The sequence below is a fragment of the Sus scrofa genome, chromosome 15 (assembly GCF_000003025.6).
Source record: "Sus scrofa isolate TJ Tabasco breed Duroc chromosome 15, Sscrofa11.1, whole genome shotgun sequence".
Classification (NCBI taxonomy): domain Eukaryota; kingdom Metazoa; phylum Chordata; class Mammalia; order Artiodactyla; family Suidae; genus Sus; species Sus scrofa.
Window position 1 is genome coordinate 13,722,369 of NC_010457.5, and position 72,089 is coordinate 13,794,457.

Genomic DNA, 72,089 nt, shown 5'->3' on the forward strand with positions numbered 1-72,089 from the left:
AGGCTAGAAAGACCTAGATATTAAGCATTTCCCTGAAATTAAAAAGCAGACATATTCCTTCTGCTGAATTTTAGTCACTGCCCCCATCTCTAAGCAATTGGTACATTCTGGCTATGATTCCGATTTGTCATTAGAAGCTGGGCAAGCAGAAATTAGTCTACCATACTGCAAGGTAATAGTCATTTCTGAACTGGGAATCTATTATTCTCTGCTTATTATGACTTATCCCAGAAAAGGGCATAGCATTGGGGGAGAGGGTAAGAGAGAAGCCTCTGAAGAGAAATGAAAAAAAAAAAAAAAAAAGGAAATTTTCAAAATCTTGCTTAAAATGTCCTGTCCATGAAATCTGTTTCTTTAACCCTCTAGTAAGAGTTAATTGTGTTACATTCCCCCCCAAGTAGTTTCTCCAGCTCAGTTTTGCATTTCTGTCTCACTCTATTTTGTATTATATTTTTATTAACTCGTCAGTTCCCCTTAGTAGTCAGTAACTGCTGTCAGAACCAGGCTGAGTCTTCTCCTTCCCTGTCACTTTCCCATCCCACATTGCATCCGGTCTTGTGTCCAAGTGTCCAAAGTCAGAACTCCCTCTCTGCAGAACCCCAAGACTTGAGTTTCTTGGTCACTCTGATCTCAGCCGTGGAAATGCATGCTCTTAATCTGGGAATTTAGGAGATTTTTCAGGTAACTGTAATTATCCAAACCCCATGTTTTAAAGTAAGAAAAGTAAGAGCTTGTGGAATCAGTTGCCCTTTAATACAAAAGCCCTTTCTGGTCCCACTGCCTTCCAGCTCCTTGGCTGAAAAATATCACAGTCTGGTAAATCTTGCCTCCAAGCCAAAGGCACATCTATTTACACAGTTGGGGCTGTTTCTATTTCAATATTACATTTGCTTCTCCCATGCTCCTCTTCCTTCTCAGTAATGTTTTCTTACTGCTCCATGTAAATTCCTCTATTTTCAAATTATGATCTGAAGAGGGTAGGAGCGGAAGGCTCTGGCATGGAAGGAAAAAATAATCACTTGGCATATGTCATTATCTTGAATGTCCAACATTTGAATTTAGTTGTTACCCTCCTAAAAATTAAACAATGTCTTTTTAAGGCACAAAATTGAGACTGTTATAAACTCTGATTTTAAATAGTCTTAGGTATCTGGGCCAGAGGTAAGCATATCTTTTGTGGTGGGAAATGATTATGTCTTACAGATCCCTTCAATACTCTTGTGCATAAGCCAGCAGACTTCTGTTCTTTTTGATTGGAAAATGTAAATCATACTCAAGAATTGTTCCAAAAAGAGTCCTGAGCTGAGTCCTTGGACACAAAGTTGTAGCTCACTGCAGATTCTGATAGTTGAGTTACAACTCACTGAAAATCAGGGTTTTAAAATGGAAGCACTGACAAACCTTCAAGCCAGGGCAGCACAAATGGTGCCTTGATAATTTATAATCTACAGGCAGCTCTTGGGTTTATTATCACAATGACAAATGCACTGTCATTGTTAATAGGATATTTCCCAGCAAGGACTTTTTGTTATGCAAGCCAGGTTCGGTATGTCATGCAGCACGATAGCAATAAAGTCTACAAGAATTTGTAATGAACTTCAATTACTAATAGATTATGGTTAATGGGAAATATGTGCAGTAAAGATATGGGTTTTTATATGCGCCTTCTGGTATTCTACAAGGCAATGATTTATACAACAATTTATGTTAACATTTTCTCCTATGAAAAGGCCCAATTTGGTAGAATGCCACTTCATCCATAACAAATATTTAAGATAATTTTGCACATAATGTAAATGAAGGTAAAAATTAGATATTAATCTATTTAATTTTAGCATTTTTATTTTTACTGAAAATGGAGACTTTTTTTCTCTCTGACTCGTACTGTTGGTTAAAAATTCTTGCTATAAAACAAAGGCATGAGCTATATTGATGTCTTTGAGTTAAATGTAACATTTTATATGTTAATTTCTTTGTTAAACTTCCTGCTGTAATTAAAGACCCACTTAAGATTTGATATATTCTGGTGTCTTGCTTATGTAAGTATTATTTTAAATTAAAAAAACCCACAAGTATACATGTTTAAATTAATATGAATTTATAATCCACATTATGACTCCTCTTATTACAGGGATTGATAGCTATAATATATATAAGTGATTTATGTTTGTGTGTATGTGGGGGTGGAGGGGGCATACACACAGAGAGACACACATCATATATGGTTTATATACATAAAAACACTTTAACTAAAAACTTACAAATTTGAAAAATGCAAACCACAGCTTAGCCATGTACAGATAAAAAAAAGCAATACAATTAAATTACAAAAAATGAAACCATTCACTAAGAAATTCTGAACTAAATGATAGTGAATTTAAAATTATGAAAATACAGCAGGCACAATCTTGGGAACTCACTGAAAGCATTTTTGTATATATCACATATGTGTGTGATTGTGTTCATAGCTAAGATGGTTTGTCAAATGCTTAGTCTTTAAACATAGAAAACGTGGTTTCAATGCTCTTTCTTTTGTTGTAATTCTGGATTCGTTTTTCTTCTAAGTCCTATATAATATCCTATAAATGGAAGGCATGGACATGCTGGATACCTGTGTGCTCACTGCTGTCCTTACTTGAAGAAACTTTGAGGCATGTTTTTTCTTTTGGATGACGACAGTGCTAAGGGTGAGGAGTGGCCTTAGCATCTCAGTTATGCTCTTGGATTTGGGAGAAGAGACTCAGCTCTGCCATGTCTTAGCTAAATCATGTGCAAGTCCATCCAAACTTATCAAACCTCATTTTCCTCATCTGTAAAATAAGAAGAATTATTAAAAAAAAAGTCTTTTTATTTTGAAAATTAAATGAAATATGTCAAAAAATTTATGTAGTCACTGACACATAATTAATGTTCACTTCATTTTAGATATTACTATTTCAGTGTTGAGAGGAATACTGATCTATATAAGTCAGTGAATTATGTAACATTTCTATAGTTATTATATTATTATTACTAATATTCCATACATGTTTCCAATGTCTTGTGGGTTTGGAGGCTCTGGTGAGACAGAGAATCACTTGATTGATTCATAAAAAGACAAATTCCTGGGTCTTACACAAGGCTCAGATCTGGGATGGAACCAAGACATTTGCATGTCCAATAAAGGCTCCCAGTTGATTCTCCTGCGCAGTGAAATTTTATAAGTAGTGAGTATGATTTACAGAATTTGTTGATGTTTGTGTCTCTGTAACTTGTTGAAACCGAGCTAAACACCATGATGGATAACTAAGTCATCTGCTAGGTGAGTGAGTGACGTCATGCAGATTAAACATCCAGAATTCACATAATTGATAAAATAGGTTCACTTGATATTTTGGCTCTATGTAGGAAGGAAGAAAAGTTTTCTTCTCAAAAATAGTTACCTACCCTTCTAGACTAATATAATCTGTGTTGTATTTATTTATTTATTTATTTTTAATTTTTTGTCTTTTTGCTGTTTCTTGGGCTGCTCCCCCAGCATATGGAGTTCCCAGGCTAGGGGTTGAATCGGAGCTGTAGCTGCCGGCCTATGCCAGAGCCACAGCAACGCGGGATCCGAGCCGTGTCTGCAACCCACACCACAGCTCATGGCAACGCTGGATCGTTAACCCACTGAGCAAGGGCAGGGTTCGAACCCGCAACCTCATGGTTCCTTGTCGGATTTGTTAACCACTGCATCACAACGGGAACTCCCTGTGTTGTATTTTTCAAAATTTTCTCTTATTTTTTCAATGTTCCTTTTGGCCTGCTCTGTAGATTAGGAAAAAATATTCTGAAAAAGATGGGAAAGACTTGGTTAAGATAAACTTACTCCTGGTAGGAAGGGTATGAATTCAGCCACTGTTACTTCATATAAGTTAACATTGTATATGGAGGGGAGAAAGTTATTCCTCTCTTGTAGCAGCCTGAGGGTAAGCCATCCAACCCTGATGTGGCTGATCTGTTCCATCAAGTCCAGGGACCCAGCTCCTATTGCTCTTCTTTCCTAGGGCATTGTCACTCTTCTCTGCATGATGTGACATAGCTCACTCTCATACCCACATTTCAGTCATCCAGAAGGAAGAAAAGCAGAGAACATACCTCTTCCTTTGGGGACATATCCCACAAACTTACTTGTCACATCCCTTGGCTAGAACTTGGTTACACGAATATATCTGGCTCAAAGGAAATATGGGAAATGTAGTTTTCATCTGGGCAGTGTACATAATTAAAAGTTAGATATTATGTTATCGTAGAAGAAGGGGAGAATTGCTATTAGGAAACAATCTTTGCCACATCACCTTCAACTCCCTAACCAGCTGGAGCTACACTGGCCTTATGATTTGCCATTTCAAAGTCTCTTGTGTCATGGATACTCAGTAAGTAAAAATATGTGTACACAAGGTTCGAATAATTAATCAGTTCACTGGGACTGTCCTTCTCTGCCCGGGCCACAGTCATACAGGAGCTGCCTTTTGAAGTATTGTTGGATCCAATTTGATTAAATCAAAAGGGCGCCACAGTCACCAGGTGAGATCAGTCCTTAGGAAATAGAGCGAAAACTCAAAGCTAGGGGATAGTTCCTATACTGAAGCTTGGAGAGTTAAGAGAGAAAGGAACAGAATCAACAAGGATCAACTTTAGAGGCAGCCAAGATGTGATGGTGAAGAAAATGCTCTCTGGGGTACAGCAGTATAGGATGAAATTCTGGTTCCACCAACTGTAAGAAAGTGGAGCGGGAAAGTTATACAAGCAACTTAAACCTCAGTTTACTTCTTCATGAAATTGGGATTAAAAAGAGTAACTAACCCCTGATCTTGTTATGAGGATTAGATTAAATCATGTAACAGTGCTTAACACATCATAAACCCTCGAAAATTAGCTGTTATTAATGTGGAGTCTTTAAAATTCTTTAGGATCCATTTTTTCATAAAGAATCTTTCTCCATGATCAACTGTTTTTCAAGCTGGAAATCTGTAAATTTCACACCAAAGAAAATACAGGGAATCAGTTAAGCCTGGGAGCCAGTGTTTACTCCACGGGTCCTAGGACACACAGATGGGAAACCCATGGGTTGCCAACTTTGCCCAAACAGATCTGTCCCGTGAGGTGTCTTCTGAAGCAGTAAGCCCTAGCTAATTTCCTTGTCCCATTTTCTAGATAGCTTTTATAAAACAGGAAAGAAGTTCAAACTCTTCTCCCAATCAGACCTGGAATACAAAAATCCTAATAAAAATAACAAGAAACAAACCACAAAGACTGTTATGCTTCTTCCATTAAAAGCTGCTCTGGGTAGATTAAGCCTCTTTGAAAATGTGCAGAACGGTAGCAGTATCTTGATAAATAAGCCAAGGTTGCAATGTGCTTGTGCTGATAATAAGTAGCATGGAACAACTGCCTCTTCTACAAAACCCTGGGATTTATGTCCAGTCCGCCTGCCTCAGAAACTAGAGAATTAACTCATGAAACCCATCCATCAACATGTAGAAAAAGGAATCACAGTATAGAAATGAAATTAGCATAAAATTAGTTAGCTGTAGGACATAAATAAAGGTACTGACATTTTCCTGCATCTTCTATATCAAATGTCTTTGGAGAACTCGCCAAGCTTGGACTCTAGTTGATAGCTCCTGTGATTTATTTCAACATTTCCTACCATAGGCAGGTTGTTTGCAAAGTCCTTCAAGTATCATTAAGACAAATCAGGAAACACAGATAATTCTTCAGGAGAAGAATATGTTCATAGGAAGACACTGCTTGTAGAGAATATCCACAGTGTTCATTGCAGCCTCCGGAACAGCACATCACTGTATTTATTAAACCATCGGTACAGAGATTACGGCAATCTGACATGGAGCCCTAATGAATTTTTGGCACGTTTGGAAATTGTGACTGTCGTTGCCCAGGGAGCCTCTTAAATCAACCCCCTTTTTACTGCAGTTGCCTTTCCATGGTGTATATCATGTTGAGAAATGGATTACACGATCTGCAGCTTTAACTACTCCGCATTAGTTGATCGCATACTATGAATGCATATTGCACAATGTATGAATCATAGGGGAGCCAGGATACAGGTGACAGATAATTTAAACATGAAATTGGTGATGCCAGGAAACTGGTAGGAATAGAGTTAGAGAAATAAAGGCAAAAGTCAAGGTAAATGGGTGGGAGAACCCAAGTATTTGGGAATAGATTAAAACTAACATATTAGTGAAGCAAAATATTTAGAAAGAATGCTGTTTCACCATTTAGGGAGGTGGTTTTTTTTTTTTTATATTACCCTTTGATCATCTTACTGCTTTTTCTTCTCTTCTGCAATCAGATACCCTCCAATTTGTAGACAGACGTTTGGGAGAAAAGGCAATTTAGTTTGATGAAGACTTACTCTTTAAGATAATCTGCATTTATGATGAAAGATGATCATAAACTTAATTTTCCCAATGTATAGATGCACAGTGTGATGTCAGAAGGTATAGGGGCCAGCTTACCTTCTTTTACAAACTTACTTCAAGATCTGTACAAGTCATTTTACTTAGTATCTCAGCTTTCTTACCTCCAAAATGGGACCATAATAATCCATCTTTCAAACTATTGAATAAGAATCAAGTAAGATCTTAGAGGCTATTCTAACTAGGACCTTGGGGAAACAAGAGGCAGACACCTACAAGGACACCTCAGGGAAAGGGTACTTGTTCTCAGGCCAGAGGTAGACAGAAATTGGAAATGCCAAGGAACATTATTTGAGACAGCCAAAGCATGTCTCCTGTTCAAAGGTCGTGTGGTCTCATTCTTTTCTGCAGGTCTGCCCTGTTCCTGCCTTTCTAACTGTGGCATGCTAGTGAGGTCCTCCTAGCTATGGCCCTCAGGGGCTACTCTGGACTTGAACTGATCTTCTGACTTCTTAGCCCACCTAATCTAGAAAGCCACCAAGCCTCCTGACTGCTCTTCAGATGTGTCAAGCTCATTCCCACATCAGGGACTTTGTGTATTTACTTCTTCCTGAAATGCTCTTCTCCCAGCTCTTTGCATGGTTGCTCTTTCGCTTCATTTAAATCTCTGTTCAAATCTCAAAAAGCCTTCCTTGACCTCTCCACCTAATATTATACCTTCCTGACCTCTTCTCTCATCTACTTTTGTTTTATTAAATAGTGTCTATCATTATCCAACAAACATTTATTTCTTGGTCCACCTTTCCACTAGAAATCAGGTCACTGACATTGGGAACTTTGTTTTCTTTATCACATTATCACTTTTGCTTAAAACAATGCCTCACACAGTCATTATTGGTGGAGTATATATTTCACAAATGTGTTGTTAAAGAACAAATGCCTAATTTCCCAAGGTTTGTAATTGTAAATTTCTAAGACAGTGAAAAGGATCCAGTTTATACTGTCAGAGAAACCACTGCTATCAATTTCTGGCCAGCCTATGAGTTACCATCCTTGGGTCAGCTGCCCACCCTTTGGTCTACTTAAACAGCGTTGAGATGGGGCCACTTTTCATAGTACAGAGTGCAGGTACTTACAGCATCAAGCATCCAGGTGCCCTAAGGTGGGGCTCAAGTGGTTCAACCATGGTGGCACTTGGGCTTCATGAGGCAGACACAGAGGGTCCCCCTCCCTTTGGCTAGAAATGTCAAGGTCAGGAAGTAGGTGAATTCCTCCAGGTACTAGCTCCCTGGCCTCAGTGATACTTTTCCTTAATTTTTTAAAATGTGCTCTTTATATATATATATATTTGTCTTTTTAGGGCCACATCCACGGAATATGGAAGTTCCTAGGCTAGGGGTCAAATCAGAGCTGTAGTAGCTGGCCTACCCCACAGCCACAGCAACCCAGGACCCAAGTTGCATCTGTGACCTACACCACGGCTCATGGCAATGCAGGATCCTTAACCCACTGAATGAGGCCAGGAATTGAACTTGTATCCTCATGGATTCTAGTTGGGTTCGTTACCTGCTGCACTATCAAGGGAACTCCCTTATATTAGATTTTTATTAGCAGTTAATAATAATTCATAGTTCATATTTTTGAAACTCCCTATGAGCCTGCCACTTTATGAGCATACTTAGGTACCTTAACTCCTGGACTCCTCATGACCATCCTCTGAGGTGGGTACTTAGTGTGATTATGATCTTCATGTTGAAGATGAAGAAATGTGAGGAGAGAGAGAAAATGAGTTGCCTGAGATCTCTCAGTGAGTATTTCACAGAACTAGAATTTAAACTCAGGAAATCTGGTTCTACCTCTTCATCTCACAAGATTATTTTATACATTCATTCCCTTGGGAGGCTTAGCAAGAAGTCCTTATTTTTTTGGAAACAAATTTCTGATGGGGTCAATACATGTAGATATGCTTTTAAAATGACAGAATATTCTGTGTAAGCTATTTTTATTAAACAAACATTATAAATATATTAAATATACCTCTGGGTCTGTGCAGTTTCACAAACTTAAGGTCTAGTATTCTCTATGATCTTTGCATCTGTTTTTGTGGATTTAGCCCAGAAATTTACAATTTTTTCTTTTGCCCAGATTGGTGGTTTTCAATTTTAAAAGTTGCCTTTTTTTAAAATAATAAGCAAACATCAAGCAAATTCTTTGCTTCACTTAATACTTTCTCTTTGGATTTTGGTAGTACTTCCTAAGCAAAAGCAGAAAAGTGTCAGAATCACTTTAAATAAGGTTTCAACTAAGACTAAGGGTAACAAACAATTTTGTTGGCTTTCTTGAACTGAGGTTATAATAAGAATATAAATACATAGGTATAAGATAGATGCTTGAGAAAGAGAGAATTAACTGAACACCAATTACTTAGCATCTTCCGTACACACGGCCCCATGTTAAACACTGGGTGATGTACAATGATGTAATAAAACAACATTCCAAATTCATGTTTCAGACTTTTTTCAGAACCACAAGAACACACTTGAAAAGTCAATATGTGACAGCCAGCCCTGGGTTCCTTTGTAATATATGCAGTACAGGCAGAAGCCAGTAGTTTCATCCCTTGCACCTGTTTTACCCTTACATCTTTTCACCACTGATTGGTAAATAATTCATGAGGATTTCTCCTCTCTCTCTCTCTCTCTCTTTTTTTTTTTTTTTGGTCTTCTTAGGGCCACACCCATGGCATATGGAGGTTCCCAGGCTAGGGGTCCAATCGGAGCTGTAGCCACCGGCCTACACCTGAGCCACAGCAACTCGGGATCTGAGCCACGTCTGCGACCTACACCACAGCTCACAGCAACACTGGATCCTTAACCCAATGAGTGAGGCCAGGGATTGAACCTGAATCCTCATGGATGCTAGTAGGGTTCTCTAATCACTGAGCCACGATGGGAACTCCAGATTTTCTCTTTAATTTTATTTTTTTGTCTGTTGTCTTTCTAGAGCCGAATCCATGGCATATGGAGGTTCCTAGGCTAGAGGGCACTACACCACAGCCACAGCAACACCAGATCCTTAACCTACTGAGCAGGGCTCAAGATCGAACCTGCATCTTCATGGATACTAGTTGGGTTCATTAACCACTGAGCCACGACAGGAATTCTGGGATTTTTCTCTTTAAAAAGGCTTGAATGTTCCCATTACATTAATTGAAGCAGGTAAGAACTTATCATTGTATTTTATAATAAGGGCTATAGGAGAAAAGGGCCATATTTACAAATACCCATCTATTGACTGCTTGTTTAAGTAGCAGGTTAGTTCTATTCTTATTTTGTTTTACATGTGTGCTTTTTAGAAAAGGCCATAATTTTCTCTGTGGTCTTGATTGCTATCTTCTTGGTGAAGTCGTTCAAGGTCGTCATGGTCCATACCCATCAATGGTGCCTGCCTCACGGATTTCCTATGTCAGTAGTACGTATCAGTATGATTAATGGTTCAGGATTTATAGTCAAGAATCTGATTAGATAACTGTCATTTCATTTGTTGGAATTTATAATTCAAAAAACATTGATAAAATTGTCCAAGAAGAGGAATGCAAGTCAATTTTACTTATTATAAACAATAAAGCTTGGTAATTTGGTGGCATAAATAGCCTCTGTATTCCAGTGTAGTCCGTGGGCCTCAGGGAGGGGCATTAACTCTTTTCAGTGACTATTCTGCAGCATTAAGTGGTATCTCTGTGATGTGAAAGAGTGTATATATATCATGCTATTTTGAAAGCTTCATCACTGGGAGAATCAGAGTCCATGAGCTCTTCAGTAAAACCTTACTTTTGTCCTATTTCTAACAAGAAGTAGTGATTATTTACTTAGTTTATATATATATATACACACACACACACACATACACACACATATTTATTAATTATAAATTTACTTAATTACTTAGAGATGTTCTGTTCTGTAAGAATGATAGATGTTTATTATTTTTTTCTTTTATGGCTGCACCTGTGCCATATGGAAGTTCCCAGGCTAGGGGTTGAAAGGGGGCTGCAGCTGTTAGCTTCGGCATAGCCATAGCAACATCACATCTGAGCCACATCTGCAACCTATCCTGCACCTTGTGGCAATGCTGGATCCTTAACCCACTGAGTGAGGCCAGGGATCGAACCCACATCCTCAGGGATACTAGTTGGGTTCTCAACCCATTGAATCACAATGGGAACTCCAGATACGTATTGTTAAAGATAAAGATTATCAAGAAGTTTTCAAAAATCCCCTGAAATCCTACTGTTAAAGATAATTCTCGACCTTAGAGGAAATCTTAGAAGGATAAAAGGGTCTAGAGAATTTTGAAATAGACTCAAGTGTTTTCTAGAAATTTAGTAAAGATAAAAGATGTATTTTAAGTCAGTGGAGTTTTTTTGGCAATTGTGTTGATATAGATGGTTATCTTTTTGATAAAAATCAGCTTGTTCTCAACTCTTTATACTTATGTAAATATCAAACATATCAAAGATTTTTTATGGTGGAACTATAATGTTATTATATCTTGATATTTTAAAATCTTGGTTTTAGAAGACCATTTAAAATGTGTCAGAAACTCAGAAATTAAAAAAAGAAAAAACTAAATTTGAATAAAATAGAAGAACTTTAGTATATCAAAAAAGTAGAATACTACAAAATCAAACACAAAATGAAAGGAGAAAACAAAATGGGAGGAAATAACAACACATGACAAAGAGTTAATTTTGTAACATTCTAAGTGCTTACTTTTAGCAATCAATAAAAATATGACAGAAACCACAGTAAAATAATGTACATTGACAAATACTTCTTTCTCAAGAGGGGAAAATCAATCAATAAATTTTTATTAATACCCTAGATATCAATAAGTAAATACTTTACTAGTATTTTTAAAATCCATAGCATATATTCTAGTAGTATACTAGGAAATTCCATTACAATCAACAAATGGAAAGGATTTTATTGTCAATAAGCTCATGAAAGTTAATTGCCTCATTTTCCAGATTATGTTGTATGTAGTCTATTTACCTGGAAAAGGGATGGGATAAGACCAATAATGTAACAGATGATTCTACATGAAAGTCCAAGAATGTCTTGGAATTTTCTAGATTTTACATATAAGATAAAATGCTCTGTTTATATTATGAGATTTATTTATAATTTTAATACACAAATAAGTGAATGATCAACGCTGCTCAAAATACAATTTTTGAATACATTCTCATGATGGATATTTATCCCCAAACTACTATGAAACTCAGACTATTATTAAAAAGAACCTTTCCCCCTTTCTTTACACTGAATTCAGGTTCCTGCAGATCCTTCATAATTTCTTCTTTGAGATCAGGTGGTGCTGTTGCATTAAAGTGGCAGGTTTCTGTCAAAAAATCCCAGAGCAGGTCTCCATTTTCATTGCCATCAATAAAACAGTCAGATATGTCCATGGTGGATAGAAGGTCATAACACTCATACTTAATCCCCAACTTGTCCAGCATCTGAGTGAGGTCAGACGATGTGACATACTGGCAGAGGTCATCCCGGGGTAAGCGAGATCCATACTTTTTCCATAGCTTGTCCCAGCCACTGGCTCCTGTGTAGCAGAACAAAGTTCATGCTTTCAATTATTCTCCCCCGCCCCCAACATACCTACTCTGTTAAGCAGGACACTAGATACTTGGAATACAGCAGTGAATTAAAAAAAAAAAGATTCTTGCCTTTTGTAGCTCAGTTCAAGGAGTGTAGGGGGTCGGGAAGAGGAAGTTAAATAAGCAAATAAATCAGATGCTACCAAGTGTTAATGAAAAACAGATCAGAGCAAAGAGTGAGGAGGAATGAGACATTGGATGAGTGGCTGCTCTATTTTGAGCGATCACCAACCATCTTTCTAATAATGTCACACTTGAGCAGAGAAATGCCAGCCTGCCATGTAGACGTTAGAGGGAGGATTATTCCAGGTGGAAAGAAGAGCAAATGCAAGGGACCTGAAGCAAGAACATGCCAGCAAACCAATGAGATTGGATTGAGTGAATTAAGAAGAAAATGGAAAGAAATGAGGTTAGATGGGTGGTGGAGGGGGTAGATTGTATGCTCAATCATATGGGCAAGATGGGAAGCCACTGTAGTGCTATCTAATAGCACTCCTGGCCATGGAGCATGTGAACTGTGGCTAGCATGACTAAGGAAAGGAATTTCAAGTATAGTTTAATTTTAATTCACTTTCTTTCTTTTTTTCCTTCTTCCTTTTTTTTTTCTTTTTTCTTTTTAGGGCCGCACCTGAGGCATATGGAGGTTCCCAGGCTAGGGGTACACTCGGAACTGCAGTTGCTCGCCTATGCCACAGCCATAGCAACTCTGGATCTGAACTGTGTCTACGCATTCTAAATGTAATAGTTTGTGTCCACTAACCCCAAACTCCCCATCCATCCCACTCCCTCCCCCTTCCCCCTTGGCAACCACAAGTCTGTTCTCCATGTTTGTGAGTCTGTTTCTGTTTTGCAGATAGGTTCCTTTGTGCCATATTTTAGGTTCCACAGATAAGTGGTATCACATGGTATTTGACTTTCTATTTCTAACTTACTTAGTATGAAAATCTCTAATTGTATAGTTGAAAGTTCACAGAACACTGTAAACCAGCTATAATGAAAAAAATAAAAAACATTATAAAAAAGGGCTAATGACACTGTAAATTAATAAAACCACTCTGAAGAATGAAAAAAAAAAAAACTCTAATTGCATCCAGGAGGCATATTTTTAAATGTATCATCAGGCATCTGGTTTTGGAAATAGTAAATTGTGATACCTGTTGGACATTCAGGCAGTGATAGAAGGAAAATAGTTGTTTGTGTTAGCCTGGTTAAGAGGAAAGGATCTAAAAGTAAGCACTGAAATAGAAAGAAAGAACACAGAAAATAGAGCAAATACTATGATAATTTACTCATTCCAAAGATGGGGTCGCCTCTCATGTCTATACACTTTCAAAATGCTGCCTTGGACTGCAACAGGTAGGTTGATTCCTAACAGTTTTGTCCTCAACGTCATAAGATATTTCAGCAATGTCTATTGTATTTAATTAAAAACCAGGCCCCGTATAGAAGCTAAGAGATGCAGCATTGGAAGGGAGAGAAATATAGGTTAGACTCTTCTGACAGTTCATGAATGATAAGGTTTTTTATTTTACTCTCTCATCCATAAGATGGGGATAACTATACTTACCCCAAATGCAACTGCAAATATGAAACGAGACAAATGAAGTGAATCATTGCACGATGGTAAGCACATGGCCAATGTGTAGTAAGTACTTAAAAAATAAATGAACATTGTATAGAATTAACTTGATAATGTATTTCTACTAGTTGTAATCTTGAGACTGTGAAAAAACAAACTTGCTGTTCAGAAATCTCTAGGAATAATAATAAAGCTAAAGAAGAGCAACTATTTATAGACCTTCTGATATGCGAATATATCAGTGGATATGTACACAGTGGATACAGTGCAGTAATTAAGAATGGTCTCTAAAGCCTAACATGCTGAGTGTGAAGCCTAGCTTTTCCTCCTACTAGCTTAGGGAACCTGTGCCCCAGTTTTGTCACCTGTAAATCAGGGATAATAACAGAATATAGTCATAGCATTTTTCCAAGGATTCACTAAGTTAATAAGGTAGGGCACTTAGAACCAAGACTGGCACAAAAACATTGCTAAAGTGTTAGGAAATTAAGTTGGACTTGGCCAAAGCAATATAAGAGCGAACCTATATTTTCTATGAGTCTCCGGGATTAAAAGTCACGATTTCGAAGTCATGAACATTTTAGGTTCTGAAAGCTGCTTTATGATATAATGAAAGTAATCAGACTCTTCCAGAAAGTATACAAACACTACATAGCCACACAGTTTTGCATATAATTATAGGATGTTGAGGTCATCCACAGGCTTGGCTAAAGTCTCCTGATTTAACTCAACAAGAGAATATCCAAGGCCGAAAATGGTAAATAATAAATAGCCCAGATAATTGATATTCCACTGGTATTTCAGAAGAGGAAGTGATGCCTGTAGGATAAGCTCTAGGAGAAGGTAAAATTGGAAAGAAGCAGAAAAAGATGAAACCTCAGTTCAATGAAAAAAAAAATGAGGCCATGAGTATGTATTAAAAAATCTTTCATTCCAAAAATAGTGATTGTCTGCCCAAATAAGAATTTGCCTACAAACGAGACTTTACAAGAAAACAGATATTTCAGTGTTTGAGGAGAGGCTCTGTTATCATCATCATTATTATTTTAGACCTGGCAGAGGAAAAAGAACCAATACTAATTGCGGAGAATTTGCTGGTGTCAGTGTTATGTGACTTGGTGCCATTTCTGAGCTAAGCAATTATACACTTTCTGACTAATGCGTTATCATAATGGCTCTCAGTGGGCACAACATATAGTTTTACTTTTGTTTTCAACATGATATAAACCAGATCCTTTTTTTCCCCACTGTATTAAAAATAACACACCATGATTTGCCTCCTTCCTTAGATAAGGAGAGAGCATGACAGAAAACTTCACTGATCTTCTTCTGGCTAATCTCCCTTAACCAGATAAGTTGCATTTTAATTAGCAACTCTCCCAACTAATCCCTAGCTACTACATTTGCAGAAAAAGTACACCACTGACATTATTTTAGGGTGCGATACTCTTCATTTAAAAAATATCCACATCTTCTTATTACTCTTCTTTTTCATCCCCAAATCAAATCTTTTATCTTTATAATCATCAACTTCTGCTCATGATAAATAAATGAATGTTTACTGAGCTGAGCTAATTCTTTAATGGATACTTAGAAACCTGAGGAAAGCTTCTTTTCCCTCAAGCAACATGAATTCAAATAGGCTGACTAGTAAAATACTGTCGTTTAATTATGATTTCAATTTCTCTTCCTTTTCCTAATTAGTTTCACTTGCCTACCCTTCATTGCTTTTGTCTGCCTATTTCAGTGTGTATGTACTGTGTATGTGTGTGTGCATACATGACATGCATTTCTTCTTTATTGAATTTTTTATTCCTGTTTATTAAATACATCTTCACATCTCCAGAACTTTCTATTTTCTCTGATTCTATGTCTCTCATGCAGTAAATTGTAGCTAAACATGGTCTCTTTTTTGGATGGCCACTCAGAACTAGTTGTAGTTAGGATATTATGAAACAGAAATAATAAACTATTATTCAGTTCAATTCAAACATATTCACTGGGTTTCTTCTTCTAGGCGACAAGGGCTTTACAAAGACCTGGAGCTAGAGAAAAGAGGCAGAGCCCTCTGTTCTCCGGGAATTCTCCTTATACTCTCCATATGCCTCTGATAGGAAATTAGCACATTGCTGAAAGTGATTACATCTCTGAGTCCTCCCTTAGATTAGGAGCCTTTCAAAGGCAGCGGAGGAGTGGGAGTTCCCTTGTGGCTCAGTGGGTTAAATACCTGGCATTGTCACTGCAGTAGCTTTGGTTACTATAGTGGCATGGGTTTGATTCCTGGCCTGGTAACTTCCGCATGCCATGGGTGCCACCAAAAAAAAAGGGGGGAGGGAGGAATAATAGTCATAGACATCTTTGCAACCTCACAGCTTAGCAGTGACTGATTATAGGAGCTCAATAAAAGCTGAATGAATCAAATTTATACCAAGACTATCCTATGAAGCCAGCTCAGGCTCAGGACTGAGAGTACAGGCTGTGTTTGAATATGCTGAACACACCTGACACTTTAACCATGCTAGGTGCCCTGTATAATTAAATCCAGAAACTGACCCCACATTTCATTATTTTACAGCCTAATAAATTACAAAAATGGATGTCCATATGGTGCTCAAATAACTGAGTAATTTGGTCTATTCAGAGAGATAACTCGGCCACTCAGTAATAGGTCATTGTTGGACTGGGATGGACAGGCAGGGGCTTTAGCTATGTGGCATACTTAAAAGGACCCTCTAAAGCAAGATGGTAATCCAGACATGCCATTATCTGCCTAGATGAGATACTGGCTCCATTAAGTGCTCTTAGAAGTTTAATTTAGTGATTAGTTCTAGGCTTATCTGACTCTGCCTGCAGCGAGCCCTCAGTTTGCTATATTTCCATGAGGCTATGGATGGTAGTGTCAAACTGAAAAAAAGGAAATACACAACCAGGCTTCTTTACCGCTAGGTAATTAGGAAGCAAATCCCATTTAGAAAGTAATTGCAATAAACATGATAAAAACAGAGCCTAGGGTGAACAGTTTTGGTGTAGGTGTTTTAGGGTAATATTCAAGTTTAAAGAAAGTTTTCATTGGGCAAGTATGGAGAATGGGGTTTCAAGAATTGTAATGTGGGCTGAGTGGAAGTTCAGGGCAATGGTTTTTACATGGGGTTAAGGTGAGAAGTTGATCAGGTACCTCTGATGACCTGGGGAGCTTTCTCAGACTTGTCTGATACCTACAGACTGGTCTGGCAAATAGAGATTTGAAGGGATAACGTCAAAATTAAAAGTGACTAATAAATACGTGGATCAATTCTGTACATGTTGATTGACAACAATAGAAGGCAGATGTGAGTGGAAAGTTCTTGTGATTTGTTTTCACTGTCGGAAACTGACCATGATCTGTTTTTCTCATATATTTTTCTCATATATTTGGGTTGGCTTTATTAATGCCACAAAGCAATTATTGCTATTCTCAAAAAAGGAAACTGCGGCCACTTCCATACACTGAAGGGCCAAAAGAATTTATCTCAGAGAAATATATTGTTGTTAAGATAGGTTTATAGGTGCACAGGTTTATCTAGGGCCAAGAGGTAGAGGAAAAAGGGAGTTAAGCTGCTCTATGTAACAAATAAGAGGGGTAGAAGGGGCAAGTAAGGAGTTGGTATCTTAGGGAAAGAACTGAGCTAAGAGGATTATCTATTAGTAATGTTTTCCTCTTTGGGATACCTGTCTCCTACAGTGTGTGTGGTAATGAAGAATTGTAAGCTGTGTACTGAAAAACCTAGTAAAATGTTTCCACCATAAAACTACAGAATGAGTAATTTTTGACTCAAAACACTTCTTTTCATAAAAAACTAACTGGTTTTTGATTTTTTTCCCCATGAACGTGTGTGTGTGTGTGTATGTATTTTTGTACATATATATATATATGTATGTGTATATATATGTATATACATACATAGTACAAACTGGTTTTTATTTGATTTTTCCCCATGAATGTGTGTGTGTATATATGTGTGTGTACACGTATATGTGTATGTATATGTCTATATATATTCATAGTACATATGAACCATATATGTGCATTTATGCCATGTAATGTAGGTATGATTATTCAGAAATAGCCTCTGTATAAATTAGTACTCACAGACCAAGTTCACAGCTAGGAAGTGCCTCAGCATTCTTGTTTTCATGGAAACATTTCACTGAGCCTGTTTTGGTTTGGACATATCCTGATGCCAATAAACCATGGATTCTATTAATGGATTCATGGCATAGCCATCAGAATATTATATTCATAAGGACACTTAGTCCATTCTCAGTTGCTTGCAGGCTCTTTGTGCCACTGACTAAACCTTAGGCTGGCTTTTTCTTATTGGCAGGCCTAGACTCACAGAAAGCTGCCTCTGGCAATCAAGTACTTAACTTCTGAAAATATTTAAGAATAAACCAAATATAAATAATAGTGGATCTGCATTTGATATGAAGTACATTCTAAAATCAAACATATATGACATCTGGATGAATTACTATTTATGTCTAAAACACTGTTCCTGTATTATTAACAGAGATTATTAAGAATAGACTGCCCTCAGTGTTGATAGTTAAATTTACTTTGTATTCCTAAATGCAGTACCACATGCTTTACCCAAGTGTTTTAATTTAGAGAGAGTGTAGTGGAAAACATCCAATTTACATAAGACCTTCTAAATGGGAAGATAGAGCTTTCCCACATAAAATCAGTATTTTAAATTAACCTGAGATTAAAATAGTATATCAAATGTTCTCTTTGGTAAGAGGTTGTATACAGGAACTCTCATTTTCCATACTCCCACATGAGTTCAAACCCAAGATTATAGGCAACAACCATGTTTGCCATCCTTAAGTAAGAGGAATGCCTCGTATTTAAGAAAAAATGAATTTTGTGACATGGTTTTTGAGCATGGGGTCTGGTATAAGCTTAGGAAGATAGAGGCCATTGAATGTCTAGAGCCAACCTGCCTAACACCATGTGGACAATCCATAAATATTACTGGATGAAAGAACTAATGAATTAATGAACTCAACAATGTCAATGTTTCATTTGCTAAATCTGTTTACTTATGTCCTCTGTGTAGTACTTATTATGTCACTGGAAGCAAGCAACCTAATGTGATCAAGTACCTTCTTTGAGAAATAACATAACAACACAAAACAAGTGAACCATTTTTTAAAATAATTATTTGAGAAGACCTATAATAAACAACATTGATATTGGTTCTCGAAATGCAAACTAATCAAATATGAAAAGTATCCCAAATATTTAAATCTTTATTTTATTTATTAATAAACATCACAGAAGGGAGAGAGACATTCAAGGGACAAAAAGGAGGTAAATAGAAATATTTACTATTTTCAGTCTCATTAGAAAAACTCCTGTCAGTTATATTTGCTGTATGTTATATGAAAAATAACTTATATAGACCACAAAGACAAATTTTCCCAAGAGGAAGAAATAAACCGACATTTAATTCCACCAGAACACCTAAATTGAGAACTGTTGTGAAGGACTTTCCTAATACTGTGTTAATGAATTGAGTCTGATCAGTAGCCAAGTCAAGAATTGCATAATGAAGACAAAATACACCAGATGCCTTCAAACACATGCGTACATGCACTACTGCTGTTTGAAAATTCAGGCTGAAGGAAAATAACTTACCTGACACAAGAATAATGAGAATCTTAGCATGACTAGCTAAGAGGCTATGGAAGAACTTGAGGGTGGCTGGAATATCTTCTACATAATACAGCATCTAGAAATGAAGGAAAAGAGAAACAGGACACTTTTCTATATCAATGTCTTGGTTGCTGAGACTAGATATTCCCTAGAAGGTTTAGTTTTCAAGTTGAGAGGATTTTTACTCAATAAAACACTTAAGAAATTTAAAAATTAAAGATGTTATATGGAGAGAATAATCATGTGAGAAAATATTGAGGGAGAGGGAAAACTATGAAATTCATTCAACTAGAGTCCAATAATTTTGAATTTACTCTTTCTGGCTTCAATAACACAGATTGATAGCTTGGGACACTTAGTCTCCACTCCACATGGGTGGTGTTCATTCTATGCTTACTCTATATTTTGTGAATTGTAGTTCTTCAGGGAGAAAATAGTGCCGGCACCATAAAAACAGACCCCATTTCATGGAACATTGCTTTAAAATTAAGCCCTTTGCACTAGCTTCACCATATGTTCGCAGATGCTTTTTTTAAATCACAGAAAATGTGACAGGCTTTGATGTTGACAGATTCTCTAGAAAAATGGACTGGATAAAGCCTAAGGTTACATGTGTAGTCACAAGGAGAGAGGAATCAGCCCATCCATTTTTAATAACTCTGAACAGTCTCTGATGAAATGCAGGGAGAAGTCTCCACCCAACACAGATAAAGCTTGGTATTCTACACTGGCACTGGAAATTCTTCCTTAATGGCTTACATCCCTGAAATCTACCTCCATAGATACTTACTTCTTGTATCTCATCTTCAGCTCTCTTGGACAAAAATTCAGTATCTTATGTAGATGCTCTGATAGAATGTATTGCATAAAACAAAAGCCACTTAACCTATGTCCCTCTCACATGAATGAATGAAATAAAATAGACTGGCACATGGCCTGTGCTTCCTCAGAGACCACAGTCAGTACCATGTCACTCCACGCTGTTCACCACAGAGACCATACACAGATAGGCACCCAGTTGCGGCTAATCCATTGGATGACTAACAAGCTATGACATGACCTGGCTGAAAAAGAGTAGGCAGGTCATAGCAGATGCTCTGAAATTTGATCTAGTAATCAAAGATTTTCTACAGTTGACTATGAATAGTAAGCTGCAAGGATGTCATGAGAGTGTTAGGACTGTAATGTACCATAGTGAGGCAGAGACATAGTACAGAAAAATGCAGAGGAGACAGAGAGGAACAGAATAGTAATGCAGAGGAGGCAGAGTTGCTGTAAGAAAGAACAAATGAACATGGGGGTTTTGAGAGAACCTGGAGAATGATCTCTGAAGTGGCAACATTTTATAATAGGTGAAGAATGAGATCCAGATTACATGCAGAGGGACTGGATTTAATCAAGGGAGGCTTTTGTAGTAAGATGAAAGAAATGGTGGGTACAGGTGCAACCACATTTACAAACTTGGAGGGTAAAAGATGATTTTCCACCTGATGGTTTTTCTTTTTGCTACAGAGTAGAACTGAGTTCATCCATTGGAAATGAGTGACAAGGAAGGGATTAGAGGAGAGGTAAGGAGAGAGAGGGACGTATGAAGCAGTTATACAGGTGACCCTTGAACAAGGCAGGGATTACAGATACCAACATTCCATGCAGTCAAAAATCCATACATAACAGAGTTGGCCCTCTCTGTACATGGTTTTCTCTATTTCTGGGGTTCCTCATCCAGTCATGTAGTATTTACTATTGAAAAAAATCCATATGTAAGTGGATGCATTCAGTTCAAACCTGTGCTGTGCAAGGGTCAACTGTATGAAAAGGTGGGAAAGTAAGTCTAGTAGAGAAACATCGTAGGTTTGCTGGACAATGCTAAACAGTCCCTTACAGGTAAAAGATTCCATATGCTAAGGAAGCAGAGATGTAGGACTACCTGGATGTGCCAAAACTGTAGTCATTTATTCCTAAGATTTTTTAAAGTTTACCCCTTTTCAGGTGATTGTACTTATGGACTGGAGAAAGCAAAAAACATTTTGTTGTTCATATTTTGGAAATCATGATATTTCCAAAATATATACATCTTCTAATGGTAGCCAAGACCCAAAGTCTATACACCTCTAAGCCCTCTAGATACAATGACCTCTGGAAATATGTCCCCATGCCATCTACTGAATAGTCACCCCCTTTCCAAGAAACACACTATTGTAATTCTAAGAAACACACTATTGTATTTCTAAGAAACACCCATCCGTGCTGGACATGGAAATAAATTCCTAAAGAAGAGTGACTGATATGCGTAACATTTTGTTAACCTGAGGAATCATCCAGCTTGCCCCTGCTGTCATATGCATGCTAGTCCGGTCATCAACAGGAGGCAGAAGCAAGAAGATTCAGAAAATCCTTAGGACATTGGTCCATCCAGACCATTAGAGTTACTGGAGAACTGTTACTGGATGTGTTACAGTGAACTATCTATGAACTATCAATCCTACAAAAATTAAGCCAGCAATGAAAAAAAATCAGTAACTATGGAGGTATTTTGAGTAGAGAGAACTGGCCTTTTGAATATTACAGAGAATCTCTTAGTGTAATTAACATCTTTATCCTCAATTTGGACAGATAATGCTTATTTGTCAAATCAGAAATCAGATTTTTATTTTTCTTTTTAAAATTAGACTATTAGGCACTCTGAAATATTTATGAAAAATCCTTTTTCCTGAGTGTATATAACAATAAATATTTCTTACCTGAATCATATGAATAAAGTCCCACTTCTGAAGTTCTTTTTTCTGCATCATTCTATTTTGATATTCAGATGATGTCTCCTTATGCCAGGCAAACTTTATGTTCTCGAGGTTTGATGTCTTGGCTACAAGCTCTAAAATACAGAGAAAAGGTGGCACACCATCAATTTTAATTGCAAATTTGGAACCCATTTCCATTTAGAATTTTAATGCAATCAATGATATATACATAACAGATATAAAGCACGTTTTTCTTTTTTATGTAGTCCAGAAGACCAGATAGTTCATCCTTGTTTTTCCCTAGTATTAAATGAAATTAGGGAGGAATAAAAGAGTCAGTAAGAAATAATTGTGAGAATCCTGATCAGACATAGGTACCATTATCTCAGTATTAATGCAGAATCAATTGGTGATTTTACTGGAAAACTAAGTAAAACAGGTGATGCAATTCTGTAACCAAGGAAACAGCAAACCACAGCCCATGGGCCATATCTGTCCCACCACCTATTTTTAAATAGATTGCAAGCTAAAAATACTACTCTACTTCCTGACCTCATGCTCGGTCTTTCATATCTCATGCCATTACACTTTTTTCCCCCCTTTTAGAGCCACACCTGCAGCACATGGAAGTTCCCAGGCTGAATCAGAGCTGCAGCTGCTGGCCTATGCCATGGCAACAGTGAATCAAAGCCACATCTGTGGCCTAGACCCCAGCTTGCAGCAATGCCAGATCCTTAATCCACTGAGTGAGGCCAGGGATTGAATCCACACCCTCATGGAGACTACGGCCGGTTCTTAACTTGCTGCGCCATAATGGGAATGCCCCATTACACCTTTAAATGGTTGAACACAATAAAAAAAAATACTTAATGATAGGTAAAAATGATATAAAATTTAAATGTTAATGTTTCTTAATTTTTTTTTGCAATATACCCACACTCATTAGTATATGTATAGTCTACAGCTGCCTTTGTGCCTCAGTGGCAGAGATGATAAAAGATGTAATAGATCATGTGTCCTTCTAAATCTAAAATACTCTTTGGCTCTTTTCAGAGAAAAGTTTTCTGATTCCTGCTGTAAGCAATTAAGTGCAAGCCCTTTAAGGGCAGGGATTCTGTTTAAATATCTCTGAATGAATTAATGACTCTGTGTCTAAGAATATATATCAAAAATAATAGTTGATGACCAGGGGATAGATGGAGATTTCAGTAGAAAAATAATAATAATAATTCTATTTACTATTCATATTCTTCATTGTTTAGTCATGCCTGCCAAGAAAACAAATTATTTAGGTTCTTCTCCCAATAAGCTTACAAAGAATATACCATAGTAACTATGTTATTACTGATTCAAGAACACATCTGGGATGACAAGCCTTTCAGAATAGGATTTGGTATAGAGCACCATGGGTTATAGGTACCTTTGTACTTGGTTATTTGTTCAGCACTTGGTTCAACAACTTCATTGTTGATACGAATTCCTGGGTATTGAGCCCGTACTTTGGAGAGAATTTGAAGATCAATTTCACCTAGAAGAAAAGCATATGGAACAGATCACCTCAGTCCAGAAAGAAATGATTACGAATAATTTGAACTAGTTTACTATTTCTAGGACAGCCCAGCATAAATCAAGAATAATACGCAGCTGTTGCCCTGCCACCATGTCTACAATGCAGAACAGCTAGGTTGTAAGTAGGAATCATAACGCAGTTTGAGAAGAGCTATGACTGCTATTAATTCATTTATTCATTCACTCACGTAACCTTTATTTAATATCTATTTTTTATTCCAGTAAATCTAAGATGCCATTACATATAGGATGCATACAACCCTTCTTTTTATATCACTAAATCAGAAAAAAAGTCAGTTATAATTTTAAGATTCATCAACTAGAAGATGTATGTCAGTTTCATAGATATTAAAATATGAAAAAAATGCTTTAGAATTGATAAATTAGGCTGGGCCAGAAGCATACCAAAAATAAGTCAGATACAAAATATGTCAAGTATTAAAAAAGGATAAAAATATATTTAGACCCGTGCCCTCAAAAACACCATGGTCTAGTGAAAGAAACAGACATGGAGAGAACCCTGGATGGGTGGGGCTATGGTGGGAAGAGGGAAGGAGGCAGTGAGGGAGAGGATTGGAGGGGAGGCTGAGGGGATGGAAAGCTTCATGGCAGGACATCACTCCTAAGTTCTCTGTTAAGTGGATGTTAGCATGGAAACATCTGTGGAAATGGGAATTGCACATAGAGTGGACAAGAAGACAGAGGCATGACATCAGGAAGTAGAAGAGTATATGTGATTCAGAGGTTTGGAGTATTAGGCAAGGCAGAGCCTCCAAGCAAGAGGTGACCCTAGAGAGGCAAATGAAGAGGAGGTTATAGCAGAATAGGTTCTTATTTATTAATTCATGCACCAATGATTAATTATTTATTATGCACCGGGCACCACACAAGACTAGCAAATAATGATAAGAGGAGCAAACAGATGCCCTCCCTGATGAAAATATAGCCTGTCAGCGATTATGAGAGATGGTGGCAAGGTGGATAGACTTAATGTCCAAACCCCTCTGATTCACTTGGAATTATGACCTTCGGCAATTTACTTTATCTCTCCAAGCTATGTCTTCCTTATCAGAAAAATAGCAATAATAATGGTACAGAATTTACTGGTTGTAAGGATTAAATGAGGCAATGCATATAAAGCACAGTGCAAGATAGAGTTGGCACCCAATAAATGTTAGCTGTTCATTATTTTTAATGTTATCATTGAGTCCCTCTCTTTAAAAATCTCTCTTCCTTCCCTATTATTGATGTCTCCAAATTAAGTTTTGCACTTTTACTCTCTTAGTTATGATGTTGACCTTCACTAAAATAGACTTATGTGCTGGCAAGACTAGCATATGAAAATGACATTAGTCTTTAACATTTTGGCATAAATGGCATTAATAGAACCTTTCTAAGGTTAGATATGACAGGCAACAAAAGCAGAGCCATAAGACTCAAAGATCTGAAAAGAAAGAGATGAGGAAGATAAGTCAGGAACAAAAGATGCTAGACCAGGAAAACAGGGTGCTCTAATAGTATAATGAGAGTCCCAAATATTGGTAATGGGTGATGGTGACGAGTTGGGGTGGAGTTAGGCAGAAGACATGGGAAGGAAGCTGAAGTGGTGGATGAAAAAGCCTATGTGACAATTTTGTCCAAAGCTGTCCCCACCAACATGAAACTTTTTATTCCTTCCTTAATTGTAATTCTAGCTGTCATTTATTGGTCACCTGGTATTTGTCAAACACTGTGCGAGGCACTTGGCTTGAAAAATCTCACTTAATCCTGACCACAGTGCTATCACAAACTCCACAGCATTGTTTCCAATCAGATAAGGTGATCTGAGTGATTTGACACTCAGGAAATATTAATATGCCCAAAGTTTAAGGCATATTTGTCTAACTCCAAAGTGTACGGTCGTTAACTACTTCATCCTAAGAAATAGGAAAATACCAAAAACTAAAAGGACATAGGATTTTTTTCTTATTCTCTGCATTAATTATTTTTGAAGTGTAGCAAAGATAACTAAGGCAAAAAGCTGATAGGACAATCTGTGGGGCTAATGACAAATAGACTCAAGCTTGCTCCAAAGGACCAGAGGGCAAAAGTTCTGTTCTGGCCTCTATCAGCCTAGCTATATATTTTAAATAAAAAAATCATATGTTCTGAGGATTCCAAATCTAACATTTTATAATTCAGAGAGTGGAAATGCAACATTTTTCCTGGGGCTTGAAGAGCTCTTCTAAGGTGGACATTGACATTCAGGATCTTCCCACATGTTAGAATGGATCTAGCATATCCCCAGAGTATCCCCCTAACTTGTCACTTCCCCAACCTGCAGAATTCTTCTACCACAGTCAGAGCCACCCTGTCCCACCTCCTAGGACAATGATAAAATGTTAGAATTGCAACTGAGACATCGAAACCACAGGTTTACGCAACAACCTCTAGGTTGTAAACCCAAGTGTGGACGTGAACCTTCTGTGCATTCACTGTTAGATTTCTAGCAGCAATGAATGAACAAGAGGAGATAACGACATTATTTCCTCAGGAGCTAGCATGTAAAATCCAGTTCTAACATCGTTAAGTTTGGTGACCATGCTTATTGTTTGCCAGGGACAGTTGTATTTTATGCTCCTGGTACTGATGTCTCATCTGGTTTTGTTCCCCAAGATTTTTATTTTTTATTTTTAAGATAATATTATTATTGCAATTTTATTTTTGAAAATACTTTCTTTCAAAAGAACTATTATTAAAAGTTGTTTTGTGTGTGTGTATGTGTGAGTTTCTGTTGTGGCTCCGCAGGTTATGAAACCAACTAGTATCCATGAAGATGCAGGTTCGATCCCTGGCTTTGTTCAGTGTGTTAAGGATCTGGCATTGCCCCAATCTGCAGTGTAGGTTGCAGACGTGGCTCTGATCCCACATTACTGTAGCTGTGGTATAGGCTGGTAGCTGCAGCTGTTATTCGACCCCTCGCCTGGGAACTTCCATATCCTACACGTATGGCCCTAAAAAGCAAAAAAAAAAAAAAAAAAAAAAAAAAGTTTTTTGTGTTGAGATTTAGATGGTTTACAATATTAGTTTTCAGATGTACAATGTAGTGATTCAAAATTTTTATATTTACTCCATGTATAGTTATAAAATATTGTCTGTATTCTCTGTACTGTACATATCTTTATAGCTGATTTATTTTACACATAGTACTCTGTAACTCTTAATCCCCTACCCTTATCTTGCTACTTGTCCTTTTTCCTCCCTGCTGGTAACCACTATATAGTTCTCTGTATCTGTGAGTTTGTTTCTGTTCTATTATATTCATTTTATTTTTTAGATTCCATATTTAAGTGATAACAAATATTTGTCTTTCTTGGTCTGACATATCACTTAGTATAAGTACCCCCTAGTCCATGCACATTGTTGCAAATGGCAGAATTTTATTCTTTTTTACGGCTGAGTCATATTGTGTTGTGATTTATGCATCACATATTCTCTTTATCCATTTTTGATGAACACTTAGGTTGTTTTCATGTCTTGGCTATTGTAAATAATGCTGCTATGAACATTAGGGTGCATGTATCTTTTTAAATTAGTGTTTTTCTTTTCTTTGGATATATTCCCAGGACTGGAATTGCTGGATCATTCGGTAGTTCTATTTTAGTCTTTTTTTAAGAGACGTCCATACTGTTCTCCATAGTGGCTGCACCAATTTATATTCCCACCAAATGACTCCTGGAGGTCCCTTTTCTCACATCTTTGCCAACATTTGTTATTTGTAAACTTTTGATGACAAAAAAAATGATTTTATAAATTGACCAATATAAAAACAACTTGTTCAATCAATATTTCAAAAAATTATAATTTTAACTTCTTTTACCCACTCCCTTCCACTCTTACTCTGAAAAGTATCCTGGATTAGACAACAAACAATGTTCATAAGGCACTTATTATCTATGTTATGTTTGTTATTATAACAGACTCTATTATTTCCTATGTGAGATTCAGATAGAGAGAGAAAGATATCCCATAAGACAATATATTCCTTGATCTCATAGCGTATGTAGTTAGCTTTCTAGGTTCACTCAGAAATAAGAGAAATGCATTTTAAAAAATGATTTATACAAACCTCTTCCCCCCAAAAGAGAATCAATAGAGAAGTAGTTCAGATGGTCTATAGTATTACATTCTAAACATTTAGCATTCAGTTATAAATAAATTTAGCTACAAATCTTTCTTAATATATCACCTATCATGTTCACTGTCCATCTAGACACCCAAGCTTTGCTCTTTGCTTCATCCTTCCTCTGGGCCATCTATAAATTTTCCTGCTAAATGTTTCTTTACTTTCTCTATTCTATCCCTATAAGCAATGCCCTTGTCCAGGCTCAAATTATCTATCTCTTGGAATACTATAATAATATCCTAAAAATTCAACCTATCACTGCTAATCTTCATCACCCTCAAAGCCACAATCATTTAAAACCCTGAGCTACATAAGCCTATCACTTCCTGGCTTATAAACTTCTAATGACTAATCAACTGGATAAAACCCAAGCTCCTTAACTGAGCACAAACCACCCTGCCTACTTCCTTATTCTCATCTCTCAAACTTCCTATTTTGATACTCTTGGCTCTAGAAACCCTGAATTTCTTGCATTTCCACCCTTTTCTCTCCTCCTTCCCCTATATATATATATATATATATCATGGTTCTTCCGTATATTTTGTCCTCTGCCCATGCTCTCTCGCCTGCCTGGAATACTCTCCTCTCACTTCTGCACTTCATCTAACTCCTAGGCATCTTTCACACTTCTATAAATGACTGATTACCTCCGTAATTTTTTCCCAAAGAGCCTGGAATTAGCATCAGTACCCTTCAGACAGAAAGTGCACATCAACTGACTGAAGTTTGCAACACAGATAAAACGTTGTGTTCCGTGGTCTGAATTATCGCTTTCCTTCATTTGTTTTATTCACTAGCAAAGGCTTGATTCCAGTGAGCTTGTTAAAAAGTATCAAGGACTCTAAAACGCTAGATAAAGCATGTGAACAGATTTGATCATCAATCACTGAAAAACTTGTGAGGGGTTATCAAACCCTATAGTACCATGAGTCAGCAGTAAAGAGATGCAAATAATGAAAAAATAAGAAAAAAGAAAAAAGGAGGACATTTGTTCTTTCTCAGCTGCATCCTTCTGAGTGGGAGCCATTACATCATGAATGTGTTCCTGTATCAGATGTTAAGTGCCCTACAAAGGCTTTTAAAGAGCACAAGTGCCAAACTAACATGCTGAAAGAATAGGGTAAAGTAAACTAGAAATGAATTGATCAAATAATTCAGAAATTCTCCACAAATTCAAGGGTAAACAAGACATGTGGAAGCCAGCACCCTGCTGCTCTTATTGTGCATTCCAAAGCCTTCTGGGAATCTTAACTTGGAGGTCCAGAAAATAGCATTTAAGGGGAGTAAGGCAGTACTTGTTAATTTTTATAGTTAATCTCCTTTCACATATGATCTTTCATTACGCATTACTTGATCATAATTCTGACAATTGCAAACCACTTTTTTTGACATCCTAAGCCTTTAGGCCAACAGTTGTTTGAGTTAATAACTAAAGCCTTATTATCAGTTTCCTCCTAAAGTTTTGGAACAAAATCTACAGTTTCCTGTGACAAATGAAAAAATTATAATAATTAAGCAACTCTATGCTAATATACCATCCTTCCTTTTTTTCTTTTTCTTTTCTTTTCCTATTTCCCTTCCTTTCCCCACCCCCTTTTGTGAGCACCAAGGCAAATTAGTGATTTTGGAGACTGGGCATTTTATGATGATGTAACTGATCAGTTGATCAATATGTGGAATTTGGCAAAATGAGGAAAATCCAAATATGTATCAGCATGAATCAAAAACTTTTTTTCTACTAGGCTAGGTTGTGGAGGTTTTTTTGTTTTTGTGGGATTTTTGTTTTGTTTTATTATTATTATTAATATTTTTTTTTCTTCTGTCCACCCCTGTGCTATTTTCTACCAAACAATATACGTTGACTTTTTGATTTGGAAAGTTAAATGAAAACTAAAATTTTAAGATCTCCTTCCTTACAAATCTCTTTCTTTTCTACTAGTCTGTTTGTCAAATTAACAACTATAGAATGACTTCCCATGTCTCCTTTCTGAGCTGAGTGTTTTACTTAATTTTTATAGTCAGATAATTTTATGGTTATAATATCTTGCTTTCATGTGGACCATATTTTAAATACCTCAGGTCTGTATTTGAAGATGGGCATATAATTGGAACCTCTGACAATGCAACTTAAATAAAAAGTTCAAAAACAAGGAGTTCCCCATTATGTCTTAGTGGTAACAAACCCAACCAATCTCCATGAGGATGCGCGTTTGATCCCTGTCCTCGCTCAGTGGGTTAAGGATCTGGCATTGCTGAGAGCTGTGGTTCAGGTCTCAGACACAGCTCAGATCCCAACTTGCTGTGGTTGTGGTGTAGTCTGGCAGCTGCAGCTCTGATTCGACCCCTAGCCTGGGTACCTCCTTATGCCACAGGTACAGCCCTAAAAAGGAAAAAAAAAAAAAGTTCAAAAACAAGGGAAAGGGTAGAGATCTTATCTTCTAGACAACTTTTCTCCAACCCCTGAACTTTAAGGATATATTTAATGAGATAGCAGAGGAATGTTGCCTTTTTGCTTGAAATCCAAATCATTTGATTAAAAAGGAAAAAAAATATGAAAAGGAAAAGTTGGAAGCTATAGAGACAAAATTGAACTCAAATTTAGCATTCCCCAGAAATATCTTATGCAAATTTGTTAATACCTCTGCCCTTTAAATTTCATATCTGTAAATTAGAGATAATATAGTCTAAGACACAGGGTCATTGTAAATGTTAAAGGCATTATATGGTGATAATTTACCACAGTTCATGATGTATGGTAATAATTCAATAAATTGAAGCTACTTGGAGTTCCGGTCATGTCTCAGTGGTTAATGAATCCAACTAGTAGCCATGAGGAAATGGGTTCAATCCCTGGCCTTGCTCAGTGGGTTAAGGATCCAGCACTGGCATGACCTGTGGTGTAGGTCTCAAATGTGGCTTGGATCCTGTGTTGCTATGGCTGTGGTGTAGCCTGGAGGCTATAGCTCCTATTTGACCCCTAGCCTGGGAACCTCGATATGCTGTGGGTGTGGCCCTAAAAAGACAAATGACAAAAATAAATAAATTGAAGCTACTATGCATTAATTCAACAGATATTTTTGAGCACCTACTAAAAGCCAGGTTCTGAACACTAGAGACACAGCAATGAATAAAACAGACAAAAATATTCAACCTTTAAGGATGGTGATAAGTCCCATGGAGGAAGCCAAGGCAAAAAAAAAAAAAAAAAAAAAAAAGCAAGGGGGAAGTTATGAGGGGAGGCTTTGTGATTTTCAATTGGGTGATCATGTAAGCTCCCTGGACAAGGTACCATTTAAGAGAAGTCTAAAGGAGACTGGGAAAGAAGGAAATGAAGATTTGCTTTTCCAAATGGGCAGCTCCATAATACAATGACAATTTGAAAGAACACTCATCACATATGCATGATGGCTTGTTTTTCTGACTGAGCTACATTAAATGAAACACAAATCCCAGGTGGAGAACCCTGGGGCTTCCCCAAATAAGAACATCCTCTAGGTTAAGAAAATTGAGGATTAAAGACTGGTTGAGGTATCGCCAGCCATTTGATTTCTGCCTATTCTTGCTTCATTTCTCATATCAAAATATATGTGAATTCTTTAGATTATCAGCAGGAAAAATTTTATTCTATTACACATTGCATTAAGATTATGATCTTCCTCATTCCCTCTACTAGAATATCAGACACAATAGTTTCTAGGGAGAAAAATTGCCCAGATAACTCTCTGCTTAGTGATAAAAAATGATTTCAGCTATGAGTTTGCAACCAGAGCAAGAACAATCTGATTTTGAGCTTCAGTACAAAAGATAAAAGATTCTTGACAAGATCACGTCTCTTCTCTTCTCTTTCTCTTGCTCTTTCTCTCCCCCTCCTTCTTCCCTCTTTCCTTTTTGATTTTCTTGTTTAACCATTGGTTTTTTAGTATCATGTTGTTTAGTCTCCATGTAGTCATTTTTTTCTCATTCTCCGCCCCCCATGTTTGATTTCTAGTTTCATACCATGTGGTCAGAGAAGATGCTTCTCACCCCCCTTCTCTCAATCTCACTCTCTTTCTCTTTTTCTCTCTTTCTTTTTCTCCCTCTTGGAGGCCTCAGTATGTAGTCTGTTCTGTCAGTATGGAAAGATGAGAATAGAATATTAAAATAGCTGTAGGGTCTTGGGAAGGGGCTTATAAATTCTGAGCCAAATGGGCATTGCCATTTGCTTTCATGTGTCTTCTGGCTGTTGGCCTAAGAACAATACTGCCTGAATGCTTTGCAACTGCAGAAGGCCTAAAAAAAGCCATGCAACTAAATTGTTCTATAAAACACAAACTTAGAGAAAATGCCCCAAAGGATGCTGAACACTGAAGTATAGAGATATTTAATAGACAATTCAAGAAAAAAAGACCGAATTTTGCCCTACTTTTCAATCTATACATTTTAAATATTCAGACATTTGCTACTTAAGCACATATACATAGAGGTAAACTCTATGTCTATAATGTTGTGATGTTTAAGTCATATTGAATTACCCTTAATAAAATGCCAACTTTGTTCTACCTTCTTCATGCCCAAAGACAGGATTTATGAGCTGATACTACTTGAACTAGCAAAGGGAGTCCAAAATAATCATGCAATTGGTGTGATTACATCAATTATCAGTACACATGCCCACGGGTGCGCTCTGATGCTCTTTCTCAAGTAACCCTCATGATCTGTTTTCTCACCTTCACTCCACTGGCCTGCCCCACTAATAGCAGTTAAAACACTGAGGAAAACCATCAGTCATTTATACCCTAGTGTGAGTAGAGTCTGAAAGGCTGATGCCTTTGTGGAATAAAAAGCAAGTACCTAAAGGAACAGAGAGTGGACACCCACCATCCTCTTGACCCACATCACCTGCACCTTCATCGCCATGGCTACCACCCCTTGCAGCAGCAATGGGAGAATCTACGGACTCTGAAGAAAAGCTCTGTGAAGTTACAACATAGGCAAGATTGTCCTTAAAGCATGTGTACAGGTATAATACTATTACTGGTGAAATATGGCCAAAGGAAAATTGTCATGAAAACATGTGTCAGAACAGTGCTTTGGGCATCAGCTAAAGAGCTGAAGGAACTGTCAGAAGTCAGCAAGTCTACTCATCTCTCTTCAAGTATAAGATTATAATTTTAATTGGGTTTGTTTTTCCTGTCTCTGGCTGTAAAATTAATTCTATATAAAACTAGAAACACAGAAGTATAAATTAGAAAGTAAATCTCATTACTAGAAAGTAAACATTAACGTTTTGTTTTGTTTTTCCCTGTTGCTTTTTTTTCCCCCTTTGAACAAATAATTTTCTTTACTCAGGTGAGATCATTTTTAGATATAGTTTTATAAATAGTTTTTTATATGTAGTTACTTATAATGTAGTTTTAAATTTTTTGCTATTATCAGGCATCTGGCAATGAACCATGAATTGTGCAAAAAATTTTTTCTCAGATTAATTCCAAAAACCAGAATTAATGGTTAGAATGAGATCCTTTGTCTTTGGTGATATTAACGCAAAACTGAACAGACCTCAGATGTCAGCTCCTGAGATAGGATGCAGGTTGAAGAACTTTAGCATATTCTTAGAAGACCTCTGAGCAGGTAAGTCCAATCCCTTTGCTGGAGCTCTTGGAGGTGAGGGGCTGAGATACAGGGTGTGGGGAGGATGTACAGAATCTATGAGGAGAAGCTGAAGCATCAGCTGGGGCTGTGTTGGCATGGCAGGGATTAGCTATTTACCAAGTATGTCAATATTTTAACAAGCATCACAAGGTCCTTGTGCTTTAGATAAATATCAGAACTTTTCTTGATACATAAAGCCAGGTTACTTTCAGGAAAATTTCATTACATTTCCTACTCTTACCTTTTGTACATAAAAGCTTTCATGTCACTGTAACCTCATCCCTACTGCATATTTTTAAATCTTCCCAAATTGTTCTCAGTAAAAATTTGAACTTTTCTTTAAGTAGGTTTCTTATATTTTGGATTGAATATATTAGTGGCTCACTAATCTAATGTTTTTTCACCACTTCTATCAGTTTGTTATTAATAAAAACAAAGCCTCAGAAGACCCTGGGCATTGACCCTAGTCTCTAGGACCACAAAGCCCCTTGTGGCATCTGTGATTAGGTTCACCAAGTATAAAATGGGGATGACAACAGACCTGCTCCACCAGGGTTATATGATTGTGTGTATTAAATCACAAAATTTTATTCAATAGTGTATGTCAAGTAGAAGCACATTTACCACCTGAGAGACAGCATCCCGAACTGGTATAAGGTCTTGGGAAGATACAGTTTTTCCTTCAGCAAAATTAGAGATAATCACATACCGTGGACTTTCTAGTACACTGTAAATAATCAAAGCTGTATGTGAAAAACACGTGTTAAAAAAAAAGAAAAGTGGATCTACTATATTGCCTTTTTTTCCTGTTTTACGTGAATCAGGCCATTACTGCATTCTTATTAATTTTATGGCTGTACAACTGAGTTTATTTGCTTTTCTAAGTATACAGACATTTATACTTAGAAAAGTAGCAGATAATGGTAGTTTTGTTTTCACTCTGCTCATTATTCCGTTTCCCTGTTTAAAACCTTATTGAGTTAGCAAAACAATTGTTTTTACTTTTGTTTTAATGACAGTGGTTCCAATGTTGTCATTATGTTGACCTTTCTCAACTCTAATGTGTCTATCTTAACAATACTTCCCTGTTCACTGAAAGTTTTAAATGTAATACGAGGCAAATTATTTTGGTAAATTTATATATGGAGAATAGTTTACTTTAAAATAATATAGTTATGAATGCCTTTAACAAGTACTTTATATATGAGGCTCCAAACTATGTTTACCTAAAGTAGACAGCCCTAAATCCAGTAAATTAATGATTGGCTAGAGTCTATAATCTTCTGGTTATTGAGTAAGTTTTATTCATGCTGCACATGAGTAAAACAGTTCTTACTAATTTCAAATTATAAGGCAATTAGAATCCAGACTAAAAACCACCTGCATGTCTCAAAGTCCTATTTAAATTCCACCTCTTCAATATAACCAAGCATGGTGTTAGCCACGCTACTCTAGAGAAATGAGTACTTCTTTCTAGTAGGTTCTTATAAAACCACAGATTTTCTGGACTGAAAGCACCTTTCATAGCCCAAACACCCAAGAAATCAATGTCTGAGTCCCTTCCATAGAATATCTGAAAAGTATTTTTCCAGCCTAGGCTGATATGCCTAGAGTGACAGGTAGCTCTATATCCCAAGATGTGTATTTTCACTTCTGAACAGGTTTAATCATTAGTAAATTCTAATACCAAACAAAGAAATCTCTCTCTTTCAACCACTGGCCCTTTAGGGAAAAAATATTCTGTCATTTGCTCAACAGGAAATATCTGAGGGTGGCAATAAGCACATTTAAATTCTTTTTTTAGGGCAAAAAAAGTCCCCTGAGTCCCCATATTTCCTCAGTCATTCCTAAATTTCTTGGCTTACTCTAGACCATTGGTCATATAAACCTTTGCTTCCTCTCAGCTTCTGCTTCTAAACGAATATATTGGCTCTTCCAGCTCTTACATTTGTTCTATCTATCTAGCTTAGAAAATTCAACTTCAGTGTCACCCTAACAGGTCATTTATGAAAGGAAACAAGATTAATAATCTGATAAAGTTAGATTTTCAAATAGCTCATCCTTAGTAAATATCCCACACCTCTTTGCCAGGTCAATAAGTAAATTTTATATCTGTTTAGTACAGTTTGTTGGACTGCACTGCAGTCAAGAGACTTGAGTTTGTTTGTTTTTCTGCCTTGACAGTTCTCAGGTTTTCTGTTTGTAGAATGAGGGTTTGTTGGTCTCTACATTCACTCCTATTTTTTAATCTTGGTGGTAACAGTGGTATCTATATGTGACAGAATAAGAAAAACTGCTCTCAACATATGTCAGCATAAATATTACCCAAAGAGGGTTCATACCACATGTATTTCATATGTTAGTTGCTTCAATTGATTAAAATTTTTCTATAAATGTATATACATTATTATATACAAAGTATGATAACTGAGTTGGTACACAATAGGTTAATAAAACTAGAAGTAGAAAGCTGGAAAAAATGAGATTATTTGAGTTATAGTCCTGTCCAAACCTTATAAAATTTTCTGGCATTTGAACATAAGAACTGAACAATGTACAGATAAAATGATTCTCCTTTAGGCAGAGCCCAGAGCAAGGAGAACACATTGCCCATTACTGCCTTCTGGAAAATTTTTCCAAGCATAAATGCATGCACTGTAAATTAATAGCATTCTCCCTCATCAAAAAGAATATGTGTTTCTTTTTCTCCATGTACCATCAAACATAAAGACAACACTCATTAAAAGTTGAATAATAATGGTGCACCATTGGGTGGTTTAATTTTAGGAAGCATCAGTGTTGACGATGGACCAAAAACCATATTCTGTGAGACTTAGAATTCAATGCAGTTGCTTTCAATATCCAAAAACAGTTACTGAAATGAACATGATATAAATACTCTGAGATCTTGAATAATGCAATTCCCTTTGTTCATTTTGTTCACTAGCACACACAAACTCATGCATATACACACATAACTTTACACTTCCCTATTTGGAATTTGTAAAAACTACATGGTCTGTATTTCTGTACACAATTTGTTTTTTCCCCCAATTTCCTCTTTTTCTTTTGGGGGGGACACCTATATATTTCAAATATTAAATGTATAATCTATGAACAGCAATATTTCTTATTGATTGTATTTTATTAATGTGGTAAATCACTTACAGAAAACATCAAAAAGTTTTCCATTGATTTCCTTTCTTTTGAAAAGCTCAGAGCCCTAATAATTTCTTGGCTTCTGAACTGAATTGCCAAACACATTTTTCCAAAACCTTACATTCTTCCTTAAATTATGAATTCCTTCTTCATCCAAATACCAACCTCTATAGAAGAGGCAGAAGAAAAAAAGGGTGCATAGCACCCCCTGCTCATGTTTCTGAGAAAATCGAGCAGGTCCCCAAAGAACCCAAGCATTAAGTGATCTAAATGCAGCAATTTGATTTAGGGACATTCTTAGTGTATCTGCATTTAGTGTTTTGTTTTTTTTTTTTTTTCATCATGATGGTGAGAAGTGGTAGCACCATTTTGAATGCAGAGAGAACACTTGCACCAGAGATGTGTAGAATAAGATCTGTAGGTGTCTGGGCATCCAAGAAGAGAACAGCTAAGGAAGTGAAACCAGAGAGGCTCCACAGCTAAGACCAGAGAGAACCTTGTAAGATCATTATGGAAGCAGAGCACAAAATATTAGATGGGGCCAATGGCCTTATTTGCCAGGGATTGGAGTTTAGTGATAGATTGGGAAGGATATATAAGCCACAGGATAATGCAAAAGTCTCAGCACACTGTATATCGTGGACATGTGGGAAGACCATTTCTCCAAAGCTAGGACAGGAAGCTCCTCACTGTATACTAATACATTGTTCTTCTGCACATGTAGCAATTGGAGTTAGGCAAGGACAGATTATTAGGTAAGCATCTCCCAGATAGTGCATAAGCACTCATACTAACTGAGTGGGGTATCCTTCCCCCAAAACGCTACTCTTTCATGCCAAGGAATTCTAGACCTAGGAGTTTTAGGTGCATTGCGTTTGATTTCATGTAACTTACTTGAGCAGAGAAGGCTAAGTATTTACAGCTGGAATTTCTCTTGGAGCTCTGATCAGTTTCTTATGAAAAGTGGCCTTAAAGGGCACCCACATTCTCCCCAAGGCAGGGCTTGTTATTAATACAGTGATAGGGCTCAGTCAGAAGAACACCAAGTGTTGCTCCCTCTGTTTTGAAAAGTTCTGTATTTTGGCCCCTCTGTGCGCCTTTACATTAAGGAATCACTGTGTGGGCCACGTGTTCCTTTCTTTGGATAGTTTATAAGCATCAGAATAAATTTACATTAGAAATTCAATTAACTTTATATTAAAAGGTCAATTAACTTGGCCATGGTAGAGATTGTTTTTAATTACTTTTCCTTGTAGGACTTCTTGTCCAAGTACAAGTGACACTATCAAATGATAGTCTCATTGCCTGTGGTTGCCTGAAATTCATATGCAAAACACACTGGAAATGACTGTCTTAGTTAAATGAATTAATAGGATACTCTTTGGGCAATTCATCACTCTTATAATCCTTAGGACATAAAATATCACAAGCAATAATGGAGTATTTTAGCTTAAACATACTGTATTAAATCATTCATGACAATATCTTTCATTATCTACCCTTGTTGGTTTCTATTTTCTTGCTGAAAGATGATAATAAGTAAAATTATTTAAAAAGCCAGTCTTTATTACATTATATCATAGTGTATTTTATGAAAAACGAGCAAATAATGACATAAAAAACTAGCTATCCTATCCCACTGGTTATCATTGCATTAAGATGACCACAATTCAGGAGTTCCCATTGTGCCTCAGTGGTAATGAACCCGACTAGTATCCATGAGGATGGTGGTTCGATCCCTGGCCTCACTCAGTGGGTTAAATATCCGGCATTGCCAGGAGCTATGGTATAGGTCACCGATGGGTCTTGGATCCCACATTGCTTGGCTGTGGCATAGGCTGGCAGGGCAGCTCGAATTGGACCCCTAGCCTGGAAACTCCAATATGTGGCAGGTGCAGCAGCACCCCCCCAAAAAAAATGGCCAATGGCCACAATTCAACTCACTCATATGGCATTAGAACACTTACATTTAAGAGACTCAAGAGGTTACCATTTGGCACTATGTGACAGGTGTCCATCATTACCAAGTGGTAACTTATACGAAGCCATCACTTAGTGATGTTTCAAAAGAAAACAATAATAAACAAACATATAAATAATATATGTTACTCTATATATTGTTATATAATACTGTATTATATTATTATATATACTATATATATTATTATTGTATTAAGTCTAGATGACCAGCCACTTAAAAGTAAAGCAAACACTGCTTAAAGAGTTTGATATGAGGCTCATTATGGAGATGAATTTTCTTGTTTTATTTTTGCAGAAAAGACCTACCTGCATCTAATAGGTGTACTTTATAAACTTTATAAATCTCACTACAACCCTATGAATATAAATTCATTGTTCCCATTTTACTGGTGAGCAAATTGAAATTTGTTTCAGTCAAGTTCACCCAGTTCATTAGTGGCAGTCAGAAACTATATCCACATTACTCTGCCTTTCCAGACCTCCCATTTTCCCTAGAATAAATGCACTAGTTCTAAGAGTAGTGAGACCCTGAACTGCTTAGGAAAGCGAACTGAGGAGTGTGCTGATTGCTTAAAGGGAAGCTTTGGAAGTGAACCGGAGGAAGAGAATTATTTAGGCCAGTGCAACTCAGAGTGGGGCCATAAGAGTATGAATAAATGATGTCATCAAGCATATATTCCCCCTAGCAATTCTTTCTCAAAGAAAGGAACTGTGCATTGATTTACATTCTAGTAATCTCCACATGCTTGTCTCCAAGTACACCAGTAACAGTCTGCAAAACAGCAACCAGTCTGTGGACCTCACTTTAAGTAGCACAAGCTTAAGGAATGTCCTATGAAATTTTCCCTTTCCATGAAGAGTTAAATCATTTTGGATAAAATCATTCTATATTTTTTCCACTTTCTTCATTTATTTAAAAAAAGTAAGCCATACTCTTCCAAATGACAGGTAATAATGAAGGCTGATGTCCTAAACCTTATCAATCTATGGGGGCGTTATTCTTAGTTGAAGTGATATGGCACTCACTAGTTTTAAATAAACTAATCTCTTCCAAAAGCAAAGGAAAATGGTTTTCCTAAAAGATGAACAATATTGCCATCAAACAGTATGATGTTGGGAGTGAAATACAAATTTTAAAATGTGTTATTCATACCTGCACCTCCACCAATGCTTAGAATCTTAATTTCAGAATTTGTGTCTCCAATGCTGAAAAAAAAATTATGTAGTATAAGACAAATGGGCCATGCAGTTTGTAAAATCTGATTATCAAATTTAGTTAAAAAGAACAGACTAAAATTACAGTGAAAAAAAATTAGGCCAACATGAAAGGTCTCAGTCATTTCACTGTCTTTAGAAATCTTTAGAAGCAAAGCAATCTTGAATTGGGAGACTTTCAGAAACAGCACTATACAGTAGAAAATTGACCAAACACTGTAAACCAGCCATAGTGGAAAAAATAAAAATCATTTAATAAAATAAATAAAAAGATTTAAAAAAAAAAGGAACAGCACTATAAACAGATCAGAGATAGGAGATAACATTTGTTTAAAGATTGTTTGGAAGGAGTTCCCATTGTGGCTCAGCGGAAAGGACTCTGACTAGGAACCATGAGGTTGCAGGTTCTATCCCTGGCCTTGCTCAATGGGTTAAGGATCTGAACTTGCAATGAGATGTGGTATAGGTCAGAGACATCGCTTGGATCCTGCCTTGCGTCGCTGTGGCTATGGCGTAGGCTGACAGCTGTAGCTCTGACTCAACCCCTAGCCTGGGAACCTCCATAGGCCTCAGGTGCAGATCTAAAAAGCGAAAAAAAAAAAAAATTGGGGGGAGAACAAAAACAGAAAAATGTGGGTCTTTTAGTTGGTGATATAATAAGCCATTCATGGGAGAAAGGCTAAGGTGATTCATAGTATCCCTATGTTTGCCTTCTTTGCTTCCTCCTGCTAGCTTCCTTTCAATAAACAAATGTTTATTAAACATTTATTATGTGCCTATCCTAGGCACTAATATATAGAAATGAATAAGATACCGGTTTGCTATCACATTGAAATGTGAGATAATAAAGCCTAACATTATAGCTCTAGAATATAAACAGAGTGGAACTGATGGACTGGGATCTAATAGTAGAACTTTCTTTAGACTAATTTAAACAAAGGGGCGGGGGGTTAGAAAAAAGTACAAGGGGCACAATGACTGTCATATTTCCAATCTTGTTGACTAAGTAAAGCATAGTATCCAAAAAGAAGCGGAAGGATGTAATTGTATAGCAAATGTATGTTTTGTTAGTTTTTTGGTTGTCGTGTTTTTTTTTTTGGTTTTTGCCAAATCTGAATTCAACAAGAGACATTTTGATATGCAAGATTGAAGCTGGATAGGAAAGAGATCAAGGCCAATGACGTATTCTGGAGAATTATCAGAAAATAATGGTCAAAACTAGAGAAGTAGATTCTGTCACTTGAGGATATTACAAAGAGAAGACCAGTGGGTTTATGACACAATATCAGTTTTAAAAGTCACAGGATAGTGGGGAACACAAAGACAGAGTGGAAACAATAAAGCTCAGAGAAATTATAGGAGTATTAGAGAAGGAAAAGGCCATTGGTGGTGGCAGAGTGTAATACTAAAAAGTAAAAAAGGAAAACTCTCCACTGAGTTTGGCAATATGAGTATCTTTGATGATAGCAATTTTAAAATGAGGATGAAGGCGTAGTCTGATGGCAGTGGAATCAGAAGTGAACTCAAGAAAGAAGAAATCTAGAGATTTTTTTAAAAAGGTGGAAGAGAAGGTAAAAAGGAGACTGCTAGAGGGGAAACTTGACCTGAAAGAATGATTGTTGTTTGTGCTTTAGGATGATAGGTAAGCCTGGTTTTTGGCTAAAGTAAAGAACCTGCCCAGAGGAATAGGATGAAGACAGAAGTTGAAGCAAGGCTCCTAAGGACACTGGAAGGCAAAAAGTCAAGGATACCTGTGAATGGGTTACCTTCCTTAGTGCTAACTATCTTCCAGCTCATAATCATGAATCTTAATATACCCATTCTTGTCTGTGCTCTTGGTTAATTCCTAAAAATGTTTCTATCTGTGAAAGTGAGTTTATGGAGCAGTGCACCTAAGTTGAAATCCCCCATTTACTAAGACGTAATCTTGAGCAAATTATTTAAATTTTCTATGCCTTTATTACTAAGAAATAGGATAATGCCACCTACCCTGCAGGGTTATAATAACCTTTTGACCTTATGGAGGAGTTGTGAGGATTAAATGATATAATTCATGTAAATCTTTTAGAAATGTGTCTGCACATAACGAGCACCCAACTTACAATTATTATCCCAGGCACACCTAAGTGATTTTTATGAAATAACTCTTTGAATCCTTATGCCACTATGCGATAGATACTATTATTATTATCCTATTTCATATATTAGGATGATAACCAACAATTATTAAAAACTTTCTACTTTTCAGGCAAGGCAATAAATGCAGTATGTGTGACAACAAACTTTACTGTTTACACCTGTTTACTATTACCCTCCTTACCTCCCCTCCAGCTCCAAATAGGGGATTGAATTATTCTTCCCTGGAGAAACAATCCATTTCAAATAAATTAATCTACACTGCCATTTGAGAACCTTCCCTCAAAGAGCTAAGTCCACATCCAATCCAATTAGTACCAGGCACTCAACAGACTCTTCCCTTACATACACAAGGAGTGTCTGAACCACTTTTTAGTGCCTCATTATTTGATTGGATGGCCAAGAAAGGCTAATCAGGAAGTTGGGGAGCTCCCCTACCCTGAGAGAAACCAAAAGAAACAGAAAAGGGGATTGAAGAAGGAATGTGCACGGAGCAGAGGAAAATTTTATAATAAATATAAGAGGGTATCATATCTATGCAAGATGAACAGGGTGTTATAAACAAAAGGGCATTCTTGGAAATTAAAAATATAATAGAAAACAATAGAGGGGCTGAAAGTTAAAACTGTAAGGGCTGGAAATATAAGGAAATTAGAGAATCAGTTCAGGAGGTCTTCTGTTTGATGAATAGACATTCCAGAAAGAGAAAACAGAAGAAAGAATGATTAAATCATATCACAGTTTCCCTGAACTGATTCTTAATTGAAATGCTTCAGGGACTACTCACAAAAAATGGGTGGAAAAGATCCATGCAATAACCCATGTCTTAAAATTGCAGAATTCTAGATAAAAAATATTAAACACACACACACAAACAACAAAAAGTCATGAGCCAAAGATGAGAAATTTGAACAGCATGAGATTTCTCAATAGTAACTCTAGTAGCTACAAGACTATGGAAAAAATATCTTTAAATTTCTGATATAAAAGCATTTTCAGCATAGTGTTTGTACCCAAACTAACAGAGATGAGTAAAGAGTGAAAGCATTTTTAAGTATACAAAGTCTCTCAAAAATTTTACATCCCATGCACTCTTTCTTAGAAAACTTTTAAAGTATGATAGCAAAAACAAAAAAGACTAAATAAATAGAGAAAAGGGCAGCATGAGATTCAGAACCAGGGAATTCATACTGGAGAGAGGAGAGGAAATTTCTACAAGGTGAAATATATTCCCCCATCAATGCTTGCATAGCAGGCCAAGAGCAAGTCACCTCAGACTGAGGAAAAAAAACAAAAACAAAAACAGAAAAGATGTTTCCATGGGGAGAAATTAATAGATTACTTGATCTGTTGGAATATATTGTGAAGAGATTAATACTTATTCTTGGGGACTAAGTAGCAATAGGTTCATAGAAAACTAAGAAAATAAATTAAAATCGAGACAATAGTTAACTCTAGGAAAAACAAAAAAAAATTGTACATAAAAAGAAATGTAATTATAGTATAAATGCATTGTTCAATTATGAACAATATGTACACAGGCAAAATGATATAAACAAATTATTTAACCAAAACTTGGACATATATATTGTGTGTTTATCTGTATCTATATATATTGAATTGACATGGTAGGGGGAGGGATGTGCATGTTTATTTAGCTATTTTAATATATCAAAATTAAGAAAGAGAATAATTAGGAATGAAAATTCCATAAGAAACAACAAAATGATTTAGAGTGTTGACAGTGGTTTTCTCTGGGGATCCTGAATCAGGACTGAGAGTGGGTATGGCAAGAAAGCACTATTTTTGTTGCTGTTATAAGCTTTTTAGAATCACTTGACTTTTAAAAACATGAGCACATCTTGCTTTAATAAAAATGTAAGATTAAGAAGGCATGTTGCCTACCTGTAACTCATACACAACTTAAATAGCAATTTTTTTTTTTTTTGGTCTTTTTAGGGCTGCACCTGCAGCATATGGAGGCTCCCAAGCCTAGGGGTCCAATGAGCTGCAGTCACTGGCCTACACCACAGTCACAGCAAAGCCAGATCTGAGCCAGGTCTGCAACCTACACCACTGCTCAGGGCAGTGCCGGATCCCCAGCCCACTGAGCAAGGCCAGAGATGGAACCTGCGTCTTCATGGTTACTACTCAGATTTGTTTCTGCTGAGCCACGACAGGAACTCTGAGTAGCAATTTTGAAGCCCTTTCAGCTAAATCTCATTCCCTATCACCTTTAGCAAAAAAAAAAAAATGCTGTTTTTAATAAATGGTACTTTGATTCAGATGATTTCTAACTGTATATTACCACTATAGTGCAAGCTTAATTATGCCTTTGAAAATTCTTCAGTATTTCGCAAATTTTACATTCAGTATTTCCAGTTAGATTGTATACACCTTGAAGACAGGGCAGGGGTCATAATCATTTGTTGTATTTTGTGCATTCAAAGTACATGTTCAAATCCAATTGACAGCTGAAGTAAACAAAGGATCTGCATAAGCCACAGACATGAACACAGATAGTTAATACGGCACAAGAACTCAAAATAACTCATTACCTTTAATTTTCTAAATGAACAAAAAGAAGTGAACTATGATTAGGTCCTAGATAAGAAATTATATTTGCTGTCTGCTTTGATTTTTGCATTGTTACCCTTTCACTTATTGTTAACATATTATATAGTACTCATTTTTTTAAAAAGCACACTTAAAAACTGAACCACGAAAAATAGAAGATAAAAGGGGAAACAAAATTCCATATACATCCAACAATGCCTTCTCTGGTCAGGCAGAGTTAACTATCCTGATGAAAGAAGTGCAGGCCTACAATAGGAAAATCCAGCAAAAGATAAAAATATCAGTTTCCTTTGCTGTTGCAAATTGGATCCACAGTCTTTTCTCCCCAGTTTTCCATCGTTATTTCCTGAAGCAGAGTAAGTTACAGCAACCCACCCCCAGATAGGTTATTTGATTATCTTTAGCATGTGGAATCTGTTACTCTCATAATGCTTATCAGCTCTGGCACAAATTGAACACATTAATCACCAAAAAAAGGAGTCTGGAGAAGGATAGGAACGAGCAAGTTTCACTGATAATGGGAAAATGCTTTTTCAGGGCCACATAGCTAATATTAAGTTGAAAGTAAAAGACAATTTTTTTTTTTAAGAGAGAGTGATAACTATAATAATGGATAAGGAAAATGAATTTAAATGGATAGTAAGAGAATTGAGAGGCATCCACCCACTCAATCCTCAGGGGTGAATAGTATTTGGTAATTATTTTGATTCTAATGAAAAGAACAATAGACTCCATTTGGGATTTTTTTTTTAGAGGGCTGAAAAATATGAGCTCAAAGATTTGGATATTATCTTTACCCCGAGGAACGTGGATTTGTGCCTTCAAATGGTTAACGCTTATCTCCCTGCAGCTGGAAATCCAGCACAAATCAGAGCCTTTGAATGTTTAAAGAGAGCATCGAACTGAAACGCGGCAGGAGAAGGGGGCGAGCCGAGCTGTTCTTAGTGCCTGCCTGGTTCTTATCCCCGCATCCAGCCTGCAGAGGCAGGCTCAACCCCATCTATCACTGCACAGAATGAGCCCGAGGCTCTTCCCTGGGATCAAAAAAGGCCTTGTTTTGTTACCTTGCTATTATGCCTGGTAGCTGCTTGTCCATGAATTCCTGCATGCACTGGTGTTCCGTGGAATTGTTGAGAAACCTCCGAAAAGATTCAACATATCTGCCGTGGTCAGAAAACAAGCTCCTCATGGAAGATGCCATGTTTGGTTTTCTGAGAAAGACAGGGAGGGAAGGAAGCTTTAACTTCCCTCTTCCCTTCTTTCTCTTCCTAGTTCCTTCTTTTTCTTTTCACCCCCACCAGTCTCTATCAAAAAAAAAAAAAAAAAAAAAAAAAAAGTCTTTTGAATTTAACGAGCTGGCAAGGCTGGGTGTGTGAAGCTCATTTCTGAGTCAGTATTTGTACAGGACTTTGGACTTGGCCACTGAGACTTTAACCCCTGCACAGGTGTTTTAGAAGAAGTATTAGTAGGAAAGCAAAGCAGTAAACCTGCGGCTAAAACTTGTTTCAGAACTCCAGAAGTTCAGAAAGTCCGAAAAACAGACTACATTCAAATCACTTCCTGCTTTGGCAGCAGCTGCCCCTAGTGAAATTCCAAATGGGAATGTGGCTGCTTTAAAGGGCCAAAGGCCATAAACACAGGAGTAAAGCAGCCTGTGCTAAGGCTGTAAACCACTTCCGGAAATATACAGCTGCTGAATCTTTGACAAAAGATTGTCATCTGCCCCCAAGCTTTCTTGCCCTTCACTAGAACCTTAAACTTCTCTACTTCATTTCTTCATATGCTGATTGACTTGTGACTGGGGGCACGGGGGGGAGGCAGAAAATGAGGGACCAGAGAGAGGATGCTCAGGGAAAGCAGGCAGGCCACCGAAATTCTTCAATCCATAGGAAGTCTTTCCTAAGTGCTTCTGAACATGGACTTGCAGAAAAATAAGATTGGAATTTTGGAAGAACTTTTGGAGACCCAGTGGTGTCACCAATCAAAAGACACAAAGTATTTTGAGTATCCAGGCCTTTTACCTGGGAAATGGTGTGTAAAAAAAGCCACCCCTTATCCAACATGGGACGTTAATAATAGCGTCGAACTCCTGGAGGAGTTACGGCAGTTAAATGAGTTAATTCCTCTCGGAAGTGTGTCTGTCTAAACCATTCCCTTCTGTTGTGGTCTGTGCAGGTGGGTTGGAAGAAGTATTGGGGTGAAAAGAAACAAGAGTTTGTTGAGCATGGTGAGGTGGAGAGAAAGCAGAGTTTATTGAGATGAGACTCTGTAGGAGCAGTAGGACAACTTCCTGATAATCGGGGAGAGACAGCAATAAGCACATAGTCCTGTCTGTTTTTATAACCCTGGGAGAAGAGAGATCTCTCAATAACACCTGCTGACCTGCTCACTGGTTGGGGAAAGAGGGGTCTTCCGATACACTTGCAGGTTGGTTGGGGGTATGTAAGTTCCCAATAGAAGTCAGTGAGGAGTGAGCCACATAACTTTTCTAGCTGGGGGCAGGAATGAGTAGGCCAGGTTGCTCAAGGTGGGGAAAGGAGTCTTACAAATAGACAGGTGGGGTGATGATAAAGGTCTGGTAATTCTTGTCTTGGCCAGAGACTTTGAGTTCAGTCTCCTCCAAGGGGCCTTGAAGCCCAACAAATTCCTCTAATTCAGTTCCAAAGCTGCCCTCCAAGCATTCAGCACTCACCTCAACCCTTTCCTATAAGCAATTCATGGTGTCACTACTCTGAGAGCCAGTGCTTTTATTCTAGAGGAAATAGGAAGTCTGGAAAGGCAGATTAATGTGGGTGTAGCTTCTGATGCTGCCACTAATGAACTGTGTGATCTTGATTGAAACTTAAGCTTCAGTTTGCTCATCAGAAATGAGAACAATGTATTACCTCTCATAGTGTTGTGGGGAAAATTATGTAGATAACATTTAAAGCAATTGCTCTATGGATATTGAGAACTGAGCTTCACGTCATTTGCACATGTCACAAGATATTACTCTTCTCCGGATTTTTCCAATTGTTTAAAAATGTAAAGCTTATTCTTGGCTCATGGGCTGTGCAACATCAGGTGCTGACCTGGTCTGGCCGACAGGCCCTAGTTGGCTGACCCTAATCTAGCTCCTAGGTCTCCATAAATGGGTTATTTAGCTTCCATCTCTCTGCAGCTAGCTTGGCCTTCCTCATACTGACTCTTGCGGCTTTTAATTCATCTGTTACTATTTTCCACTCTTCTCTTTAGAACTCAATCCAAATCATTCACTCATGTATTCGTCTACCAAACAAATACTTAGTAAGGGTCTACTCTGTGCTATTCTGCTGAAAAGAAATAACCTTGACCTCTATCTTCCTACTAAAAAGCTACCTTGCACTCAAATCTTCACCTGAGGCTATCACCTGACTCACTTGTGGCATCTTTCCCAACAATTTGCTCTTCATGTTGCTTCATTAAAGATTTCCTTTCCATTTGCACTGCTTCCATGACACTAAAACTGAGCAGGGCCTTGTGGGGCTCTTGCTCACAAGCCTTTCTGTGTCCCCCATTTCTTGTTTTTAGGGAATAAGCTTCAGCCTCCTTGACCTTCCCTGAGTTCCAAAGGACAGGCTCAAACAGTTGCTAATCAGGGAAGTGTGGGGTGGCGGGGCCAGGGTGGGGGCCGCGAAATGCAGAGACCAGGGAGGAGCAGTGAAGAAACAATAGTGCAGCCTTGAGGCAGGGTCCTGGTTCCTCTTCAAGGAATATATAACAATATCTTTGAGTTCTTCTGCCCAACTAAAACCCCCAACAAATGAAAACCAGAGAGGAGGACCACGAGAACCAGTCCTGGGGCCACTAACCACCAACTCTGAAGAAGAATGAAAGCTTGCATCTACCCCATCTTTATGTGTCCTTGTCCTATTTTCTACTTCTTTTTTTTTTTTTTTAATTTTTTTTTATTTTTTTTTTATTTTCCCACTGTACAGCAAGGGGGTCAGGTTATCCTTACATGTATACATTGCAATTACAGTTTTTTCCCCCACCCTTTCTTCTGTTGCAACATGAGTATCTAGACATAGTTCTCAATGCTATTCAGCAGGATCTCCTTGTAAATCTATTCTAGGTTGTGTCTGATAAGCCTATTTTCTACTTCTGAACTATAAAACCACTTCCTATTCTCTCCCAAAGGAGTGCACTGTCTTTAAGGCATCAGCCTGTTGTAGTCTCCTTTGCCTGGCAGAGAAATAAAGCTATTTTTTCCTCTTTCACCCAAAACTGTCTCCACATTTTTATTCAGCACTTGTGGACAGAGGCTGAGTTTTGCAGCAATACTTTGGGTCTGTCTGTCTGTCTCTCTTTTTCAACTGCAGTGCTGGTTTTCTCTCAGGCTTTCCTGCATTGGGAGTCATGCAGATCCTAGACAGTTTTTCTTTTTAAAAAACAAAACAAAACAAAAAAAAAAAAACACTGCCAATTTCAGTTTCTGAAAGCAGAGTTTTGATAGCACTCCACTCCCCCCCAAACATTTACTATCTTCTCACTGTCTCTCTCTTGTTAAATCCAAGACAATCTCTGAACCCTCCCTCCCCACAATTATCAACACTTATGTTTCAGCTTTCTTTAGACTTGCCATTGCATCCCTGCAGACTGTAATGCTTACCTGTATGTGTCCCTGTGCTTTCCTCCCTCACAGCAGATCCTCCTATAATGTGCCTACTTGAGCAAAGGAAAGGGCAGGTTGGACATGTAAGTCTAGTCTATAAAATCCCCAGACCAGTGTTCTCATGAGAGTCTGTATTTAGCCAAATTCTGGCTCCCTAGAATTTCTACATAATACTCCTATCTCTGGTTGCTTAAATTAAACAGAATGATTCTAATTCCTTCTCCATATAACTAGCCCATTGAAAATTTTGAAGTTGGCTCCTGGGATAGCCCTACTCCCAAGTGTCTCTTCCATAGTTCTGTAATTCTTAGTCTATTTGGAGTGCTAAAACAAATATAATGTCTTACAAAACAAGCACTTATTTCTCAAGATTCTAGAGACTGGAAAGTCCAAGATCAAGGCTCCAGCAGATTCTGTCCAATGAGGGCTTGTTTCCTGGTTCTTAGTCAGAATCTCTCTCTCTTTTTTTGGCTATATCATGTATTTTCTTTTTGATTATTTTTAAGTTTTATTGAAGTATAGTTAATTCAAAGGCTGTGATAATTTCTGCTGTGCAAAAAAGTGACCCAGTGGTACATGTACATATATCCATTCTCTCTTATTATCACAGAATACCAGGTAGAGTTCTCTGTGCTCTACAGCACCTCCCTGTTGGAAAAGAACGAATCCAATTCACGAGGGCTCTTCCAAAGACCACCACTTCCAAATACCATCACACTGGGGTTAAAATGTCAATATATGATTTTGAGGGGTACACAAATATTTAATCCATAATAGTTCCTAATGATTTCCTTTGCAGTATATCTTATTTTGTAAAATATATAGCTTTATTTAATAGATCACATGGGTCTCCTCCTTTGGACAAACTCTAGTTTCTAAGAATTTCTTAAAAATTAGTTTTTGGAAATAAACACAGTAATCTTAAAGGCTACTTAACCAGTGCACAGTATTACTGTCCAGGGTTAGACTAAACTAGTGCTTTGCAACAATGTTCTGCCTAACCTAATTTATTTCAAATGTTACTAGCTGCTCTACCAAAAATTGGGTCAATATTTGACAAAAAATCTCCAATAACCTAGACAGTACTGTATTTAATAGCTTTCTCTGGACACTCATAATGTTCATAACAGGCTTAAGGTTTCCGAACCTTTGTCACATATGCTGTTGAAATGCAGATACACAAAGTCTATGGCATTTCTCAATTATTCTCTCAATTCCTCCAAGAAAAACAGAGGAAGTCTTGTTGCTTTCAGCATGACTTGCACTTGACTAAATGCTGGTTTTAGCAATCACAACTTCCTTTTAAAACTGCATATAGAATATCTGTTTCATAATGCATCTGGTATGTCTCTGGAGATTAAAACATCTAGCTGGCTGGTTGGACTTACTAAGTTTTGAGAATCCTCTTTTCTCCTCTTTTTTGAAGACTGGAGCAGATGGTCTAGCACACCTATCATTTGCCATGACTCCTGAAAGGTTATTGGCAATAGCACATTATTGGTTTTATGAATTACTTCAGTACATGGGGATGTGATTCTTCTAGGCCTTGAAAGATTGATAAGTTTAGACTTCTTAAATATTCTTTTACTTACTTTGGGCTTCTGTCCCCTGTAACCTATCACTTATTAGGCTATTACTGCGTCAAAGTACCATTCATACATTATCTCAGTTAATACTCCTAGCCCTCTGGGGATGGAACTTTTGCTATCATCAAGCAAGACTCAGAGCAGATAAGTTGTACAAGATCGTATAACTCATGAGAGAAGAGTCGGGATCCAAGTTTAGGTTATCGAACTCCATGGACCATTTTTCAAAAGTTACATCACATTACCTCTCACCACTTTGTACCTTTCCAACATGAAGATTATTCTCCATGTTAGAGAAAACTAGACCAAGGAAAAGTGGTATAATTCTGTACAAATCCTATCACCTATTAATGTAATACTCTCCTTACAAGGTCCAAAAAGCAAAGGGTTTCCCTTGTTGAGTCTTATTGCTCTGTGTGTGCTATACCAGAAAAGCAAATAAACACAAGAGAAGAAAAAACATTAGCAAAATTCTCAAGACCCGTTTTTATTGTACCAAGCACTCTGGCTATTTTATTCAACCTGGTATATAGTCTTCTGAACACTGTTCTTATTGAACTGGCTTCTTATCCTTAGTTATATGCCCCATAACATAACATATATGTATATGATAATATTGTTAATTTATCATGACCAAATAGAAGAGTTTCATTTATTTTCTCTTGACAAGAAATGAGGAAGACTATGTTTTATACACATTGATTGGCTCACTTGGATGTGTTGGTTTATTTGACATTTAGCAAGCAGGTGACTACAGTGGTCTTGAAAGGAGGTTTGAAATCATAGTACATAAAATTTTAAAGCTCAGTTAAACTGGCAATTTCAGGCAAATAGGAATCTTAGCTTCAAAAGGATATTTGGCTAGGTTTCTCATGAGTATAGAAACAAGCCAAGAAGCAAGAGACCTAAGTGCTATACAAGCTTAACCTCTTACTAACCAAACGGCATCAGATAAATGATACAACCCTTCCAAGCTTCCTTCCCCCTGTCCCTGTTATGTGTAAATGTGGGGAGAGAAGGTGATCTAGATGATCTTTGACATTCCTTGACGTTCTGATTAGTCTTCATCTTTTAAAAAATATATTACTGTGGGCTTGTGAAACTAAAAATAGATTCATAGCTAATAGAGCCACAGTATCTAAAGACTACCTATAAGTGATAACCTGAAAATACTCTCTGGATAGGCAGCCCCTTAATGTTATATAAAATGGCATTGGCCACATTTTATCAATCTAAAGCGCTTAAGCTCACACAGGTGATAATATGAAATATGTTTTGTTTTTAATGTCATAGTTGTTTCAATTGTGCCTTATTAACATAGAGTTTAGGAATTCCTATCATGGCTCAGTGGTAATAAACCTGACTAGTATCCATGAGGATGTATTCATGAGGCCAGATCCCTAGCCTCACTCAGTGGGTTAAGGATCTGGCATTGCCATGAGCTGCAGTGTAGGTTACAGTTATGACTTGGATCCCTCCATGCTGTAGTTGTGGTGTCGGCTGGCAGCTGCAGGTCTAATTCGACTTCTAGCCTGGCACCTTCCATATGTGGTAGGTATGGCTCTAGAAAAACCAAAAGAAAAAAAAAAAGGAGTTTTAATGATTTTGCCTTAGTTAACAACAACAACAACAAAAGGCTCCAAATATCCAGAGAGAAAACAAACCAAACAAAATAATGCAGAAGAAGTATTTGTTATCATTAGTTAGGAGGGAAGAAGGGTGAATGGGTTGAAAAATAATGTTAAAAGTAGTAGATAAGTAACTAGTAATATTCTAGAGATAAAATGCTTATGTGAACTATTTAAGGGGGGTAATGAGACAAGGCAAAGAGGAAACAGTCTGTGAACCTAATTCCTATTTAATATATCAAAAATTTAAAAGCTACCAGGAAAGGTCTAGATACTCTTCCAAAGACAGAGGTTGGTAAGTATTTAGAGCCTGGCAAATTATCAGGAACCAGACAGAAAAAAAGAGAGAGAGAAATAAAGAAGGAAGGAAGGAAAGAAGAAAGAGAAGGAGGGAGGGACAGAGGAAGGGAGGGTGGAAAGGAAAGGAAGGAAGGAAAGAGAGGGAGAAAGGAAGAAAGAGAGGTAGGGAAGAAGAAAGGAAGGAAGACATAAAATGCTAGAATTCATCAAATAACCTTTGTCTGAGTCTGTGATACAAATCATCTGTTACTGACTCAATGACCCTAAGGAGTAGGTCTAACATTGAATTAGGGATCTGGTGAAGGCTAAGAGTTCATGTAAGAGAAATTTTTATAAAGAAAGTGGTAGTAGTAAATAAACTTCTCTGGCATTCGATGCAGGCATGTGCTCAAGAATATGCTGGACCAAAACATCCTTCCATCTGGGACCTTGCTTGTGAATGATTCAGAGACTGAAAGGATACACATTTCTGTGGGGCCCAAGGATTACCTTTTAAAAAAAAATCAAAGTGTAGTTTACATATAATAAAATACATAAATCTTAAGTGTACATGTTGAGGAAGACTTATCCATAAATACATTTTAGGAGATTCACTCATTTCTACAATCAGTAGTACTGACTCTTCACCCCACCCCAGATAGCCACCGTTCTCATTTTTATCCCCATAGATTAGTTTTTCCTGTTCTTGAAATTCATATAGAAGCTCTACACAGAATATATTCTTTTCTGTCTGGCTTTTTCCACTCATCATCATCTTTTTTTTAAAATTCACCTATATTGGGGGGGGACATTAGCAATTTGTTCATTTTATTACTAGACATTGTATAAGCATCTCATAATTTTTAAACCATTTTTTCTCTTAATGGGCATTACTGTTTGGGACTATTATGAATAAAACTGGTAGAAACATTCTTGTACATGTCTTTTTTTGAGTGCAGCATATGGAGGTTCCCAGGCTAGGGGTCTAATGGGAACTACAACTACCAGCCTATGCTGCAGCCACAGCAACATGGGGTCCAAGCCGCATCTGAGATCTATACCACAGCTCATGTCAACGTCGGACCTTAACCCACTGAGCAAGGCTAGGGATACAACCCACAACCTCATGATTCATAGTCAGATTCTTTTCCTCTGTAGTATCATGGGAACTCCTTGTACACGTCTTTTGATGGATATAGGCACTTATTTTTGTTACCATGAGTAAAATGTCATAGGATAAGAAAATGTTTAGCTGTAGAAGGCATTGAAAAAAGTTTTGCAAATGTCCACCGTCAACAACAAAATACAAAGATATTAATTTCTCTACATCCTTTCCAATCCTGGTATTCTTAGTCATCTTTGCTTTAACCCCTCTGAGGTATATAGCTGTATCTCTTTGTGGTTTTAATTTGCATTTTCCTCTGAGTAATGATTTTGAGTGCTTTCAAATACTTGAGCCATAAAAGTTGCATACTATTTTATGAAGAACCTGTTAGAATCTTTTGTCTGTTCTTAAAACTGTGTTGTTTGCCTCTTTTCTTATTGATTTATATAAGATTTATTTATATATTCTAGATATTTTGTCATATATATGTATACACATGTGTATATGTCAACTTAAAAAAATTCACAACCTAAAAGTTGAGAGTTTTGTTTTATTTGGGGGACTTTCTGAGGATTTCAAGCCCAGGAGACAAGACTTATATATCACTCTGAGGGACCGCTCTGTAGAGACAAGGGAGAGCCCAGGATATATAGGAGTTTTTGCAACAAAAACCATGTAGTTGGAACCTCAAAATATTACTGTTGATTTATTTTTATTTTTTGTCTTTTTGTCTTTTTAGGGCCACACTTGTGGCATATGGAGGTTCCCAGGCTAGGGATCTAATCGGGGCTATAGCTGCTGGCCTATGCCATAGCCAAGCCATGTCGGTGACCTACACCACAACTTATGGCAATGCCGGATCCTTAAGCCACTGAGCAAGGCCAGGGATCAAACCCACAACCTCATGGTTCCTAGTCGGATTTGTTTCGGCTGCACCACGACTGGAACTCCAAAAGAATACTGTTATTTAAAGAAAACCAGATATCTCAAGTTAATGATTTAACATTTTTCTACATATGGAAAGGTGAAAAGTCTAGGCTCACTGAAATCATTCCTTTGATATATACCTGTTGACCTAAAAGATATGTACCACCTAAAAGTTGAGAGTTAAGTTTTATATAGGGTAAAATGAAGACTATAGCTCATGAAGCAGCATTTCAGATGGCTCTGAAAAACTGCTCCAAAGAGGTGGGGAGGGGGTTGGATGGGAAGGTCAGTATATATGTGATTTTGATGAAGGGGAAGGTACATGCAACCAAGCACACATTTTTATAGAAGGTTACTGCTACTCATGAGGGACAGATGTGACCACAAATAGTGCTTTTCTAGATATTATGAAGAGATGCAAGAAATGGGCTCATAAAATCTTCTTCTAAAAATATCTAACTATCTGAAGTTCTGTTCTGCCTGTTTTCCCAGCGCAGTGTCTCATTTCTGATATCCACCCTGATCTCCTTTCAGGGGGTGTTAAAGGTCAGCACCTGTGGTGGCTCATGATTTAATCCCTGTAGAGGCAGATGGCAAGTGCCAATCTCCAGTTCACAGAGCTCCCTCACGGTCATAAGTTTGGCCATAATTTTGGGGTGAGGCATTTTATGACCATTTCATCCCATGATGCTAGGAATGCTCATTCCCATGTGTGGCAAAGATTTTTTGTTGACAGGCCACTCAGTGTGCTATTACTGGACTAGGCCTTATTAACAGTAGCCAAAAGTCATCAGACCACCTGTCTTACTAGTCTGTTACGGTCCAGGAAAAATTCCCTCCTTTGCATCTTCCCATATCTAGAGTTACACTATTACAATCATTTATATGGTAAAGAACTATATATTTCATCATCTGATACCAGTTGCCTAGTCATCATCATTTTTGCTGGAGGATCAGTAACACATTTGGTAATACAGGAAATAATAATCTTGCGAAGAAGGAAAAATATAAACAATAAAGCTAATAACATTAATAGAGTTATAAGTAAATATTTAAGCCAAGGGCTTTCGATGCCAAACCAGTTTTTTTTTTCCAGACTAGGGAGTGGGTCACTTAAAACAGCATAAAGACATCAGAATTCAGTTGGCTAATATCCTGATTACTGTCATTTAAAGTCTGTTGGGTGAATTTTGTTAAGGCTTCAATATGGCTGATTGCTAGCTCCAATCCTATTGAGAGTACAAAAATAGCTGCTAAATTGTCTAACCAGCAGAATACGGGTCTCTTGACTGATTAGGCTCATACCATGGTGGATTGGTTGGAGTAATCTTTAAATTGTTACATATATGGCCTTGAGTTTAAGGGAATCCTAGAGTATATCTTTCTATCCATTCCTGGTGGAAGGCAAGGCCATAAATTAGTACCACAAAACCACTGAGTTCCATTAGGTGCAACCCAGTGAATCTCTGGTCATCTGATACAGTTTGTTCCATATCAGTCATTATTTTTAAGGGCAATATCATATAGGCCTTATTCATAAGGCACCCAATCTGATTTCCTAATGTTTCTAGGCTGATCATCCTTAGTATGATTTAATTGTTCCCAACATAGAGGAGCCATTAAATTTAAATGACCATAGCCTAGTGTTAAACACATAAATCTACTCCACAGTTGTGTGAGGTTCCCTTCTAATAAACAGGAAGCTACAGTTTTTGATTGAGACTTAGCTCATTGTTCTGAGTTTTGAGTGACCCTAAAAGAAAATCCGTATTTATGGTCAGAGTCAGAGCAGGTATTATTAATTGGCCAGGTGAGAAAACCCCACCTAGGAATAAAATAAATTTCCTAAAGGTGATCCAATCAGGACCTTGAAGGGAGAAATCCACCAAAGTAATACAGAAGTACAAGACCCAGGTAATTGGATATAAACCCAATAATTAGACTGATTTTTAAAATTAGCATAGGATCATGCTCCTGATGGAAAAACATTTGATTCATATGACAAAGTTCAAGAAGTCAAGAAAATTCTTTAAATTATCGTATGAGTCAGGTCCAGCATCTTAGGCCAGCTGTCTATGTCTGATGTCCTCTTCTCATCCTGGTGTAGTTTGTCCTCCATGTGAGCATTATTTAAAGATGATTTGGAGGTCATCATTCCTCTCAATAAACCAGTCTAGTACAGGGGCCCTTTTTAAAGTGGAAAATATGAATCAGTTCCCTTTAGTTTTGCTGCACAAGAGCTGGTTCAGAGTACCTGGTCAGAGTCTTTCCATTTGGCTTGAAAATGGTCCTTTAAATTATGTCTTTTACAGTATGAATAATCCCCTGGTTGTCGGTCCTGGGACATCTGATTGTTATCCAAAAATAGATTACTGAGATAAGTTTTAGAAACAAACTTAGATTGTCCTCTTAGAATCTCAACTAAACTTTGCAACGATAAAACATAATAGCAAAGAACTCTCCGGGAAGTGAGTTTTCGTGAATACAAGATCTCAGTTAACAGAGTTAGATTAATAGATTAAGAGGCGTCCATTGAAACATCTCTTTCTCTCTAAAACTACTCTCATTTTTACCAAATATTGCCAAACTAGGACTAATTTATTTGCAAATTATGACTGGTCTCAACAAACTTGGCCTGAGGACTTATATAAATACAGTTGATCATTCAGCCTCTCCTAAAGAAATGGCTTTGCCAGGACTTTTATAGGGAATCTCACACTGAGCTTTTAAAGGCTTCTCAGGGCTAGGAAAAGGCTTATCAGAGATTTTGCCTTATAGATTTAGGTGAATTCCTCCCTTTTCAAGGTCCCTAAAATACCTTGATATTCCCGTAGGCTACCTACAAGGTGGCCCTCCTAATTTATGCAAAAAAGCTGCCGAGAACCTAAGAGTTTCCAGTCTCTAGAGGAATCAGGTAGAGGGAAAAGAGAAATGTTTCATTTCTGCTTACAAACATGTAATTTACCAAGATATTGTAAATCATAATTAGATTGAGGGGAAGAGTTTCTTTATACCTGGAAAACATAGATTAAAAGCCAGTACTATTTCAGACAGAAACATAAACATTATAACCATATTCACCAGTTCACTCATTCTAATGTAACTAATTCTTTAACTGTTTTCGAAGCCATCAGATTTTCTTTTCTTTTTTTTCTTTTTCATCTTTTTAGGGCAGCACCCACAGCATATTGAGTTTCCCAGGCTAGGGGTTGAATCGGAGCTGTGGCCGCTGCCCTATGCCACAGCCACAGCAATGCCAAATCTGAGCCACATCTGTGACCTACACAACAGCTCACAGCAATGTCGGATTCTTAACTCATTGAGCGAGGCCAGGGATCAAACCTGCGTCCTCATGGATTCTAGTCCGGTTCATTAACTGCTGAGCCACAATGGGAACTCCCAGATTTTCCATTAGAATTCTTTAATTTCTTACCCAATTCAACATTATGGTCTGAAAGTCAGAAACTTGTATTTTTCAAAAAAGTCCTTTGTATAGATCTTCTTGAAGAGGAAGCATTTTTGCAAAGGCATCAGAGTAAAATCATTAACTGTCTATAATAACAAAAAGACATAGGTATATTTAAAATCTGATTACAATGCAATTGACAGAAAAACTTGGTTACTGCTGTGACATATAGCACTTTAAGATAATAGCTAGAATTATAGCATGATACCAGGACATATCCAAATTTCAAAAATTATCTAATTTCTAGACTGTGTATATTAATAATATTTATTCACACTACACAATCTGAGGAGACTATAAATTATAATTTGGTAATATTCTCCATGTATTTTAACATACCAAATAACTTTTTATTCCTCTGAAGTGCCTCAAGAGACCTATGAAGCATCCAAAACTTAGTCGAAGACAAAGTAACTTTAATTAGAATTCAATAAGAAGTTCATCAAATATATCAGTTTTTAGGGAGTTCCCATTGTGGCACATTGGAAATGAATATGACTGTGATCCATGAGGGTGTGGATTCCATCCTGAGCTTACTCATTGGGTCAGGATCTGGCATTGCCATGAGCTGTGGTGTAGGTCACAGATGTGGCTTGGAACCCATGTTGCTGGTTGCTGTGGCTGTGGCTGTGGCTGGCAGCTGTAGCTCTGATTCAGTCTCTATCCTGGGAACTTCCATATGCTGTGGGTGTAGCCCTAAAAAGCAATATATATATATATATATATATAAGCTTTTTAAAAAAGCATTTGTTCAATAGAATCATAGGTCACTGTGGATAATACTTTTCCCTTAACCAACGTTGCGATAGATCTTAAAAACAAACACAGATCATTTAAAGGCAAAGAACTTCATATAATCTGTTGTCAAAGTAACATTCCAAGAAAACTTTGCTGTCATAACAGAAAGCCCACATTCAAGTTTTGCCAGATTACTTTTAAAATTAATTTCCTCAATTAAATTATTCTAAACTTAAGTCAGTCCTGACCATGCACAAAACTCTTTTCACTTTCTGTATCCATATTAGTCTGTACCTTATTTTTCTACCCAATGCAACAAACTGTAAGACAGACTTTCTTTCCCTTAATAAAATGAAATTTCATTTCTCATACCTTATTTACTGAAAACAGACATCCTACTTTCCTTAAGCAACCATGATGTGTTCTACACCAGCACTCTGTAGATTGGGAAACATAAATACCAATAATTTCTAAAAGCATGTGCGTTCTTATAGAGAATATCTCAGACTGGCACCAAACATATACATCAACAGTCCTAAATACCTTTAGTTTATCTGTTTAGTAATGTCTTAGTTTCTTATTTTATTTAGGAATGGCCCAGCTGTTCAATAAACATTCATCACTGAGCTTAATTTAGCACAGCTCTAAAATTTCAAGTTGTCAAGTATCTGGAGAAATCTTAAGTAGACATTCCTAATATATATAATTACTCCTTAAATATTCACCCAAAAGTTCTTATCTTTACCTGTAAAAATTTCATTATACTAAGTTGCTTTTCTTGCTGGCAATTTTGCAACAGATGTAACAAGACCTTATTTAATTACTAGTAAACTTAGGTACAATAAAGGTATTATACTTAATACTGATGACTCTAAAGACATGTCTATATTAATTATAACAACAAACTCTAACTTTAATACCAGATATTAATTTAATACTGAATATTTCTCAGTTCACATATAAATAGTCACAACCAGAGATCTCATCGATACATTTTCTAAGCTTAGCAATGAATCAGATATTGCGATATAAAACCCACTAGTTTATAAATAACAGCTGGAATAAATTTTAAAAATACGTCTTTCACCATTTTCCCCCCTCAGTCTCAGGAATTAGAGATGGTCTAGATGAGATAAGTGTTCCCGAGTGTCCTGGTTTTAAGGCTCAGGGAGAGGAAGAAAGTTCTGCTTGTAGGACTTATTCCCTTCAGGTCAGAATTCTGAAAAGATTTTTTTTTCCAAGCTAGCTTTCTCTAATAACTGCATATACAATAAAAGAGCCCGTTTTTGGCTATTTTGGGGGCATTTTTTTTCCTTTAATACCCAATTAAGTAGATACTTGCAAGTATAAGTTTTTTATGTACCTAAATCTGACTGAGAATTTAGTTGGAGGCTGGTTTCCTGACACACATAGTTTCTCTGTTAGAGAGACTCTATTTCCCATTTAAAGTTGAATTCATCAGGAACAAAATTTACTAATGAAATTGTGTGGTGGGCCAGCATGCTGCTTGAGCACTTAACTCCTCTAGGTTTTTGCCCAGAGTTGTTCCAGTCCCCTCTTATGTGTCTCGGATCTCCCAGTAGCATATAGAACAATATGGGTGCTCAGATCGCCAAATGGTATTCCTTGTTTGAGTCCCCAGTTGAGCAGATTTTAATTAATGAGTGGGTTTTCCTATAGAACCACTGCATGGCATGAGGACTTGGCCTCCACCACTCTCTAAGTTTCTCAGTTGCCTGAGAAAGCTGTAACCATCCAGGAGGAGTTTTTGTCCCCTTTCTTCAGATCAAATGCTTTTATGTAATTTCTTCACTTTTATCCCAATAAATTTGATTAAGGCAGCCAAATTGAGGAAATGTGTCAGATCAGCCTCTTACCTAACCACTCAGCCCATCCAGTCTCTTTCAACTGCAGTATCTTTCAACCAAGCCCCCCTTCGTATCTTTCATCTAGGGGGTATTCCCTGATATCTTTCAACCAGACACCCTCCCTCATTTCAACTGAGGGGACAGGTACCTGTTACACAGCACCAAACAAAACTTAAGATCATCAGCCAATACGGGAGATCCAAGATCCTGGAGAGACCCAAGTTCATCTGGGCTCCCTGATGAGGCAGATGGGCACAAGGGTCTCTGTTGGTACCAAGGTTCTGGCTCCTCATAGAGTTCAGGTGAAGGAGAGAAGTCTGCTCTGGGTCCCCTCATGGTCACCAAAACTGTTAACTTAAAAAAATATGCAAACCTACAATTTGAGAGTTAAGTTTTATTTGGGGAAAAATGAGGACTATAGCTCAGGAGGCATCATTTCAGACAGCTGCGAAATACTGCTCCAAAGAGGTAGGGGGAAAAGTCAGTATATATGTGATTTTGGTGAAGGGGGAGGTACATGCAGCCAAGCACACATTTTACAGAAGGCGGCTGCTCGTCTCATGAAGCTGGTCATGCAAAGCGGACATCACCATGAAGGATTTTAGTGTTTTTCTAGATATGAGGAGATTCAAGAAATGGACTCATAAAATCTTCTCCTAAAAATATTCAGCTCTCTGAAGACCTATTTTGCCGGCTTTCCCAGAGCACAGGGTGCCTCATTTCTGATCTCCACCCTGAACTCCTTTCAAGGGATATTGAGGGTTGGCAGCTGTGGTGGCTCATGATTCAATCCTTGTAGAGGCAGATGGCAAGTGTCAATCTCCAATTCACATACCTCAGCTCTCTGGGGCCAGAATCCTATTTTCTCATCTTGAGTCTCTCCAGGGTGCACTGTTCGAAGTGGTTTCAGTGGCTGAGGACTTTGCAGTGGGCAGCTCATTTGTCTCCATCCTGAGTTCCCTCAGGGCTCATCATCCTGTCAGCTGTGATGTGATGGCTTGATGGTTGCAACATTCTTTGTTTTCTAATATGGCAGGCAATATTTTTAATTTATATATATATAAATATCTCTAGTTTGTTATGTACCATTCATTTTTTGACGATATCTCTCAAGGAATAGAGATTCACTCACTTATATTTTAAATCCTGACTTCATCTGAAAATACATGCATTTAACATAACCGAGTCAACTAAAACTACCCACATGCCTTTTATTATGTTTGGTGTGGCGGAGCTGATTATTAGAGTTTCAGGAATCTTGTGAGGTGGTTGACATCACATCAGTAGCTTGAAAGAAGCATTAAGGAAATGCTTACATTACGGAAATTGGTAAACACAATGGAACAAGACTTTTTTTTTTTTTTCCTGGAGGGTGGATTATTAAACAGTTACCAGCACACCACTGCTTTTAGCTCTGTGATTATTTCCAAAGCAGCTGTGATGAACCTTGTGATAAACTGGCTAAGTTGTGGTTGTCCAGCAGAGGCCTCCTTTCTCCAGTCTCCAGCATGAACTTCCTGATGAGCTTGACCAATCAAACTCTAGAAGAGGTAGTAACATCTCTCAGCATCTCTTAATTAATTGGTTGTACTTCACTGTGGTCTAGACATAGCTCCTAGGTCTGACACTAACTAGTAAGATGTTAGGTAGTTTATTTATGTTCCCCGAGCCTTATTTATTTGTCCATGAGATAGGAATAAAAATATCAACCACATAATATTTGGGAAGATTAGGGAGTTCTCTTTGTGGCTCAGCAGGTTAAGAACCCAACTATTATCCATGAGGATACGGTTTGATCCCTGGCCTTGCTCAGTGGGTGAAGGATCTGACGTTGCCACAACTGTGGTGTAGGTCACAGATGTGGCTCCAATTCAACCCCTAGCCTGGGAACTTCCATATGCTGTGGGTGTGGCCCTAAAAAGACAAAAAATTAAATAAATTTATCATTATAAAAATATAATGATATGTGTTAGGATTAAATGAAATATTGTATAAAAGTGTTTGGCATAGTGTCTAACACTTAGTACTCCCTCTGATGTGAGACAGGCTTCTCTACTCTTCATGTTCTTCCTTTAGAGGATGAGGACAATGATGAGATTCAAGTCCAAATGGCAGAATCTATGTCAAGTGGTCCAGGGGGAATTTTTAATACTTGGCACTAATTGTAAAAATACTAGAAGAGCTGAAAGGGCCAACAGTGATGGTGAGGCAACCCACCAGGAAGCTCCTGCTACCTGTAGGGCTCGAGGGATGCAGGGGTAACATGGTGTTACTGATGCCCTGGAACCTGGGCTGCATAGTGAGAGTTAGAACAGTAGAGTGGACACAGCCCCTCTTGGAGATGCTGCCTGAAATCACAGGAAATGGGCAGAAATATCCAGTGTCTCCCCTCTTCCTACCTTCTCCTCTTTGTCACCTTCCCTCTTACTAAAACTAGCTGAAAACCAGTTGGCAAGAAAACTTGGATGATGTAACTGCAGGATTCTACCCACTTCAGTATTGCAGAGAGCAAGGGAAAACCAGAAATGGATCTGACAGCAAACAGGCAATAAGCAGCATAAATGCCTACTAGATTAATTTGTTGTGAGAGTTAATTTTTTTTAAAGAAACATATAAAGAAAAATACCTAGAACATATTAAATGCTCAATGAATGCCAGGTAATCATGGTAAAATAGTGAAAATGAAAACTATTTTAATTGTCTTATGCTATTATTATAGCTAGTATGATATTACATATGTTATATGTTATATGATATTATTATACTTATCATAGCTACAGGGTCAGAAGAAGGCTAGTGTTCATAAAATCTTGATAAGGAGCTGAGATGGTCTACTTGGATCATTCATTCTCTCAGGTAATCAGCAAGTTGGATTTGATTTAGGAGGAGGGTATTTGGTTGATATTTCTTGGGCATCTATCAGGGTTCAATAAGCTCATCAGAGAGAGCCATCAGTGGACACCTGGAACTCTTCTAGCCTCTGAATATTTCAGAGCTGGCCAGGAGCAGGATTAGTAAGTCCCTTTCTTCTCTGGCACTCAGATGCGGTGATTCAGTAGAGCAGTGTGTGACCCCTGGTTCTACTTTTTCTTTCTTTTTTTTTTTTTTAAATTAAAGTATGGTAGATTTACAATGTTGTACCAATCTCTGCTGTATAGCAAAGAGACTCAATTACATACACACATAAATATATATGTATATTCTTTTTAAAAATATATTACTTTCCATCATGGTCTACCCCAGGAGATTGGATATTCCCTGAACTAATCGGTAGGACCTTGTTTATCCACTCTAACTCAATTTACGAGTCCCTTTGAGACTTTGAGCATAGTTGGGCTTGAGTTTCTTGACATGTAAAGCTCTTGATCTTGGCATCTACTTCCAGTTCTAAAATTTTAAGATTATTTGGGTTTAAACCTTTTATTCAGAGATATGGCTGAGATTTCAGGTGGGAAGCAGGAACCCCCTTCTCAGAAATTTGGCACTCTGTATGCCTCCTTCTGACTCTTTGGTGCTTCTCCTTCCCTAAATTCAAAGCTCTTTTCCATTTTTAAGCATGAATACATCATCATGCAGTCATTATTTGGAGAACATAAGGAGGTTATAGTAATTACCCATATGCTCCCAGGCAGTATAAAATAATTAAGACCTGTTTATCAATATGGCTACTTAAAAACAGAAAGCATGTATATATAGCAAAGTCTGTTTTTAGTATTTCTTACATAGGCCTCTGAGAGTCATCAATATGGGACCTGAATATTCTGTAATCAGACATTATACATGGAGTGTCAGCCAGTTGAAGTAGCTCAAAGATAGCCTCCCATAAACACAATTGCTGTTACATTTCAGAGTTATCAATTATGAGGGCATTTTGTACAGTCAAGTGAAATCTGCAGTCAATGAACGCATGATTAAAGGAAGAGGCATTGGGTATACAAAGTGCATATGAAACCTCTCTGTTCTGCTGGTCCAGAGAAATATTTCCACCTGGTATAGTTCTAGCAGCGATGAAATTCAGATCAGGGCAAAGTTGCTGAAAGTATGTGGAATTACCTCAGTCACTTACAAAAATTTGCTTTGGGGAAATCTGAATGCATAAGTGGGCTATCTTGCCTCTGAAATGTCATACCACGCCCCCTTATTCCCCTCCCACAAAAAAAAAGATCACAGTGATTTTTGCCTTCAACAAATACCTGCTCTGTTTTACAGTCTGCCGTTAATTTGGAAGCTGAAGGAAACACTGGTTAAAATTTCAAAGTTGATTAAAACTTTTCACAGAATTTGGCCCTTCACTAGTTGGATAAACATTGAAAAGCCCACCTGTTTTTCATAAGACTGCTACTGGAATCATTTTCTTAAGGTTCATTTTATCACGTTTTTATCTCCAGTCTGGATAAGAAATGAATGCATATTGGAATTTAATTTGTGTAGGGAATTCACTTTGTTTAATTTGGTTTTAAAATACTAACTGTAATCCAGTATTGAGAAGAGATAGCTCAAACTCCTTAATAGCCTTATCCAGAGAGCTTTTTTCTTAGTGAAAATGGAGGCAGAAGGGGAGATAGATATTGATGATATTCAAGCAAATAATTTTAGAGAACACATGGAATGAACCAAAATTATGTATAAAAACTCAAATTGGAATTCAAAGCAAGGTCTCGGTGAATATGGGGCCCTGCACACTGCTGCTGGATGGCAGACAGAGAGAAGAATAAATGAGCTCTAGCTTTTGAGAAACTTAATTAAAAGTTATATCAAACCTGGGATTCTCCTGAAAGAATGTGTACTTTCTTTAATAAAGGCTGTTTCTCATTGAGAAGCAATTCTAATTTTATACCAGGTTTGCAATTCTGTGCTGAAAATGGTCTTCCTATGAGGTCTTGTTCATTTTTTCCAAACACAATATATCCCCATCCCCAAGACCTTCTTCTGGCACCCAGACAAGAGATTGTTTGCCAAAACAATGATAAGAATGTTTGGAAGACAATAAATAGCTCTTCTTGGAACTTTATTACTGTGAGCTACAGTACAACCAAAAATCCAGACCAAGAGCAATGCTGAGGCAAGAATGAAACCACATTCACCACCCAGATGGGAAATTTTTGTGTCCACATTTAAAATTCTGATAGAGCCAGAGAATCAATCATGGTGGCAAAGGGTTAGAGGTCAGGGGGAGGATTGGACAATAAAAGAACAGCAAGAGGGGGTATTGTGTGATGGGAGTATTTTGTATCCTGAGGGTGGTTGTGGAATTTGTCAAGACTTCTAGAATTGTACGCCAGAAAATAGGACACTTTACTGTATGTAAATTTAAAAATATATAAACAGGCAAATATGGTCAACTTTGATGTTTTTTAAGTGTGTCATTTTAGCTTTATGTTACATGAGTCCATCAATATACTTGACATTTTATTGCTACTTCTCTGCCTTCCTAATTACAATTTCAAAGGCACCCTCCCTCCCACCTCTCCTCAGTTTCCCTTCTTCCTCAGGGCTTGCTGTGATTTCCTGATTTCTCTTCTTTTACAAAACAAAACAAAACAAAACAAAACAAAACAAACCACCAGGATCTCAAATTAATGGTGATGATGAAAAGAATTCAGACCTGGGAAAGACCATTTTGATGGCACAGAAAATGTGCTGATGGAAAAGCACCTTTCCAAAAGCCCCCAAGGGAGCTCCTTTTTCCACCCTGCAAGGGGGTAGGGGGATAAGGAAGGAATGAAAGAGAGGACGATGTGATAGTCCTACCTTATATTTGTAAAGTATGTTATAGTTTACAATAGTCTTTTTAAAATTTTTTTATTGTTATTTCCCCAATACATTTTTTTTTCCTACTGGACAGCATGGTGACCCAGTTACACATACATGTATACATTCTATTTTCGCACATTATCAGAGGTGACTAGACATAGTTCTCATTAATAAGCCTATGCATAACAATGCTGGAGGGGTTGTGGAGAAAAGGGAACCCTCCTGCACTGTTGGTGGGAATGTAATCTGGTACAACCACTAGGGAGAACAGTATGGAGATACCTTAGAAAAGTATGCATAGAACTACCATATGACCCAGCACCCCCACTCTTGGGCATATATCTGGACAAAACTCTCCTTAAAAAAAGTTACAATAGTCTTATATTAGCTGCTTAAATATTCCATCCATTTGCTCCTGTAGGTAGAGGTCATTGCCCCCATCTTACAGAAGGAAATGATGTCCCAGAACAGTGGCCTGTGGTCACAAAGCTAGTGGGTGAAAAAGCTTGTGTTTGAGCAAGGATGACTGTGTTGAAAGAAGTAAGAACAGATAACATAGGAGTTGTGAGGTCCACTTTTATTTGGAGACTGTAGTTCCTGGAGACACCCTCTCAAATAGCTCTGAGGGACTGCTCTGAAGAGGTCAGGGGAGAGGTCACTCTATATATGTGACTTTGGTGAAGGGGTATGTGCAGTCAAGCAAACAGCTGGGTAGAAAATACCACTGGGCACAAAGAATAATTATCTTAGTGAATGATTTTAATGCTTTTCTGAGGATACAAAGATGCAAGAATCCAAGTTCATAAAAAAAAAAAAAAAAAAATCCCTCCAGAAATATTTCTAACAATCCAAGGGCCTGTTTGGCCTGTTTTTCTGGAGCATAGAGTGCCTCATTCTGACCTTCACCCTCAATTCTTTTCAGGGCGTGTGGTAGCTTGGCGACTACAGTGATGAATGACTTGATTCATGTAGAGCCGGATGGTGGCCAATTCTTTGTTTTACACCTGCTTCTGAAGCACTGGCTTCCATCTACAGCCCCACATAAGCTTTGCAAAAATACTCTGAGTCCAGAGCTGTTGACAGTAATGTCACCACCCCCACTCCCCACGAAATCCTTGTGGCAGTTGTCCAAAGGGTGTGGTTGGGATATGAGTCAGCAATCTCCACTTTAGTTGTGCCCTTTATCCATGGCATTGCAGCTAATGCTGTGTTGATGAGTTTGCTCTTGATTGTTATAACTTGGTCTAGAAAAGCCACAGAAATAGGTAGCTCAGGCTGGGACAGTGTGCTCTCTCAGTCAAAAGCCACCTCCACAACCAGCAGCATCTGTTTGAAAATCTACACGCATAAAAGACTAAGATCACATATGCCATGTGCTGAAGGAGAGGAACTTGTCAGGATGAACATGTCAAGGCAGGTTTTCCTTTATGAGGCAGGAAGTGATTAACCAGAGATAAATATCTTTGATTATTCTGTGCCTTGTTCCACAGACGATTTGAGAAGGCTGGCTAGGAAAGCCCAGATCTAATCCTATTAAGCAAACATAGTTCAAGGAAGACGGGCCCCAGCACTTCCCTAGAAATATCCTCAAGAGACTTCGGTTTGGCCCAGTGTTGTGTGTTTTGCTCTGTGTGATGAATTTGGTATTTCTCAATATGTTGCAAAGTATAAATAGCAAACCAGTTGAGCAAATCCCTATCCGGTTGTCTTATCTCCTCTTTTTAAATAGAGAAAAATAAAGTGACTTTGGCTTAAAAAAAAAGAGATTTGGTGGCTCTATTTCAAATCTGCTCTGGCCTCATTAACTCATACCTGAAAGTCATGTTATCACAGGGACAATCCCTGGCCTCTATAATCCAGGCCCTGTCCTGGCCTCCTCCAAACTCTTATTCTCCAATATAACTTGAATCCTTTCCCTTCAAAGCATATATAAAAATCTCCTTCACTAGATTGAATACCAGAAGGACCAGCACTGAATGTTTGAGCCATGGTGGATCTGGGTGTTTCTCCATCTCAGAGTCCCTGGCACATGATCTAGTTCGGGTGAATAAATGGAGCAGACTACTCTGGAGTGTCCATAACTATGTGTCAGAAAAGCTGGGCTGCCTTCCCTTTATAGGCAGAGGAAGATATCTCCTGCCTCCCCTTCATCTCTCATTTTGCGCAGTAGTAAGAATATGTCTCATATCAGATTCAGGATATGTGGGCAGCCCCCCCAGAGGTACACGCAGCCATGGGAGAAGAGAAAGCTTCTCTTCTACCTTCAAGGTTTCCTCTTGTGAAGGTTGGACAGGCTGGAAAGCAAAAACAATGATGATGATTCCTGGGCTTGGATCCATTTTGTTGAGAAACCCAGTTTCCTAAGAAGTAGAATGTGCACAAAGTTGTGCAAGGAGTCCTGGACTTGTAATGAAATCCTACAACCAGAGCAGGAACCACTTTTGGGACCATTGCGGCTGGAGGTTTTCAACCCTCACTGTGTATTAGAATCCCCAGTATAGACAGAAATAAACATATGGATGCCTGGAACCCCCTTTCAGAGATTTGCATTTGATTGGTCTCCATGGTATTTTGTCATGTAATTTGTCCTTCAAGCCCCCCAGGTGCTTTGTCTGTGCAGCCAGGTTTGAGAATGATGCCTATGACTCAAAAGTGAATATACACTGTTATCGTTTTTGGCTGCCCAGCAGCCTCTGACCCCTGGTTCTGTGTTCAGGGAAGTCCCCACCTCATGAGTTGTGGTGGAGGCCGAAGCTTTTCCCAGGTTCCCCAGCCTCCCTTGAGCTAGAAGAAGGTCATGAGGGCCTGGGAGGGAAGGTATTTCAATCAGACACATAGGCCCTGGACTTGGAATGGGAACAGGAGATCCCAAGATGTTAAGGTCACAGCAGGTCTCTCTGCTGGAGGCGGCTGTGATGCCAAGAATGACTTTCTTTTTTTTTTTTTTTTTTTTTTTTGTCTTTTTGTTGTTGTTGTTGTTGTTGCTATTTCTTGGGCCGCTCCCGCGGCATATGGAAGTTCCCAGGCTAGGGGTTGAATCGGAGCTGTAGCCACCAGCCTACGCCAGAGCCACAGCAACGCGGGATCCGAGCCGCGTCTGCGACCTACACCACAGCTCACGGCAACGCCGGATCGTTAACCCACTGAGCAAGGGCAGGGACCGAACCCGCAACCTCATGGTTCCTAGTCGGATTCGTTAACCACTGCGCCACGACGGGAACTCCAAGAATGACTTTCTTGGGCCACAGCATTAGTTTCAGCAGTAGCACCAGTATCCTCATAAATTCTGGCAAGCAGCCCTCAGATCCTCTTCTCCAGGCCTGTGTGGGAATCAAAATCTTTCAAAAGATTAAAGTGAACAAATGCCTTTTCTGCTTCCATCAGCCAGACTCGGGTTCTGGTGCTTGTCAAGGGGGAGCTTGAATACTACAAGTGCCTTTTTTTTAAATGACTGTATTTCTTGGACTCTTGGGGTTCAGCGGGTACCCTGGGAGCAATGTGGAGAAGACAAAGTAAGCCAAGCCTGCATTTCTCTGGATTTTCTGTCCCTTTCAACCACAGCAGTTTCCCATGAAAAAGGGTTTCTGCTGCCAAAAAAAAAATGTTTGGATACTACATTTGGATAGCAGGAAAGAAGTTTTTTGGTCTCTACCAAATTCCATTAATTTTTCTAGCCTTTTCCTGGACCCCAAGACTGAGATGTTCTTCCAGACTTGGGTGAAAGATTCTAAGAGTGAAATGAGCCAAAATTACTTCCTGTTCCTTTTCTGACATTCAAAGTTTGTTCAGCTTATATTTCAACCAGGAGTCTGGAGACCTAGTGCAGATCATATTTCTGCCATTTCTTAGCCAGTCCACCATAGACAAATACCTTCTTTCCACTAATATTAAAGTCCCCTTTGTGAAAAATAGAAAAACTAATACTCTTCTGTCAACCTCATGTAATATCTGTATAGCTCAAATGATAGAAAAACTTCAAAAGATATAATAAGACATCTTATGTACATGTAAACTATTTTATGCTTGCAAGATAAAATTATTATTACTATTACTGTACCCATGGAATCTTAAATCACTTGGTGAGTTTATTTTCCTGGATGTGAATGAACTAGTTTATCCAATGGAAGAAAAATTTGGGTCTTATCCCAGGAAGATGTGTAATGTTATATCATGGGTCTGTAGTTAAATTCTGAGGTGGTACTGAAATTTTACAATATATAATCTTTATACTTAAAGGGCCTGTAGGGGAGTTCCCATTGTGGCTCAGCAGATTAAGAACCAGACTAGTTAGTATCCATGAGGATGCAGGTTTTATCCCTGGCCTTGCTCATTGGGTTAAGGATCAGGCATTGCCATGAGCTGTGGTATAGATCACAGACACAGCTCAGATCCTGCTTTGCTGTGGCTGTGGTGTAGGCCAGCAGCTGCAGCTCCTATTCGACCCCTAGCCTGGGAACTTCCATGTGCTGCAGGTGAGGCCCTAAAGGAAAGCAAAAAAAAAAAAAAAAAAAAAAAAGGCTCTTAATGACTTCTTTGTTTTTGATATACTATTCTCAGAGAGATACAGAAGTAACACAAAAGGTTGAAGGACATTATCATCTATATTTTCATTTAAATAAATTTACATATTTATAATTATGTACAAATATCAGTTAAAGAGCAAATTTTGTTAAACACCTTTAAAGTGCAATGCCATGTGATTCTATGGTTATATAAATGTGGATCAGCATAGATTATTAGAGCTCTGGTTATTAGCCAAAAGTGCTTGGATCTTGCTCATTTGTTAAGCCATTGGAAGTATTTGAAAAAATTCATACGGTAACAGTGTTTTAATAAGAAGTAAAGATTAATTGGATAATAATTAAAGAATTAGAAGTTGAAATATAATTCACACTTCCTGAGAAACTGAGAGAATGTCATTGCCATAGAAAAGAAAGTTCTGGCTTGGTGTTTTAGATGAACTTTAGAATGTGTACAGGTCTTCAACTGTGGCCAGAATGAAAAGAGGGATAATGAGTACAGAGTATTTTTGACTTGCATCCACTGTTAACAACAACTGCCAGCTGGTAGCTTGTGACCCTGTTTCCACTGAAGGAAAAATCCTGTTGATTTTTGATGCTGCAGATCTAAGCAGGGTGAAGCAGGTAGAAAAAACACTGAGCTGGTATATTAGAGATCTAAGGTTTTGGAGCACAAGGGTTTAGAGCCATGTCACCTTGTGCAACATTATAAAATGTCTAGTCTGTACAGATCTTCTGGCTATAAATATCTACATTTTAATGATTCTTATTAAACTGACAGCCAGAGCTGGAATTCAGCTTTTTTTTTTTTTTTTGCTATTTCTTGGGCCGGGTGCCGAGGCATATGGAGGTCCCCAGGCTAGGGGTCTAATTGGAGCTGTAGCCGCCGGCCTACTCCAGAGCCACAGCAACGCCAGATCCGAGCCGTGTCTGTGAACTACACCACAGCTCACAGCAAGGCTGGATCCTTAACCAACTGAGCAAGGCCAGGGATCGAACCCACAGCCTCATGGTTCCTAGTTGGATTCATTACCACTGAGCCACGACGGGAACTCCCCAG

At 37.7% G+C, this 72,089-nt stretch overlaps 1 protein-coding gene across 1 annotated transcript; it reads right to left on the reverse strand.

Moving 5' to 3' along the window:
• Window positions 11,044-45,738, reverse strand: HNMT (histamine N-methyltransferase). The gene is made up of 6 exons (NM_001244561.1): window positions 45,590-45,738; window positions 39,751-39,803; window positions 23,514-23,621; window positions 22,097-22,227; window positions 19,338-19,431; window positions 11,044-12,023 (listed from the first exon to the last, which is right to left on the reverse strand). Exons 1-6 carry the CDS (start codon window positions 45,724-45,726, stop codon window positions 11,668-11,670), a joined length of 879 nt encoding a protein of 292 aa, NP_001231490.1. The 5' UTR covers window positions 45,727-45,738; the 3' UTR covers window positions 11,044-11,667.

Bases quoted from the DNA above. Each gene is read 5' to 3' on its own strand.
- HNMT (NM_001244561.1), bottom strand. From the start codon at position 45,726: ATGGCATCTTCCATGAGGAGCTTGTTTTCTGACCACGGCAGATATGTT. The intron at 39,804-45,589 runs GTAACAAAACAA...TTTTTTTTTCAG, and splicing joins CTACCAGGCATAATAGCAAG to CATTGGAGACACAAATTCTG. The intron at 22,228-23,513 runs GTACCTATAACC...TCTGTATTTTAG, and splicing joins ACAAATAACCAAGTACAAAG to AGCTTGTAGCCAAGACATCA.